Source organism: Piliocolobus tephrosceles, chromosome 1, assembly GCF_002776525.5.
Source record: "Piliocolobus tephrosceles isolate RC106 chromosome 1, ASM277652v3, whole genome shotgun sequence".
Classification (NCBI taxonomy): domain Eukaryota; kingdom Metazoa; phylum Chordata; class Mammalia; order Primates; family Cercopithecidae; genus Piliocolobus; species Piliocolobus tephrosceles.
The window spans coordinates 101,686,858-101,758,370 of record NC_045434.1 but is presented as its reverse complement, the minus strand read 5'-3'; the positions used below and the strand labels follow the sequence as shown (position 1 = coordinate 101,758,370).

General features: G+C 43.9%; 2 protein-coding genes and 3 pseudogenes across 4 annotated transcripts in view; 3 read left to right on the top strand and 2 right to left on the bottom strand.

The window, feature by feature from the left end:
- The window catches only part of LOC111549589 (3 beta-hydroxysteroid dehydrogenase/Delta 5-->4-isomerase type 1-like), an 8,340-nt gene extending 646 nt beyond the window's left edge, over positions 1–7,694 (top strand). For 2 of the 3 annotated variants that reach the window (XM_023222743.2, XM_023222742.3), the window contains exons 2-4: positions 37–267; positions 4,208–4,372; positions 6,464–7,694. In XM_023222743.2, coding sequence (XP_023078511.1) covers positions 123–267; positions 4,208–4,372; positions 6,464–7,275 — 1,122 coding nt within the window. In that variant the 5' untranslated portion in view covers positions 37–122 and the 3' untranslated portion in view covers positions 7,276–7,694. Of the gene's footprint in view, positions 268–4,207; positions 4,373–6,463 lie in introns of all 3 variants that reach the window. The other variant, XM_023222744.2, reaches the window with a different exon arrangement.
- Positions 7,695–20,472: 12,778 nt separating this feature from the next.
- On the bottom strand, positions 20,473–21,095 carry LOC111549575 (annotated as a pseudogene).
- A 3,776-nt stretch (positions 21,096–24,871) lies between these two features.
- On the top strand, positions 24,872–36,795 carry LOC111549592 (annotated as a pseudogene).
- Positions 36,796–53,470: 16,675 nt separating this feature from the next.
- LOC111549596 lies at positions 53,471–54,476 on the bottom strand (annotated as a pseudogene).
- Positions 54,477–58,705: 4,229 nt separating this feature from the next.
- LOC111549591 (3 beta-hydroxysteroid dehydrogenase/Delta 5-->4-isomerase type 1) lies at positions 58,706–66,665 on the top strand. The gene is made up of 4 exons (XM_026456729.1): positions 58,706–58,759; positions 58,894–59,124; positions 62,981–63,145; positions 65,435–66,665. The coding sequence occupies exons 2-4, from the start codon at positions 58,980–58,982 to the stop codon at positions 66,244–66,246; spliced, it is 1,122 nt and encodes a 373-aa protein (XP_026312514.1). The 5' UTR covers positions 58,706–58,759; positions 58,894–58,979; the 3' UTR covers positions 66,247–66,665.
- The last annotated feature ends 4,848 nt before the right edge of the window (positions 66,666–71,513 follow it).

The window sequence follows — 71,513 nt, the reverse complement described above, 5'->3', positions numbered from 1 at the left end:
TGCGTGAGTGTATAACCATTTTACCTCTGTTTTTAGCCCTCTTCTCGGTCACCCTAGAATCAGATCTGCTCTCCAGCATCTTCTGTTTCCTGGCGAGTGATTCCTGCTACTTTGGATTGGCCATGACGGGCTGGAGCTGCCTTGTGACAGGAGCAGGAGGGTTTGTGGGTCAGAGGATCGTCCGCCTCTTGGTGGAGGAGAAGGAGCTGAAGGAGATCAGGGTCTTGGACAAGGCCTTCAGACCAGAGCTGAGGGAGGAATTTTCCAGTAAGTAAACTTGAGTCATGGGTCTGTGGCTCCATCTTGAACTCTGCATGGGTGTGGGGAGGTTGACCTTGTCTAACAAGTTAAGGAGAGTTGTAGCCAAATGAAAGCCAATCGCACATCTAAAGTCATCAGAAAGGAAACAGTATAAGATGGTATAGTGTGAAAGATACTGGATAGGGTGTCCAGAGACTGGATTCTGGCCCTGACCTAGAACTTGAGAGGCAGCCATGTCAGCCTCAAGGCCCCTTTTCTTCTCTTCTAGAAAATCACACATGAGTTCTCTTTCTTGTCTACAACTCTTATGTTCTGAAGCTTTTTGTCTTGGCGATTGCTGTGCAACATTCACAAAGGGCACCATTTACCCGGAGACCTCAGAGTGGGTCCCTGCCTCTCTAGACTACCCCAGGCTTTGTTTCATTTTATAACTTCTTTAGCATCTTTAGTGAAGGCAAAATAAAAGGAAGTGAAGGTACAGGTGTGTGTGTAAGTGTATGTGTGTGTCAAAGAGAGAAAGAAAATGAGGGGGAAAGCAAGTCAGAGACAGAGAATGAGAAAGAGAATGAATGAGAAAGATAGTGAGAGAGAGAGAGCATCAGCAAGAGAGAGAGTGAGAGTGAGAGAGATCATCAGTGAGAGAGAGACAAAGAGAGCGTGCACAGGTTCACAGCACAGAGCAGAGACAGAGTAAAAGGCAGTATGAGGCCAGCATGCCTCATTTATATTTCTCATACATAGCCTTTTTTTAAAAAACCATTTGTCTCTGTTGCTCAATATCCCAAAGAAATTGACTGCAGATTTTGCTGTAGTAACTCTTTGTGCAAATAATCCTGTGAGGAAGGTAGAAAAGGAGTCACCTCCAACTGGACAATGAACCCATCACGTTCTGGAAACATAAAGTAACTTGCCAAAAACAGCTGATTAATGTGTAGCAGAGCTCAGACCACAGCTTCATTCCAAAGGCTTCATCACTTGACCCTGGGGCTAATCCTTGGCAAAGTAGGTTTTCAGTCTCTCCCTTTGCCTCTCTGTGTGCCCCAAACCAATTCCCTGTCCTCCTCCCAGATGTTTGCTCTTTCCCAGTAAACTGCTACACATTCTGATTTCTGTGCTTTTGTTTACTTGTTCCTCTTGTGGAATGTACACCCTCCGCTCTAACACCCCCACTCTAACCGTCTATCCAGGTGACTGGGTGAACTATGTGTCTTCATGCAGGTTCTGGCTGCCTAGAAGGTCCTTCCCTGTTCACACAGAAGCCGCCCTTGACACTCTATTCTTCTTTCACTCTTCTCTGACCTCTTCAAATGTCCAATTTCCTCCACTCTCTGTTCTAATGGTGTCTTTGAAAAACAAATATTAACAAATGACAAATATTAAATGTTTGTACTCCGTATGTCTCAGCAATATTTGCAATCTAACATCTGATACCAGGAAAAAGCAATGCTCAGCCTAGAGGAACAATTTTCCTATGGTGAAAATGCGGGGGATATAATAGATGGGCAGAGGTCTGTATGAAGATAAAAACAGAGAATCCTTTCAGTGTTCTTTCCGTGCCCAGGCACTGTGCTAAATGTTTTGTATGTGCAGACTCATTACTCCTCATAAAAACCTTATGAGATCGGTAATATTATTATCCTCCTTTTTTACAGATGAGGAGACAGGCACAGAGAGGTTAACCAACTTGTCTAAGGTCCCACAGTTAGACTATGGCGAAGCTGGATTTGAACCCAGGCAGTCTAGTGCAGCGTCGGTGCCCTTAAGCAGTAGTTTGTCTAGCAGCTTCTCTGAGCCTCCCTCCAGCCCAACACACACCACAAAAGCAACTGCATTTAGTCTACATAAAACACTTGCCAAGTCCACAGTGCCTTGGAGAAGGAGAGAGCTACGGCTCCATCAAAAAGGTTCCCTTTTCTGGTCTCTCTAGATCCCTGGGAACTCACTGGGGAAGAGTCATTTTCTATCAGCTTTGGACTTCTTCCGCTTTGAGATGGTAATTCCTTTGAGCCAGTCTGTCTAAAGTCGGTAGTAGAGGAGAAGCAGAGAAAGGGAGTAGAAAAGGTAGAGGTGGAAATACAACCAGAGAAAATTCCGCTCTCGGGCTCACATCCACCTCCTTCCCAGCAGCCTCTTCCCTGACTCCACCATTGCAGGGCCTTCTTGGAGTTGCCTGACAGTGGGAAGGGGCTAGGAGTAGACAAAACAAGGCAGAAGCATCAGGAGAGCAAATGGTCCCGCCTGTACCCCAGGAAGGAATTTCTCCAGCCTTTAATTTTTCATTCCGAATTTTGTTCTCACTGTTCTTTGGCCTTTGTTGGCAATTTCAGTTAAACCGCCTTATTCTTACTCTCTCAGAAAAGTTGATTCTAAACAGCTATTCCTGCACCTGGTGTACAGGGTCCAAAAATGGCAGGTGGGATGGGCAGATTTGAGCCTTCACTAGAAAACTGACTTTAGATCTGTCCCTTAACCTCTCTGAGCCTAAGTTTCCTCACCAATAAAGTAGGACTCAGAATAGCTACCTCACGAGATAGCTGTAAAAGGAAAGAAGCAAGCTGTGGGCTGTATGCAGATCATAAAGCACAAATGAGTATAGAGTATTTATCTGAGCTCCATGTAGCATGGTGTTCATTTTGGGGCTAATTCTGGGTGACAACTTTACTGGCAGCGTTACTGCCTGTGGATTTCAGAGGAGCCTGAAGATATGGATGTTATATCTGCTGCCCTTGGCTAGACACTAGACAGCTGAGATGTTAGTTCATCAGTGGCTAACTCATTTTCCACATTGCTATCTGCTTTTTATGATATCTGATAAAAATATCTCAATGAAATTCATCATTTAAGCCCATCTGCAATTCCTGAGTAATGGCCCCACTCTCCTCCCAATTGCCCAAGCAGGAAACCATAGGGATGATTTTGTCTCCTTTTCCTCTCAGCCCAGATCCAGTAGGTACCAGGACCTTCAAGGTAAGGTCTGAAATTCAAACCTGGTGTATCTCTCCCCTCCTCTGCTTCCACTGCTGGACTCTGCCTCCAGCCCTCGTCTAAGCTTTGGCACAGACATTCTGATTAATCTCTTGATCACCTGGATTTCTCATATCCCCTATACCAGTCCGTTTTATATCCTCAAGCCAAGGTAAACTTCCTATGCCACTACTCTGCGTCTGTTTCTCTTGTATTATTATTAGTAGCAGTATTTTGAGACAGAGTCTTTCTCTGCCACTGAGGCTGATGTACAGTGGCATGATCTCAATTCACTGCAACCTCTGCCCCCCCGGACTCCATCCATCCTCCCACTTCAGGTTTGTGATTAGCTGGGACTATAGGCATATGCCATCATGCCGGACTAATTTTTGTAATTTTAGTAAAGACAGAGTTTTGCCATGTTTTGCAGCCTGACCTCCACCTCCAGAAATCAAGTGAGTCACCACCACAGAGTCCCAAAGAGCTGGAATTACAGGCATGAGCCACTGCGCCCAGCCTGTTTCTCTACTGATTCCAACATAAATAAGGGTTTTTCTTTGACATGGTGCTGGAGACCCAACATCATAATTCTATACATGATTCCTCATTACCTACAGAATTAAATTCAAACTTTCCCTCTTATACCCAACTCTCCACAATCACTCTATTCTCCATAAAAAATTTGGTGAGTCTCCCATGACTCTAGCAATGCTTATATTCCAGGGACGTGTGACAGTTCACTTCTCACATTACTTTTCTGGAATAAGATGGGGTAGAAACAGATGTTTGCTCTTTCCCAATAAACTGCTACACATGCCGATTTCTGTGCTTTTGTTTGCTTGTTCCTTTTATGGAATGTACACCCTCCATTCTAACACCCCGCTCTAACTGTCCTGGAACACCTATGTAACATCACCTTTATCAGAAAACTTCCCAACCAGATCCAGAAAGCTTTCCAATGACCTGACCTGTGTTCACACAGAGCTCCAGAACAAGACCAAGCTGACAGTGCTGGAAGGAGACATTCTGGATGAGCCATTCCTGAAGAGAGCCTGCCAGGACGTCTCAGTCGTCATCCACACCGCCTGTATCATTGATGTCTTTGGTGTCACTCACACAGAGTCCATCATGGATGTCAATGTGAAAGGTACGGTAGCCTGGGGAGGAGATAAAGCAAGTTGGTTAAATGAGGTTCAGAAAGAAGGACAAGAAAGGGAAGAGAAGTCACTCCATTGAACACCTGCTGAGCTCTGGGCCAAGTGCCTTTGCTGGTCACTACTGACTGGGGAGTTCCAGGCTGGTATCCTACGTTTTTTAGATGAGAAAACTAGGGCTGAGAGACAGCAAGTAACTTTTCCAAGGCCCCACAGTTAAGTAAGTAAGTAGGAGCGTTAGACTTTAAACTCACTCTTGTGTGACTCCAAAGGCTGTGGAAGCTCTTTCTACTGTGGCCCCAATCAAAAGTCAACTAAACTCCAACTTCAAACTCAAGATATCCAGCTACTCCTTGGCTCCCCGGGCCAGTATCAGACCTTCCAGGTGCCACCATAGTCATCATTTGAACTGAACCTTGTGTGCCTGCCACCTGAACCTTGTGTGCAGGCTGATGAGAACATTCAGAGCCCTCCTGCCCACCTCAAAGAAGAAGTCCTCTCGAGAGAACTAGTGAAGCTGGTTCACAGAGGCCTGTCAGGACAGAATTATCCAGCACATGCCTTCCCACAATATTTTCTTAACAATAAGAGTTTCCAGTGTCCAGAATACAATCTCTTCAGGTCACCACAGGGCCTACTATTACAGAGCCATTTCCAGCCAGGTGCCCAAAGTGCACCCTCATTTGATCCACTTTTTTTAAGGAATTTTGCCATGCAGTCTCACCCTCTGACTACCAGAGCCCAGTCTCTTCAAACCACAGCACCTCACCGCTGGCCTGGCTCTCCACATTCAGTCTACTCAAATTCTTATAAAGCAACTAATTGCTTTTGAGTCTCTAGCACTACCTAAAAAAAAAAAAAAAACCCTTACCAGTTTCTACATAGCCATACCCCTAAGTACCACTATAGTTCGAGGAGTGTGCTAAGAGTTAACAGCTTTTTGTTTTAATGTTGACTTTCCACAGCTCCCAAAAACAAGGGATAACAAATGACAGGGGGAGTGTTAGAGGCATCTGTTTCTTAGAACCATTATCACCCCCAGGCTTACAAAATGCTTCACAATGATGGCCATTTCATGAAGCTGTCTCTCCAGAAACTCAAATTGCACAGAGACTTTAAAAATGGCTAAGAATACAAAAATAAGTAAATAAAAAATGATCATTTGCCTAGGAAATCCCTTCCTTCTTCAAGGGAAGGCACTCCAGATACCTCCATGAGCTTTGCTTCCACACAGCTCAGGGCATGCTGACAGGTCCTCCCAGTGCAGGTGTTATCAGCAGAGGCCATATTCCTCTCCTCATTTCTCCCCCAGGCTCCACAGGAAACGCCAGGGCAGGGTTTAAAGGAAAGTTTATCACCCCCACTTTATATAACTGGGTAAACAGAGTCATCGCCAGAATTAGAAGCTACTTTCCCAGCGAACACACAATCAGGAAAAAGAGTGTGGGTTTCCAGCATCTCCCCACAAGCCACTGTTTGCTCAATGACTCCAGAGATGGTCTTTGTAACAAAGTTTTATTAATCCATTGCAAAATGAGAAAAATACCAGCAATTCTATGTATATCTATGAATGTATCTTGCCTATATTCAACTGTGAATTTGTGTGTGTAATGCAAATTCTTTCACTGTCCTTTCTTGCCTAAGGACTGACTGGGACTGTTCATATTCTCAGATTTTTTAGATTTTAAATAATCTGTCTTTAATTGTATTGATGACAAATCATACTTTTTCAATATCCTTACTTGGCAAAATATAAAGTGATTACCCTAGGTCCTTTTCCAAAATTAAAGTGTATATATACACACACACACACACACACACACCCACACAAACATAGGTCCATGAAACCCGAAAGTTTAGAAATTCTTGCTTTCTAGAACCCAAATGTCAGTTTCTTTTTATTTTTGTGTTTTTCCTATGGCTTTATCATGACCTAATCTCAGTCAGAGCCACAGAAGAATGCACCCTGAGTCTGTTATAACCACTGCACTTGGGAGTGGGGAGTGGGGCACATGGATCTGTGCACGTGGTTGCAGCTTCTTTGGGATATTTCCTGACACTGACATCATGCTGTTCATGGGCAGGTACCCAGCTCCTGTTGGAGGCCTGTGTCCAAGCTAGTGTGCCAATCTTCATCTACACCAGTACCCTAGAGGTAGCCGGGCCCAACTCCTACAAGGAAATCATCCAGAACGGCCACGAAGAAGAGCCTCTGGAAAACACATGGTCTGCTCCATACCCATACAGCAAAAAGCTTGCTGAGAAGGCTGTGCTGGCAGCTAATGGGTGGACTCTGAAAAATGGTGATACTTTGTACACTTGTGCCTTAAGACCCATGTATATCTATGGGGAAGGAGGCCCATTCCTTTCTGCCACTATAAATGAGGCCCTGAACAACAATGGGATCCTGTCAAGTGTTGGCAAGTTCTCCACTGTCAACCCAGTCTATGTTGGCAACGTGGCCTGGGCCCACATTCTGGCCTTGAGGGCCCTGCGGGACCCCAAGAAGGCCCCAAGTGTCCGAGGACAGTTCTACTATATCTCAGATGACACGCCTCACCAAAGCTATGATAACCTTAATTACACCCTGAGCAAAGAGTTCGGCCTCCGCCTTGATTCCAGATGGAGCCTTCCTTTATTCCTGATGTACTGGATTGGCTTCCTGCTGGAAATAGTGAGGCTCCTGCTCAGGCCAGTTTGCACCTATCGACCGCCCTTCAGTCGTCACACAGTGACATTGTCAAATAGCGTGTTCACCTTCTCTTACAAGAAGGCTCAGAGAGATCTGGCATATAAGCCGCTCTACAGCTGGGAGGAAGCCAAGCAGAAAACCATGGAGTGGGTTGGTTCCCTTGTGGACCGGCACAAGGAGACCCTGAAGTCCAAGACTCAGTGATTTAAGGATGACAGAGATGTGACTGTGGGTATTGTTAGGAGATGTCATCAAGCTCCACCCTCCTGGCTTCATACAGAAGGTGACAAGGGCACAAGCCCAGGTCCTGCTGCCTCCCTTTCACACAATGCCCAACTTATTGTCTTCCTTGTGTCATCAAAATCTGCACAGTCACTGGCCCAACCAGAAGCTTTCTGTCCTAATCGTATACCAGAGGACAGACAATATGATTTGCTGTTACCCAATCTCAGTGGCTGATTCTGAACAATTGTGGTCACTTTTAACTTGAGGTTCTCTTTTGACTAATAGAGCTCCATTTCCCCTCTTAAATGAGAAAGCATTTCTTTTCTCTTTCATCTCCTATTACTTCACACAGTTCAATGTAAAGAGCAATAAATGCTTTAATGCTTAACCTGGAGAGAGGCATGGTTTCTGTTAATACATACTTTCATCCTTTTCCTTTCATTTGCAACTATCACCGTCTCCAACTTAGAAGAGTAGCATGAAACCAGGGTTGTGGGGTGGGCAGAGTAGTGGGAGGTACAGAAAGGGCAGATGAATACTGAATAAGCTCTACTGTGTTTTAGGCATGTATGAAGTGACCTACATATGACATATATTATCTCATTTAATACTCATCAGAAACCTGTCAATTGAGGAAAATGACAAGTCTCAATCATTTTAAGAGATTTATTTGAAGATGTGCCCAGGAGACAGGCCTATTCCTTTCTCCAAAGATGATTTTGAGGGCTCCAATTCAAAGGGGGAAAAAAGAGGGATACTGAGAAGCACACAGTTTTTATGTAAGGGGATAGTAGGGAAAAAATAGGCATTCATGCCTTTGGCTGGCTCAGTGAATCTGCATTGTTTACATAAGATGACATAAACAGTAGGGGCAGAGAGAAAATGCAGGGAATCTGCATTGTACATAAAATAACGCAGACAAAATGGGGTAGAGGAACGATCAGATAGGTATTCGTGTCTGGGGTGACTGCACCTGTAGCGATAAGCTATCAATTTGCATTGCTGGGGTAAAGTTTTAACAGCTCGCTAGGAAATTCCTTGTGGGCAAAATATGGGGGAGACGTGTAGCTTTTTATCTTGTAGCCATCTTATTTAGGCACCAAAAGGGGGAAGCAGGTTTGCATTACCCAGTTCCCAGCTTGATTTTTCCCTTTGGCTAAATGAGTTTGGGGTCCCATAATTTAATTTTTTTTCACATTTTCTCTCTTTTTTTCTCTAAACTCTTTCGAAGTATTGCATTTTGAAAGACATATGCATTCCTGGTCTCTGGTTGCTTTTTCTTTCTATTTTTCTTTTTTCTCTTTTTTTCTTTTCTTTTCTTTCTTTTTTTTTTTTTTTTTTTTTCTTTTTTTGCTGGTTTCTTGTGGCTAGGATGGTTTATTCCTAGAAGTTCAGGCCCCATGTCACTAGGAAGGCTCGTTCCTGGGAGGTTATGTCTCACCTTGCTAGGAAGGCTTATTCCTGGGAAGTCTTGTCCCATGAAGATTAAAAAAAAAAAAAAAAAAAAAAAATGGAGGTGTGGGGTAGAAGAAGGGAACATGAGAGGAAACCAGAAAGAGAGAGAAAGAGAAAAAAGAAAATATATAGGGACATAGGCCAGATTTATAGCAACAAAAGGAAAGCAAACTTGGAAGCTAGATCGGGGTATATTACTGCCTCCTCAATTACAGCAATTCTCTAGGCCTTTTAGTTGCATGTTGACTTATATGTAAGCACTTACCACAACAACATTGTAAGCAAAAACAGGATGGAACACAAATTATTACTATTATTCCTATTATAAACAATAGTTTCTACCACCATGTTCCCCAGGATCCAAGCCAACCACTCAACCAATCGATTAGTGAGGGTTTTGGATCTGACAGGTTGGTTATCTGGGTTTTCATATCAGTCATATGTTGCATTATGTTCTTCGATTCATCTGGAATATACACACAACATTTAGTTTTTATGATGACACAAGTCCCCTCTTGTGCTGTCATGAGTATCTAAAGTCATATGATTTTGCAGCACAGCTTTCCTCATAAGCATAACCTCATTGTTTAGCAAGGGGATACACATGTGGCTATCATTCAGGGCCTTTTGGGTGTAATTCATAAAGGCCTCTATATGCCGTATAACATCTTCAGTACCTATCTGTGGTATAAAGATTGAAGCTAAATGATGATGCCATTGGAATACTGAACACATCCAACGAGAGTGTAAACGAAAAAGGTTTGCTGGTTTTGGCAGGGTCTGAATTACTTGTCCTTGTGCCCAAGCATAACCTCGGGAACATCATCCCAACCACCTTGGAGGTAACTATGGCCATAAGTTAGTGCCATATAGCCAATATGTCCCATTTGGAGCTAGCCAATAAATATCTGGTTGCTGCACCCAATTGTTGGCATGCCAGTCAGTGTCTTATAATATGATAATGTGGTCTCAATGTTCTCCAGGTATCCACCCCATATCTCTCGTACTGTTTTGCTAAGTTGGCCAAAGAATGAGTGAGCCATATAAATCCATCCCAAATTTGTATTATTCCATTCTGAAAATGGGTCATTGTGTGAGGCATGGTGACCACCTTCTCTTTTAGTTGGGGAGATGCTAAAGTGAGAACGAATGAGCTGGTCTTTTCCATTGAAAAATTTTTCCTATGTCCCTTGCTCTTAAGAGTGTTTTTAATGGGCCAACTATATATATATTGTATTTTGTTATGGCAGCACTAAGAATACCAGACTGTTTCTGTGATGCAATACATTTTTGGTATTGTATCTAGTCCTGACCTTGGAAGGGGGATACTCACCATGGCAGGCCAAAGCCACTGGAGAGAGGCATGAGCCCACATATCCAGCAGGTGTCCTTTTGTAATCTGTCTGCATAATCCTGAGCCTATTGTAGAAATAGGTTTGTTTCATGGGCATCAGTGGCAAGAAGATGTAGGGATATATAATTAATAATAGTAAGGTTGTGAAATTCATTTTAGTTACTAACAGATGTTAGTTAAATTAGACAAAAGCAAGTGCCCTGTTCTGCATAAGACAGTAGTTGCCAGTATATCTAGAACAATCATTGTAATGGTTATTGTACAACAAACATAGACATTTCTTTGTATACAGGCCTGGTCCTGTATCTTGGGTTTAAGCAGTCCACAATAGCTGTCATCTGCTTCTAATTTTGGGTTGAAGGTCAATGTTTAGTGAACTGGAGGTGAAGGTCTTTGGTGGAAGTTACAGTCCGCTCAGGAGATTGTGCCTTTTTAAAGTGAGTGATGTGAATCCAAGAGTCTATGCCCTCTAATTTTGTGGCACATGGATTAGTCAATAGTACCTGGTATGGGCCCTTCCATCAGGGTTGAAGGGAATTCTTTATTAGATGTCTTTTCCAATAGACAAAATTTCTGAGTTGTAGATTGTGACCAGGCACCTTATCTTCAGGGAGCGCCCTGTGAAAGGAATTCCTTACCAAATCTTGGGTTCTTTTAAGGTGGATAAAAAAAATCCCTCACAATATTGCAATATATCTCCCTTGAGAAAAGTTTGATTCGTTATGTTTGTTCCCGTACACATGGGCCTTCCCACTATAATTTCATAAGGGGACAATTGATGTTTTCCAAAAGGGGTTGATCAGAGTGTAAGCAGCACTAGGGGGAGTGCTTTGGACCAGGGAAGGAAAAATGCCTCTGTGAACTTAGCCGATTGGGTTTTAATTATTCCATTGGTCCTTTCCACCAGGCCTGAGGATTGGGGATGGTAGACACAATGGAAATGTTGAAATATGGGCCAAATTTTACAAATACTTTGAATAACCTGGCCAGTAAAGTGAGTTCCCCTGTCATTGTGAAGTTCACCAGGGACTCCCCACGGTGGGATACTTTTTTCTAGTAGGATTTTTCCAACTGCCATGGCTGTTGCTTGCCTGCAGGGAAAAGATTCAACCCAATGGGAAAACATGCAGACTATTACTAAAACATACCTGTAACCTTGAGGTGATGGCGGCTGGATAAAATCAAAGTGCCATACGTCAAGAGGTCCAGTCAGAAAGGAAAAATGACCCTGGGCCCCATGGTGGGGGGCTTTTGTGGGTTATATTTGGGACAAATAACATAAAGAGTAAACTTTTTGTGCCACTGTGAAGGATGGTTTCCAGTAATATTGTTTACATCAGGGTATTATTTTATCTGGATTCCAATGGCTTAGATTATGAACATATTCCATAAGGGACACCTGACATCCAATTAGAATAGTGGATTTATTAGGAGGTCCACATCATATTTCAGTTTTGGGAGACAAGTGTTCCCCTGCCTGTTTCCAAGTAGATATCTCTTTTGTAGGAGCTATGCTCTGGGTTTCTTTCAACATGTTTCTAAGTGTTTTGGGGTTTTATGGCCATTTCTTGTATTGGGGCTGGTGGCTTGGATGCTGCTTATTTAGCTGTAGTGTCAGCCAGTTGGTTACCTGACTTTCTGTGGTGTCTAATTTTGAGTGACCTGGGATTTTTATAATTGCCAAACGTTTGGGTTTTAAAATAGCTTCTAACAGATCTCATAATTGGTGTCCATTATATTATGGGTTTTCCTGAGGAGGTTCAATATCCTCTCTCTTTCCATAGCATCCCAAAGTCATGAGCAACCCCAAAAGCATAGTGGCTGTCAGTGTAAATGTTTGCAGGCTTGTCTTTTGCCAATTGACAAGCTTGGATCAGGGAAATCAATTCAGCCACTTGAGCTGATCTGGCTTGGGGAAGAAGACTGGCTTCAATTACCTCTGCTACGGAAACCACAGCATATCCTCCTCTAAAATTTCCTTCCTCTCCTCTTAAATAACACCCATCTGTATATGATTCTATCTCAGTATTATCCAGTGGGGTCTCTTATAGGTCTGTTCTGGGGGTGAGAAGTTGGTCAATCATCAGAACATAGTCATTAGGGGTTTTATTGGAAGGGCCTGTCAAGGGTGTGGCTGCATTCAGATTATTACAGCGGGAAATAGTAATATTGGGAAATGATAAAAGCAAAATTTCATAAGAGGCTAACCAGTTGACAGATGTTGAGTATGATGAGAGTTGAGAAGGGTCTTAAGAGAATGTGGCACAAAGATGGTAATGGGGGAACCCATAATTATTTCTTCAACAGAGTTGTACAGAAGGGCCATGGCTGCTATTGCTCTCACACAGGAGGCAGCCCTTAAGCCACAGAGTCCAGCTGTTGGCTATAATAGCCTATAGGTCTCTGATGATCACCGTGTTTCTGGGATCAGTATCCGGCATGCAGTACCTCCAGTTTTGTGTACAAAAAGGGAGAAAGGCAATCGTTTGGGTATGCTAATGCTGGGGCATTAGTTAGAATTTCCTTTATTTGTTGTACACCTGATTGTCCCTCTGAAGACCACATGATGGGATCAGGTTGTTCATTTTTTAGGTATGCATACGGAGGTTGAGCCATAAGGGAGAAATTTGGTATCCAGTTTCTACAACAGGTTGGCAGGCCCCAAAATCCTCTAAGTTGCTTCATAGTGATGGGCATTGGAAAAGCTAAAATTCCTCTCACTCTGTCAGGGTTAATACTCAGTCCTTTGACTGAGATAATATGCCCCAAATACTTAATGTGTGGTAAGCACAGCTGAAATTTGTCTTTGGACACTTTGTGTCCTTTGGTGGCTGTTTGAGTAAACACAGACTATCTTCCTGGGAGGAAGATAGTATGCCTGAACAAAGGAGAAGGTCCTCCACATACTGGGTGAAGGTTGAGCCCTGGGGAAAAATTAAATCCTCTTAATCAGCTTTTAATATTTGGGAAAAGTAAGTGGGACTTTCTGTATACGCTTGGGGCATTGTAGTCCACATATATTGCCATGTTTTCCAAGTAAAGGCAAACAATTGCTGGCTGTCTGGATCTGCAGGAATACTAAAAAAAAAAAAAAAAAAAAAAAAAAAAAGGCACCGCAGAAATCCACAGCTGAGAAATACTGGCTGGTAGTGGCTACTGCTGATAGAAGGGTAAGTGGTTTGGGGACTACTGAGTGCCTGGGTATTACAATATTGTTAATTGCCCTCAAGTCATGCACAAATCTTTATCCTCTCCCTTTGGATGTTTTACAGGAAAACATCCAATGGCTGTTGCAGGGGCTTATGCAGGGAATAATGAGCCTTTTTTTTTTTTTTTTTTTCAGATAATCTTGTATGATAGGGGCAATTCCGTCTATGGCTTCCTGTCATGGAGGATATTGTTTAAAATTGGGTAGGGGTTTCTTTGGGTTTATCTCTACCTTTATTGAAGTGGTTGAGGGTATTTTTCCCATACCTGTATTTGACTGAGGCCATAAGTGGGAGGGGACATCTTGAGCAAGTACTTCACTTCTGGTGTTAGTAGGAAGATTAGGGAAGCTAAAAGGAGTTTTATTGATTCCTGCTCTTTATTCCGATGTTTACTCTTCTCCCTTAATATTTCTTCCCCTGCCTCCATTTTATTTTCCCAGTCACAAGCTGACATTTTAACATTACTAATGCTAAATTGTGGTACATTGTCAGGACGTTTTTTAATTTGGTATTTTTGCTCACCTGGCTCCAATTCTAAAAAGAGTTCACCTTTTGATAACAACAAAAAAAAGAGATATGAGCATTATGGATGTTGAGGAGATCATGACCCAGATGATTGACAGAGGCCCGAGGGCATATAAGAAACATATGGACGTATTGAACGTGTCATGCTTAGAGCCTGCGGTGGGGGAGCTGAAGCCGACGAAACGGTAAGGTGTAGGTCTGAACTTAAAACATGGAATTGTTTTATTAGACACACCCACCATGCTAATCTTTTATTACTTTAAGGAATGGGGTTTCTAAATAAGGTGGGATTTATCAAAGGAATAGTCATGCCTGTGTCAAAACAGTTTTTTTTTTTTTTTTTTGAGACGGAGTCTCGCTCTGTCCCCCAGGCTGGAGTGCAGTGGCCGGATCTCAGTTCACTGCAAGCTCCGCCTCCCGGGTTTAGGCCATTCTCCTGCCTCAGCCTCCCGAGTAGCTGGGACTACAGGTGGCCGCCACCTCGCCCAGCTAGTTTTTTGTATTTTTTAGTAGAGACGGGGTTTCGCTGTGTTAGCCAGGATGGTCTCGATCTCCTGACCTCGCGATCCACCCGTCTCGGCCTCCCAAAGTGCTGGGATTACAGGCTTGAGCCACCGCGCCCGGCCCAAAACAGTTTTAAGCTCATGGTTTATTGTTATTTTAATCTCTCCCAGTTTGTTTGTCAGGGTAGAGTATTTAAAGAGGTGAAACCCCCGTATTTCCTCAGAGCATCCCTAGTCTTCCTAAGTTGCATTCTCTGGCCTTTTCTTTCACTTCAGCCTAAAGCAATCCCTCTTGAGGCATCCCAGTCTTTTACAGTAGCAACAAACTTGGAGGAAAGAGTTCGCAGACTGAGGGAGCTTAAAGTCTTTCTGGGACTGAGAGGTTTGAGAAGTTAATTGCTTTAGCTGTAAATGCATAACTCAGGCAATCTTCTTTTTCCTTCTTTATCATAATGTGAGATAACTGCTCAGATAAGTTAACTAGTTCATTAGTTCTGGCTGTGGCCTAATTTGTCAAGTGGTGTTTTACAAGGGTGGCTAAATCATCATCCAGTCTGTTTAAGAAATTTTCATTTAGTAAGAAATTTTCATTTAGTAAGAAATTTTCATTTAGTAATATGTCAGTTTTGGTGTTTTCAAACAATCAGCTGACATCCTGCAATATTGTCTTAAAGTTTTATCAGAACATGTGAAGTAATCCAAAACTGATTCATTTGGATTCTGGCAGCACTGTTGACTTTTATTCCAATGCACAACCCTTTGGAACACTGAAGGACTAATATTTAACAGAGTGGTCACTTGTTCCCATGCGTCTTTACATCTGTCTTCTGGATTTGTGGAGCCTGATTATTGTGGCTCTGTTGGGCCTTCAGGGGTCAAATCTGCTATAGGGTCTGACCATTGTGCTTTTTCCAGCCATTCCTTAGCTTTAGCTTCTGAGACCAACATGTGGACTAGCTGATAATGGTCTGAATGACCTTCGTCATAGGTTCTGATAATAAACTCAACTTCTCGGGCAAACCCAGTTGGAGCTTTATGGGATCAGGAAATTCTTTATGTCTCGTAATTCAGCCTTTGACTAGGGTTGGTAGACAATTGCTGGGGTTCCCCTACTTGTTACTGGTTGTTCCCAAAATGAGGAAATCATGAGAGAAGTCCCTGCGGGGTCCCACTTTCCCACATTTTCCAGATGAGACTCTGCCATTGGGGATGTCAGGGAATCGTCAGCGGGTGGGGTACACGGAGTCAGATTCCTGACTCTGTCTTCTGTTGAGCAAGCGTTAAACATGCTGGGGAAGGTGAGGACAGATCTGGCCTGGGAAGCTCAGAGAGGTCAGGGTAGAGTGGGAGTGTAGGTGGAGGTGGGGAAGGTGCCAAAGGGGAATTAGTGGATCCCGAAGATTTCTTTAAGAGAGATAAAATATTAGAGAGTTCTTTATTAGCATTCCCAAGTTGTTTGTTCACCTCCTGTAGGGAGATGAGGTGGTCTTCCCCGCTTTTGTTACTTTCTAGATACCCCTGAAAATAGTTCTCCCATTCTGGTTGTTTGCTATTTGTGTCTGTGTTTCCATAGTGATTCACAGGTACACTGATTTGGGCATCTCAAAAGATTCCCATTTAGGCCATTGTAACTTAGAATCTGCTTTAGTTACAGTGGTCTACTCAGTTAAATATCTGCGTGATGATTTGCCATAAGTATTTTGCATATACCTAGCTAGAGTTCCTAAAGGGGGAACTTTATGTTTCGCAGCTGCTGGGATCTTAGAGGCCTCGTTCACCATAATTTAGAGTTCATCTTTAAATTTGACCAAGCTGGGACATGTGTCGGGCACAAAATGTGCTCCATGCAGACCTAACTTTTCAGAGCCATTAACCCCTGACCCAGTTTGGTCCACCTGTGTCATGGCTACCTGGCACAATGTGTCAGGGGCTCAAGGTGCAGGAGGGATCACTTCCTTCTATGCACCTGCCGGCTGAGATTAGACCCTAAGTATGTTCTTCTGAGGGGGAAACCTATTTAGAGCCACTGCACATCTCAGGGAGCATTTCTCTCAAGACACCCTCACATGATTCTCAGTCACCTGAGAATGCCTCGAAAGGCTGAGGGGAACAAGGTGCTCTATTTCTTCATAGTGGAAGATTCCACACTCATGAGCCAGAGGGTTCAGAGTTGGTCAAATCTGACAGGAGAAAGGACTGAAATACAAACACACACACACACACACAGAAACAAACAACAAAACAGTTAAGCAAAACTAACAATGATCACACTGAGCGCTCTAAGTGTGAGCAGGAAATTAACACCAGCTGGTTGTTAATGTTAATTTTACTCATTTAAAAGTATTGATAAGACACAATCCCAAACCAGTTTCATACCTAGTGATGGGGTCCAAGCTGGAGACCACGCTCCACTGATGCAGAAGCAGACGAGCTCACCTTCCTTGATGGAAGCAAGTAGAAAAACTACCACAAAAAAGGGGAGTTGTTTTAACAGCAAATAAACCTCAGACCCCCTAACTGAAAAATGTTGGAAGGGATCCCAGCAGGAAAGAGTTCCCTGACTTCGGCAAACCGTCCTGTCAGTTTGGGATATAAAGTGCCCAAGCAGGTACCAAGCACCGAGAGGCAAATTGCCACAGGTCAGGTCACTTTCACTCAGGATCCCTCCATGGTTACCAGATGTCAATTGAGGAAAATGATGGGACAAGTCTCGATCATTTTAGCAGGTTCATTTGTCAAAGTTAAGGACGGACCCAGGAGACAGGTCTATGCCTTTCTCTGTAGACGATTTTGAGTGCTCCAAATTCAAAGGGGGAAAGAATGGGATATTGAGAAGCACACAGTTTTTATGTAAGGGGAGGGTAGGGAAAAACAGCCATTCATGCCCTTATCTGGCTCAGTGAATCCGCATTTTTTATATAAGATGACATAAAAGAGGCAGAGGGAAAATGCAGGGAATCTGCATTGTACATAAGGTAAGACGGAAAACACTGGGTAGGGGAACAACCAGACATGCATTTGTGTCTGGCAGCCCGGGTGTAAAGATAAGTTACCAATTTGCACTGCGATGATGAAGTTTTAACAGCTAACTAGAAATTTTCTTGTGGGCAAAATATGGGGCAGGGAAGGGGAGCGGGGATGTGGCTTTTCATCTTGTACCCATCTTATTTAGGCACCAAAAGGAAGAGGCAGGTTTGCATGACCCAGTTCCCAGCTTGACTTTTCCTTTTGGCTAAATGAGTGTGGGGTCCCAAAATTTAATTTTCTTTCACAAACCTATGAGGTGAGGGTGACTATTCTCATTTTATCAGTGAGGAAACTTGTTCACAGTCACACTGATTAGTGACTAAGCCTTCTACCAGGAAGTCGGCCTTGAAAGTCCTTATCTTTCCACTGAATCACACAGCCTGAACTGGTCTTGTCAGTGGTACAGCAGAGCACTGGAGCAGGGAGTGCTGATTCTTGGGAGAGCCCCAGCTCACTTGGTTTACCTCTTTTTGCCCAGTCCCATGCAGGGGACTCTCTAGAATCCAGAAGATTCCCTGAGGGGTATCTGGAAGGGCTTGCATGCCTTACCAGATGGGCCTGAGCAGGGGAGAGAAGCAAAAATGCATCCAGCCTCCACCAATTTCAGTGCTAATTTCCTTGAAGGGCTCTACAACACACCTGGCTGCACGTGTGTTGGCCATTCGGGTCATTTATAACCCTGCATTTTACCCTTTAAAATTACACAGTGAATCCACACCATGGGTTCCTGGGCAAGTAAAGGGAACAAGTGTGAACTTCCCCGAAAATGTACCTTCTATTCAGCTCAAGAAGGGGAAGTCTATTATCCCACATCCCCAGATTTAACTGCCTCTCTCTCATTTCTCCTTGTCTTCTTTAAATCACATCCTTTCTTCCTTTATTCTTCCATTTCTTTAGCCTCTTTCCTTACCTCTATCTCCCCTTTAATCACTGGCCCTCTCATTCTTCTCAATTTCCATGAGAAGAGGAGACCAATCAAGACAAATGTGGGGACTTCAATGATGATGTAGTCATTAACCAACCAAAGAAGCAATAGTTTAAAAACACACACACACACACACACACACACACACACACAGAGTCAGGGGCATCAGGGACAGAAGTGAACTGAAGCAGGCGAGGAAGTTGCTGTGGGTCCAGAGTGTGGGGAGGGAAAGCTGTCTCTCTCTGTACCTGGGTGTGACAGCAATGAAGAGAGTCACACCCAACATCAAAACAGCTTCTTTCTTTCACAGAAAATTTACAGATCGTTAATCAGCTGAATTTGATTACTGCAAAGGAGATAGTTTCAGTGTTCGTTCTGAAGGGAAAAAGGAAAAACATTCTGGCCCAGATGAACAAGTTTCCACCACCTTGAAAACCCCAAAGAACAGAAGATCAGCGCCAGCATCAGGACGGAGTGACCCCAGGCAGTGGGGTAAGGTGAAAAATGGAAGGAATACTCATTTTTCCCTGGCCACTGCACAAAGTACAAGAGCAGCATCTGTCCAGCTCTTGTAAGGTATTCACACCATCCGTATATTAATGACAAACAGCATGAGAAGGATAGGAGGGTGGTGGAATCTGGGGCAAGAGCCCTTCCCCCTTGTATTTCAGCCTAGTGAAACCCCACACCTATAAAACCACCAGAGCAATTTTCACAGGGAAGGGAAGGAAAAGGACATATCTCCAACAGGCAGCAAGGGGTGTTCAAAGAAAGAGACGAGGGAATCGGATGGGCCAGCAGTCTCAACTGAACAAGCAAAAAGGCCTTGGAGTGTTGTAGCCAACAAAATGTGCCATCCCTTCTTATACCTGAGGGTGCCAGGTGGGCAGAGCTCCTGCACCAAGCTCTGCTGCATCTCATGCGATGCACCACACGGGGACGTCAAAGGCTCAGAGGGAAGAACAAGGAAACCTGACGTGGTGGGGACTTTTGGGTCCTTTTCTCCACCTAGGTGGCTCTGCAGGGTACCTGGCAAGGGAATGAATGAACCCTCAGGCAAGTACTCAGCCACCGGCCTAAGGGCGAGGTGTATATGAGTACAGAGAAGGGAGCTAAGCTGAAGTCACTGGGAAAAGCCACAGGAACCCATGGGGCTTGAATGAGGACTTGGATTCCTGGGTCCAGGCAGGGAGCACAGCCTGGGCAGTGGTGTAGAGGAGGATGAGGGGCATGAGGCCTGCCCCCACCTTCTAGGAAGCGTGTACAGAGGGCAGATGAGGGAGCTCAGGTGCAAGAGTCAGTCACAGACCCAATAGACAGGGTCCAAGGACTGGGGTGGGGCCTGGAGCCCGCGAGGGCCTAGTGAGAACTGGCAGGAAAGTGGCCAGAGGCTAACTCTTACGTGAAATCTCTTGATTTCTAAATGTTAGTGACTAACTGTAAATTGGAAAAAACAGTGTGAAGACCTGTTGCAGGAGGGGGATGCATGGGGTAGTGTTCAAACTGTGTGTGTAATATTTTACACCTTAAAAAGTGGGTGGACAGGCAGCAAATCTGTTCGTTCTTAGTGATATGTCCCAAATACACATTATTATACCATATGCTCATATTTTCTGTGTGTATATCATAGGTTATAATTTTTTTTTTTTTGAGACGGAGTCTCCCTCTGTCGCCCAGGCTAGAGTGCAGTGGCCGGATCTCAGCTCACTGCAAGCTCCGCCTCCCGAGTTCACGCCATTCTCCTGCCTCAGCCTCCCGAGTAGCTGGGACTACAGGCGCCCACCACCTCGCCCGGCTAGTTTTTTTAATTTTTTGGTAGAGACGGGGTTTCACCGTGTTAGCCCAGATGGTCTCGATCTCCTGACCTCGTGATCCGCCCGTCTTGGCCTCCCAAAGTGCTGGGATTACAGGCTTGAGCCACCGCGCCCGGCCTAATTTTTTTAATAAATTAAGCTTTGTGGGGGGAAAAGCATGCAAACTAACAAAACAAGTCTGCAGGCTGGACCCAGGCCTAATACTTCGGATTTTCCATTTCTGCTCCCAGTTTAGTGGTCCAGCTGGGGAGATAAAATATGAGACATGTTAGGTGCTGTGCACAGTAAATGTGCAGAGTGCCATAAGAAAGGAAAGTGCTTCCAGAGGATTTATTCCCATAGGGGATTCATAGGGTCCTTGCATTTAGGCAAGGATGACCTCACCCACAGCCTTGGCAGCACCAGTAGAGGCAGGGATGATTTTCTGGAAAGACCCGTGACCGTCATGCCACAGCTTCCCAGAGGGGCCGTCCAAAGTCTTCTGACTGGCAGTGATGGTGTATACTGTGTTCACGAGTCCTTCCACGATACCAAAATTGTCATGGATGACCTTGGACAGGGGTGCTCAGCAGTCGGTCGGACAGGAGTCATTGCTGATGATCTTGAACTTGTTGTCATACTTCTCATGGTTCACATCCATCAGAAACCTGGGGATGTTAGCACTGGGGGCAGAGATGATGGCCCTTTTGACTCCCCTCTGGAAGTGAGCCCCAACTTCTCCGTGGTAGTGAAGACACTGATGGACTCCACAAGGTACTCAGTGACAGCATTGCCATATTTGATTTTGGTAGGATCTAGCTTTCCATTGATGACAAGCTTCCCATTCTCAGCCTTGACGGTGCCATGGAATTCGCCATGGGTGGAATCATACTGGAACATGTAGGCCATGTAGTTGAGCTAAATTAAGGGGTCATTGATGGCGACAATATCCACTTTACCACAGTTAAAAGCAGCCCTGGTGACCAGACACCCAATACAGCCAAATCCGTTTATTCAGGCCCTCAGCTTCATTAGGTTGTCTCAGGGATGTGGTTGGAGCAAAACAGGACAATGTGGCTGCCTGTGGAACAGGAAGAGAGAACTAGCTACAGCATATTATTTAACACATGGTTATCATATCAAGAAAGTCTTCAAAAACTCTGATGCCAATAGGGTATGGCTCAGATGGGCATCACTTTACACAGCATGCTGAAATTCCCTGAGCATGTAGACAATTCAGTTGTCTCAGCATCACTTGTTTAAAAGACTATCATTTTCCTTCATTGAATTTACTTTTGTCAAAATCAAGTGACCATAAGAATTTAGGCCATTAACTCACACATAAGCAAAAATTCCCTCAAAATGGATTATAGGTGTAAATGTAAGGGCTAAATTATGCACATCTTAGAAGAAAGCACAGATGAACATATTCATGATCTTGCAGACATGTTGAAAACCAGTTTGGCAGTTTCTTAAAAACTTTGAAGATACATTTACCATATGACCTAGCACTTTTACTCCTAGCTGTTCACCCAAAAGAAATAAAAACCTATGTCCACACAACAAATGAATGTGAATATTCATAGCAGCTGTATCTATAATAGTCCATAAAGTGGAAACATATCAAATATCAATCAACAGGTGAATGAACAAACAAATGGGAGCTATCAATACAATTTAATAGGATTCGACACCTAAAAGGAATGAAATATTGATATGTGCTACAACATAGATAAACCACAAAAGTGTATTAAGTTAGGTGAAAGAAGACAGATACAAAAGAGCACATATTGCATGATTCCATTTATATGGTGTCCAGAAAAGGCAAATCTGTAGAGTCAGAAAGTCAATTACGGGTTGCCTTGAGTTGGGGAGTGGGAATAAAAGCTGGCAACTGATAAGCATGAGGGATGTTTTAGGAATGATAGAAATGTTGCAAAACAGGATCATGGTGATGGTCACACGTGTCTAAAATTTTACTAAAAATAATTGAACTCTACACTTAAAAAAGGTGAATGTTATGATATGTCAATTATACCTTAGTAAAGCTGTTTAAAAACAAAAAAAGTTTAGTAGTGCGGGCCCCATCAGTCTTGCCTTTTGTTTAATTTCTCACTTTGTTTAGGGCTTATATTTATTGCTTCCACTCAGAGACTCCAAGAGACACTGGCTGAAATCTATCAGCCTCCAGAACTCTCAACAGCTGAGGGAATGACCAGCCCCACCCTTAAGGCGATGGGGGATACATAAGATGCATTCCAGCATCTGTTACAGCAGACAAAGGCATGCGATGGACCTGGGTGATTTCAGATAGTGCTCCACAAGTCTCAGTAAGACCCAGGGCCTGTAGCTAGTTCCGATAGCTTCATAGAACTAGCTGCTACATCTTGCAGCACAGGGCCAACCTTTTCTAGGCAAGTGGGTTTGAAGCATTGGTAGTCAGTTCCCAAGTAGCAGATAAATGTCTACAACACGGGAGGAGGGCAAGACCCAGAGTGGGGTTTCAAACCAAATAATTTGTAGAGTATTATTTCCAGCAACTGCAAAAAGCATTCTGTTCACGTGCTTATGGCATTTTCACCAACATAGACTATTTGCTGCACCATAAAAAAAGTCTCAATATATATCCGAGGATCAAAATCATATGGAGTATATGCTATGGCCACAATAGTATTTAATTAGAAATCTGTAACTATAAGGTATCTAGAGGGCCGGGCATGGTGGCTCATGCCTGTAATCCCAGCACTTTGGGAGGCCGAGACGGGCGGATCACAAGGTCTGGAGATCGAGACCATCCTGGCTAACATGGTGAAACCCCGTCTCTATTAAAAACAGAAAAATTAGCCGGGTGTGGTGGTGGGCGCCTGTGGTCCCAGCTACTCGGGAGGCTGAGGCAGGAGAATGGGGTGAACCTGAGAGGCGGAGCTTGCAGTGAGCCGAGATCTCGCCACTGCACTCCAGCCTGGGCGACAGAGCAAGACTGCATCTCAATAAATAAATAAACAAACAAATAAATAAATAAATGATATCTAGAAAGCCCCCAATCTTAGAAAACAAGCAACATACTCTAAATAACACTTCGGTCATAGACGAACTCACAAGAAAAAGTTTAAAACATCGTTAACTGAGTGATGATGACCCAGCGCCTCAAAATGTGGGACGCAGCTGACATAGTGCTTAGACAGAGACTGACAACTTTAAATGCCTGTAGTCGAAATGAGCAAAGGAGTAAAGTCCATTATCTATGCTTTCATCATAAGAACCCTGAAAAAGAAGACTAAAATAAACCCAAAGTTAATAACTGTAAGCCAATAATAAAGAAAATCATGAAATAAAAAATGAGCAAACAATAGAGACAATCAGTGGTCAAGTTTTCTGTACTCCGTGAACAAAACTTCATTTCAGAATGATTTGCTATTTAAATATATATCCAGGACCACAGAAATCTTAAAAGAAAAAATTAGGAAAAGATGAGAATAAAATAAGAATAAAAATCAGAAAGTAGTTGCCTACCAAGTAGGTTGGGTACAGGGCAAGGAATTAACGAAGAACTTCTTTCCAAGAAGAAAATGGCCTCTGTTTTTTTGGGGTGGTACTTACATGGGCATACATAACTGTCAAGTTTCACTGAACTGAACACTTGAGATCTGGGCAGTTTAATAAGTATAAATTACATTTTTTTAAGTAAATAAAGTGTCTCGGGAGCTTATGGTGGGTAAATTCAGGCAGTTCTAATGCATAGGCTTCAGCAGCACTCACAGCATGTTCAGTTCAGGAATTTGCTGAAAACGATTTTGCAGTCAAAAATATGGGATACGTTCAAACATCTATGACAAGAGTCATTGGGGCAAACAACTACAAATCTCCACTCTTGTGGTACAGGCCATATTATTAAGCAGTTACCAATAGATAGCTTTCCTTCAATGATGTTCTTCATCTAGCAACCCAGAGCTCTTCGGGAAAAATGGCAATTGAGGTTTTGGATGTATTCAGTAGGAAAGAAAGTCACCTCACATAAAACTAAGTGATTGGAGACGTCACCATTGCAAATTTCTAAACTTTGCAAGACAGCAGCAACATTTCAAATGCCACTTAGGCAGTAAATAATGGGCTTATATAGATTTCCCTCCAAACATATTTACTGCACAAAGGCAAAGTTCACATCGCACTTGGAGATTTCTCCCAGTCTAGTTGAACTTCACAGATTGCAGATCCCAGACAGCTGGTATCAACTGACCAGTGTCCTGTTAAGGCTAAGCCTCAGACTCTTTACCACAGTTTTTTCCACAGACTCTTTACCACACACTTTACCACTTACTCCTTTTTGAAGAGTAACCTTAGGATTGGATTTCTCTTCCTGTTCCTGGGAAGAATTAGAGATGTAACCTAAAGGTCACTATTCTTCTGAGAAAAAGAATGCTTGAGGAGGTGGGAGCAATGAGTATGTGGCAGTTCAGAGTGATAAGCGGCGAGCCAGGAGCCACAGAGCATAAAGCCCCATGGCTGCCTTAGGGGATGAAGTGACCAGCACCCCAACTCTTCTGTCCAGCTTTTAACCATTTAACTAATGGTTAGAGCTTTTTCATTTTCTTTCAGCTACTCTTGGCAGTGGTGGGGACATGGAATTTTTGCGAAAAATTGGGTGGAGGAAAACAAGGCATCTGTGCAAGTCTATAACCATTTTACCTCTGTTTTTAGTCCTCTCCGTGGTCACCCTAGAATCAGATCTGCTCTCCAGCATCTTCTGTTTCCTGGTGAGGGTTTCCTGCAATCTTGGATTGGCCATGATGGGCTGGAGCTGCCTTGTGACAGGAGCAGGAGGGTTTCTGGGTCAGAGGATCGTCCGCCTCTTGGTGGAGGAGAAGGAGCTGAAGGAGATCAGGGTCTTGGACAAGGCCTTCAGACCAGGACTGAGGGAAGAATTTTCTAGTAAGTAAACTTGAGTCGTGGGTGTGTGGCTCCATTTTAAACCCTGCATGGGTGTGGGAAGGTGGAGCTTTTCTGGCAAGTTGTGGAAAGTTGTAGCCAAATCTAAGCCAATCCCACATCCAAAGTCATCAAAAAAAGAAAATTAAATAGTATAAAATGGCATAGTGTGAAAGATACTGGACAGGCTGTCCAGAGACTGGATTCTGGCCTTGACCCGGAACTTGAGAGGCAGCCACCTCAGCCTCCAGGTCCCTTTTCTTTCTTTTTTTCTTTTTGAGATGGAGTCTCGCTCTGTCACCCAGGCTGGAGTGCAGTGGCCGGATCTCAGCTCACTGCAAGCTCCGCCTCCCGGGTTTACGCCATTCTCCTGCCTCAGCCTCCCGAGTAGCTGGGACTACAGGCGCCTGCCACCTCGCCCGGCTAGTTTTTTGTATTTTTTTAGTAGAGACGGGGTTTCACCGTGTTAGCCAGGATGGCCTCGATCTCCTGACCTCGGGATGCGCCCATCTCGGCCTCCCAAAGTGCTGGGATTACAGGCTTGAGCCACCGCGCCCGGCCCCTTTTCTTTTCATCTAGAAAATCCCACATCCGTTGTCTTTCTTGTCTACGACTCTTTTATGCTCTGAACCTTTTTGTCTTGGCAATTGCTTTATAACATTCATAAAGGACAGCATGTACCTGGAGACCTCACCAGTGGGTCCCTGCCTCTCTAGACCACCCTGAGCTTTGTGTTGTTTTGTAGCATCCTCAGCATCTTTAGTGGAGGTAAAATACAAGGAAGCGAAGGTAAAGATGAGTGTTTAAGCATGTGTGTGTGTGCATATGTGCCTGTGTGTATGTATCAGAGAGTGAGAGAGAGAAAATGAAGGGGAGAGAAAAATCAGAGAGAGAAAATGAGAAAGACAGAGAATGAATGAGAAAGAGTGAGAGAGAGAGCATCAGTGAGAGGGAGAGAGTGTGTACAGGTGCACAGCACAGAGCAGAGACAGAGTAAGAGGAAGTATGACTCCAGATATGCCTCATTTTCATTTCTCATATATGGCTTTTTTAAAACCATTTGTCTCTGTTGCTCAATACCACCCCCCTCCGAAAAAAAAGCTGCAGAATTTGTTGTAGCAACTCCTTGTGCAAATAACGCTATGAGGAAGGTAGAAAAGGGGTGACATCTAAGTGGACAATGAATGCATCATCAAGGTCCAGAAACATAAAGCGACTTGCCAAGGTCATCTGATTAATGTGTAGCAGAGTCAGACCAAAGCTTCATCCAGAGGCTTCACTTGGCCCTGGGGCTGATGCTTGGCAAAGTGGGTCTTCAGTCTCTCCCTTTGCCTCCCTGTGTGCCCAATTCCCTGTCCTCCTCCCCATCCCACAGGATTGGGAGGACTGTGTGTCTACATGTGGGCTCTGACTGTGCAGAAGGTTATGCCCTGCCCACAGAAAAGTCCCCCCTTGACAGCATTCAGGGACCACACCCAGCACTCTACTCTTCTTTCACTCTTCTCTGACCTCTGCTGATTTCCTCCACCCTCTGTTCTAATGGTGTCTTTGATAAACAAATATTAACACTCGACTAATTTTAAATGATTGTAATCCTTATGTCTCACCAATATTTGTACTCTAACAGTTAATACAAAGAAAAAGCAATGCTCAGCCTAGAGGCACAATTCCCTGTGGTGAAAATGCAGGGGATATAACGGATGGGCAGAAGACTGTATGAAGATAAAAACAGAATGCTTTTGATGTTTTTTCAGTGCCAGGCACTGTTCCACAAGGTTTGCATGTGCCCACTCATTTGCTTCTCATAACAGCCCTATGAGATTGTTAATATTATTATCCTCCTTTCTTACAGATGAGGAAACAGAGAGAGGTTAATGCACTTGTCCAATGTCCCACAGTTAGTATATGTCAAAGTTGGATTTGAACCCATGTAGTGTAGTGCAGCATCTGTGCTCTTAAGCAGTAGTTCGTCTAGCAGCTTGGGGAACGAGGGAGCTATGGCTTCATCCACAAAGTCCCCTTTCCTGATCTCTCTAGTTCCCTGTGAACTCTTTGGGGAAGAGTGATTTTCTCTTGGCTTTAGACTTCTTCAGCTTTGAAATGGCAATTCCTTTGAGTCAGTCTGTCTGAAGTCGGCAGCAAATGGGAAGCAGAGGAAGGGAGCAGGAAGCACAGAGATGGAAATACAAACAGAGAAAATTCAAGTCTCAGGCTGTCACCCACCTCCTCCTCAGCAACCTCTTCCCTGCCTCCCCCATTGCAGGGCCTCCTTGGAGTTGGACAGTGGAAAGGGGCTGGGAGTAGACAAAACAAGGCAGAGGCATCAGGAGAGTAAATGGTCCCGCCTGTACCCCAGAAAGGAATCTCTCCAGCCTTGAATTTTTCCCTCTGAATTTTACTCTCACTGTTCTTTGCCCTTTGTTGCCAATTTCAGTTAAACTGACTTATTCTTACTCTTTCTCAGAAAAGTTGATTCAAACGGCTAGTCCTGTACCTGGTGTACAGGGTACAAGACTTGGAGATGGGGTGGGCAATTTTCAGCCTTCCCTAGAAACATGACTTTTAATCTGTCCCTTAACCTGAGCCTCAGTTTCCTCACCAATAATATGGGACTCAGAATGGCTACCTCATGAGATAGCAGTAAAAGGAAAGAAGCAAGCTGTGAGCCGTATGCAGATTATAAAGCACAAATGAGAGTAGAGTATTTATCTGAGCTCCATGTAGCATGGTGTTCATTTTGTGGGCTAATTCCAGGTGACAACGTTACTGGCAGCATCACTACCTGTGGATTTCAGAGGAGCCTGAAGTCATTAATGTCGTAACTGCTGCCCTGAGCTACACAGCTAGATGTTAGTCCATTGGTGACTAACTCATTTTCAGCATTGCTACTTGCTTTTGATAATATCCAATAAGAATTTTCAATAGAATTCATTATTTAAACTCTTCTGCAATTCCCTAATAATGGCTCCACTCTCTTCCCAGTTGCCCAAGCAGGAAACTGTGGGGGTAACATTATCCTCTCCTTTTCCTCTCAGCCCAGCTCCAACAGGTACCAGGACTGTCAAGATAAGGTCTGAAATTCCTACCTGGTGTATCTCTCCCCTCCTCTGCTTCCACTGCTGGACTCTGCTTCCAGCCCTCATCTAAACTTTGGCACATTCTGATTAATCTCTTGATCACCTGGCTTTCTCATATCCCCTATACCAGTCCGTTTTATATCCTTGAGGCAAGGTTAACTTCCTACACTACAATTCTGCTTCTGTTTTTCTTTTTCTTTTTGAAACAGGATTTTACTGTGCCACCCAGGCTGGAGTCCAGAGGCATGGTCTCTGCTCACTGCCACCTTCACCTCCTGGGCTCCATCCATCCTCCTACCCCAGGCTTCTTATTAGCTGGGAATATAGGCACTCACCACTAAGTCTGGCTAATTTTTGTATTTTTAGTAGAGATGGGGTTTCACCAGGTTGTCCAGGCTGGTCTTGACCTCCTGGATGCAAGCAATCCACCTGCCTCAGTCTCTCAAATTGCTGTAATTACAGGGGTGAGCCACCACCCCTGGCCTGTTTCTCTACTTATTCCAAATATAAATAAGGGGTTTTCTTTGACATGGTGCTGGAGACCAAAAATCATGATTCTGCATTACCTACAGAATTAAATGCAAACTTTTCCCTCTTAAACCCAACTCTCCACAATCACCCTACTCTCCTTAAAAATTTTGGTGAGTCTCCCGTGATCCTAGCAATGCTTATATTCCAGGCACAGCTGGCAGCTCATTGCTTAGATTACTTTCCTGAAATTAGATGGGGTAGAAACAGACGTTTGCTCTTTCCCAAAAAATTGCTAAACATGCTGACTTCTGTGCCTTTGTTTACTTGTTCCTCCATAGAACTACACCCTCCACTCTAACAACCCGACTCTAACCATCCCCGAACACCTATGTAGCATCACCTTTATCAGGAAACTTCTCAATCGGATCCGGAAATCATTCCAATGACCTGACCTGTGTTCACACAGAGCTCCGGAACAAGACCAAGCTGACAATGCTAGAAGGAGATATTCTGGATGAGTCATGCCTGAAGAGAGCCTGCCAGGACATCTCGGTCGTCATCCACACTGCCTCTATCATTGACATCTTTGGTGTCACTCACAGAGAGTCTATCATGAACTTCAACGTGAAAGGTACAACGTGAAAGCCTGAGGAGGAGACGGAGCAAGGTGGGGCAAACAAGGATGAGAAAGATAAACAATGAAGGAAGAGAAGTCCCTCCACTGAACACCTGCTGTGAGCTGGGCCAAGCATCTCTGCTGATCACTACCAACTGGTGGAGTTCAAAGTTGCTACCTTCAGTTTTTTACATGAGAAGACTAGGGCTGAGAGATGGCAAGTAACTAGTCCAAGGCCTCCCAGGTAAGTAAGTAGGTAGGAGAGTTAGACTTTAAACTCACCCCTGTGTGACTTCAAAGGCTGTGGATGCTTTTTCCACTGTGGCTCCAATCAAAAGTCAACTAAACTCTGACTTCAGACTCTTGATATCCAGCCACCCCTTGCCTTGCCTCTGTGGGCCAGAATCAAACCTGCCAGGTGCCACCATAGTCATCATTTTAAACCTTGCTTGTGGGCTGATGATAATGAAATGGGAAAAATCCCTTGTCCCCCTCACAGTGTGTGTGATGGGGGTGTGGCTCCCTCCTTCAGTGCCCCCGCTCAGACCTCTAGGGGAGCATAGACGAGCAGGCTGGGGGGCTCCAACTCCAAAGCAGTGTCTGGGGTGAATGTTTACAGCGCCCGAAGCCCCAGTGGGCGTGTGTTACATGGTACTCCTTTAGTTTTGCTCTTTTAGTTTTGCCGTCTATAGGCAGCTTGTGTTAACCAGCTCAGTTAGACCTTAGACCTTCTACCTTGTCACAAGGACGGAGGCCTTTCTATATCCTGGGTTCTTCTCTTAGTATACCAGAAAAATGTAATCACACGTGAGCTTGGAGAATGAGTGCACGTTTTTATTGAGTGGAGATAGCTCTCAGCAGATGGGGGAAGCCAGAAAAGAATGGTTTTCCCCTGGAGTCTGCTGCTTAACGGCCTGACTCTTCTCTAACTGCTTGGCCAAACTCTGCATCCTTCTGCTGGTCAGTGCATTCCTCTCGACGTCCAGCTGCCCTGTGTTCCTTCACTGATGTGCTTCCCTCGACATCTAGCTGCTTCTGTCTTCTTTCCCTGATCTGCTCCTCTTGACATCCAGCAGCTTGTGTGTGCCTGCTAGAATCTTGGGGCTTTTTAACAGGCACGGGATGGGGGTGTGGCAGACCAGGGTGGCCTTGGGAAACGCAATATTTGGGCAGAAAATGCCTGTCCTCACATAGGTCTGTGGGGGTGGGGCCCTAGCCACAGACCACTCCCCCCTCCCCTTCCCTCCTACCCAGCACGTCTTTTTCCCCAGTCCGTATCATTTAAAGGGACCATGCTTTTCCCTTTATGGCACTTCTGTATCATATCCCCCCTCTGAAGAGGTACATCTAACTGCCGTTAGAATATGGACAATTACCAGTGTTAGCTGCCTCCTGCTGACAGCGGGTGTTGTTTTGGGGAAACAGCAGTCAGATTCTTTCCAGGGGTCTATCTAAGGGTTCCTAGCAAAGGGGAGCCATCCTCTGAGGCTCCAGTTGCCTTACTGTTTGGGATTTGATGGTTCCTAGGGAGAAAAAACAAGTTTTATAAGATTAAGTATGCATGGGTTAAACATGTGTATTACACAAGGAAAGAATTTAGTGCTAAAGATTACAAAGACAAAATGTAAAATGTACTAACAACATTGTACCCTGATCTGTTTCACCCTGGACTGGTTAAACTTTAGAAGAGACATAACTGTTCTTGGTATACCTTCAGCAGTTAACAGGAGCACCCCGCTAATTCTGGGGTTTGTGGGCTTGCACCAAGGCCATTAAAGGTTTTGTTTTTTTTCCTGTATCTCTTCTCTCTTTTCTGGACCTTTCTGTCTCTATTATGAAAGACCGAGATGGCCACTTTCAGGAGCTCCTCTAATGTACTATCTGGTCCCAGGGCCTGTTTCTGCAACTTCCTCCAGATGTCAGGAGCTGCCTGAGTAATAAATTTATCGTTTAGGATTAGATGTCTCTCGACTGAAGCAGGAGATAGAGAGGTGTGCATTACTAAGACCTCACTTAGCCTTTCCAGTGGGATTTTCATCAAATCCTTGGTCAGTCATGGACAACATGGTATAATTGACAGGCTTAGTCTTAGTTCTACATAAACCTTCCATTATGCACACCTGAAAGTGTCTCATTTTCCAGTCTTCCATCTCATCTTTATGATCCCATGTAGGGTTAGTCACTGGTGCTGCTTCTCTTTCAGTTGGATAATATTCACCCCTTTCCCTGACACTATATGTGATACAAAGCTCATCCCCAAATCTCTCTGCTGCTTGCACAGTGGCCTGCTTCTCAGCATCTGTCAGGGTCTGATTCAAAAGTAACATAAGATCTCTCCAGGAGAGTTCAAATATTTGGGTGAAATCCTAGAGAGCCTCTATGTATCTATCAGGATCATCTGAAAGCTTCCCAACATATCCCCTTAATTTGCTTTAAGTCCTGTGGGAGAAGGAGACCTGGAACTTACTGAGCCCAAATTCACTGGGCATCTGTTGGAGGGGCAAGAGTGAGACTGGGGCTTATTTAGGGTGAGGATTTCTAGGAGGGGCTGAGTGGCTGAAGCTGGATAGGGAGGTCAGGGTGAACACAGAGGAGCAGGGCTGAAGGGATCTGGCTTCTCTGGTGGGAGTGGTCATGGGATTCTTATCTTTAACTCTGTGGGCTTGCCCCTTGCAGCCTTTCCTGCGATAGCAAACAGGAGGGCTGGATCAATCCTACATTGTCAGCAAAGGTCTGGATCACCTTGCAAGGTATAGAAGGCCTGCTCATATGGAGCCTCAGACCATCTGTCCTCGCATCTACAGAAAAGTTTCACCTGCCAGATGGTATAAAATAAATGGTCCCTTCCTGAGGTCAAGTCGGTCCTTCATATAAATCATAATTTGGCCAAACCTTTGTGCAGAGGGATATGAGACATTTTTTTCTCCAGATTCTGAGGGTCAAAGCAGTCCCAGTGGTTTACAATACAATCCAGAGGAATATAAGCCGGGGGTGCTGTAGGGAACTGGTTACCCATTCTGAAAGACGGGGAATAGAGGCATCTATCATTTCCTTTCTTCTTTCAGAAAATACTCGGGATGTGATGGAGAGAGAAAGCGAGTGTCCTCCCTTCACTTTCCACCTCTTATCCCTGAGGCTCAGTGACCTTGGCAGGTGCCAGCCATAGATACCAATGTGGTATGTCCCCATAAGGCAGGGAAAGCCTAGAGAGTAGGAATTATCTGCCCTTGCCTATGCATCCATTCCTCCCTGCTGTTGGCAAACTTTGAGTTCCCTGGATCTGTTTATGCCATGAAGCATGGCCTCCTTCTGTGAGGTGGGGTTCATTCAGCAGGAATTGGTCCTGCCCATTTACACTGTACCTGTTGACTGGCTTTGGATCCCTCAGACCTGTTTTTTCTTTCTGGGGTCTAAGCATGAAGCTTGGAATTGAGTTTGGGACTGAAAAGGCATTTCAGAGGCTCTTTGTATCCATGAGCCATGCTGAATTTGCAGTTTTCAGCCAGCAGGGGTCACCCCTCCATTAACTTCTCTATCAGAAACAGAGTCGGAGGGGGGACCCCTCTCACCTACAAAAGGAAAAAAGAGAAAAACAGTTAAAGGGGCAAAAAAGTGGGGGATGCTAGGGGAAGAAAGCTTTGCTTAGTGCAAGTGGGCCCCTTTAATCCTTATAACTGGTTCAGACCAGGTTAAATTCCTTGGCCAGGGGAGGAAAGGTCCCATTGGCACAGCAAGTGAGAAGCGTGCCCATTCCTTGGCCCTGTGGGGGCCCCAGCTACCTCTGGTTTTCTCCCACCCCAACTTGTCACTGTTAGGCTCAGCCTTTGCCTGCTGTGGGCATGCCCAGGTTCCTGAACTGGGAGGGGAAAGGGTAACAGAAGGTGCCCTAAGCCATGCATGCCTGTAGCTGTCATCACGGAGGCATACATGGCACCTTTAGGAACAATTGGTCTGATTTGCACCTTAGGCATCTGAGCCTAAAGCTCATTACATTTAGTGACATTGCCATAGCCTGTAGCAAAACTCTTAACATTATAAAGAAAGAGATAAGAGATTTCAAACTGTGGAAGAGAGAAAAAGAGAAAAAAGTAACAGAGCATCTTACCCGCAGGAAAGAGAGAGAGGTGGCAGTGTTTTGGAAGAAAGATAGACCATAGAGGTTTGCATTTGCTCACACTCATCTTCCTGAGAGCCTGGATGAGCCCCCAGTAGAAATGGAAAAAATTATCTTGTACCCCTTGCACGGCATGGGAAGGGGTGTGCTTGCTTCTTCAGTGCCTCACTGTTCGAACCTCTAGGGGAGCATGCAGATGGGAAGGCTGTGGGGCTCCAGTCCCATGGCAGTGACTAGGGGTGAATGTTTACAGCTCCTGAAGTCCCACTGGGCTTGTGTTACATTTAGTTTTGCTGTCTATAGGCAGCTTATGTTAACAAGTTCAGTTAGACCCTCTATGTTGTCACAAAGACAGAGGGCTCTCTGTATACCAGGTCCTTGCCTTGGTGTACCAGAAGACTCAGATCACACCTGGGCTTGGAAAATGAGTGCAAGGTTTTATTGAGTGGAGGTAGCTCTCAACAGATGGGGAAATCCGGAAGGGGCTAGTTTTCCCCAGAAGTTGGCCACTCAATGTCTCAACTCGTCTCCGACCACACAGGCCAAACTTTGCATTGTTCTGCCAGTTGGTGCATTCCTCTCGACATCCAGCTGCCTGTGTGTTCCTCCACTGATGTGCTCCATTCCACATCTAGCCCCTTCTGTCTACTTCCACTGATCTGCTGCTCTTGACATCCAGTAGCTTGTGTGTGTGATTGCTAGGGTCTTAGGGGGTTTTATAGGCACAGAATGGAGGCATAGCAGGCCACAGCCGTCTTGGGAAATGCAACATTTGGGAAATGCAAATGCAAGACCTCACCTAGGTCTGTGGGGGTGGAGCCCTAGCCAGGAACCACACCCTCCTTTACCCAGCACTTCCCTTCTCCCCTTCCATATCATTTAAAGGGATCATGCTCTTCCCTTCCAAGCACTTCCATATCAAGAACATACAGAGCTGTCCTGACCACGTCAAAGAAATTCTCTCGAGAGAACTAGCAAAGCTGGTTCACAGAGGTCTATCAGAACAGAATTATCCAGTACATGCTTTCTCACAATATTTTCCTAACAATAAGAGTTTCCCAGTATCCAGAATACGATCTCTTCAGGTCACCACAGGGGCTACTATTACCGAACTGTTTTCAGTAAGGTGCTCAAAATGCACCCTCATTCAGTCCTCATTCCTTAAATGCTTAGTGGTCTTTCCAAATTGTGTCTTACCAACCTACTTTAAATTCAGACACATTTCCTTAAGGAATCTTTCCATGCAGTCTCACCTGCTGATTCCCAGAGCCCAGTCTCTTAAGCACCATAGCACACAACTGCTGGCCTGGCCCTCCAAATTCAATCTACTCTGATGCTTTTTCTAACAAAACTGGTTGCTTTTGGGTCTCCAGCACCATCTGAAAAAAAAAAAAAAAAAAGAAAGAAAGAAAAAGAAAAAAAAAAACCTTTCCAGTTTCTGGTTAGCCATACCTCTAAGTACCCCTACAGTACAAGGAGGGTGCTAAGAGTAACCAGTTTTTCATTTTAATTCTTACTCTCCACAGCTCCTAACAACAGGGGATGTGAAATGACAAGGAAGTGTTAGAGGCATCTGTTTCCTCAAATCATTATCACTCCCAGGCTTAGAAAATACTTCACAATGTTGGTCAATTTCCCCTTGAAGGTAAACTAACTATAAATTTTCTCTGCCACCAGATTAATTTTTGACAACATAAGGCTGTCTCTCCAGAAACCCAAATTCCACAGAGAAGGAGCCAAGAATTAAAATAATAATAATAATAATCTTTTGCCTAGGAAATTTCTTCCTTCTTCAAGGGAAGGCACTCCAGATACCTCCATGAGTTTCGCTTCCACACAGCTCAGTGGAGGCTGCCAGGTCCTCCCAGTGCAGATGTTACAAGCAGAGGGCACACTCTCTCCCCAGTCCTCCACCAGACTCCACAGGAAATGCCGGTGCAGGGTTTAAAGGAAAGTTTATCACCCCCACTATGCATTACCAGGTAAACAGAGTCACAGCCAGAATTGGAAGCATCTTTCCCAGGGAACGCACAATCAGGAAAAGAGTGTGGGTTTCCAGCATGTTCCCATAACTCACTGTTTGCTCAGTGACTCCAGGGATGGTCCTTGTGACAAAGTTTTATTAGTTCTCAACAAAAGGTAATAAATATCAGCAATTTCATGTATATTTAAGAGGTATATTGCCTATATACAACTGTGAATGTGTGTGTGTGTGATGTGAATTCTTCCACTGCCTCTTTGTGCCTAAGGACTGGGACTGTCTGCGTTCTTACAGTGTAGCCTCCTGATTTTTTAGATTTTAAATGATCTATTTTCAAAGGTATGGATGGCAAATTATTATTTTTCAATATCTTTTCTTGGCAAAATATAAAGTGATAACTTTATATAGGTCCCTTTATATAGTTCCTTTTCCAAAATTATGGTATAGACACACACAAGCACACACACACACATGTCCATGAATCCCCAAAGTCTAAAAATTCTTGCTCTCCAAAACCCAAATGTCAGTTTCTTTTCATTTTTGTGTTTTTCTTATGGCTGTAGCATGACCCAGTCTCAGTCAGATCCACTGAAGAATGCACCTCGAGTCTACTACAACCACTGAACTAGGGAGTGGGGAGTGAGACACACGGATCTGTTCACATGGTTAGCCCCCCTTAGGGATATTTCCTGATATTGACAGCATGCTCTTCATGGACAAGTACCCAACAGCTGTTGGAGGCCTGTGTCCAAGCTAGTGTGCTAGTCTTCATCCACACTAGCAACATACAGGTAGCCTGGCCCAACTGCTACAAAAAGATTGTCCAGAATCGACATGAACAAGAGCCTCTGGAAAATATATGACCTGCTCCATATCCATACAGCAAAAAACTTGCTGAGAAAGCTGTGCTGGCGGCTAATGTGCGGACTCTGAAAAATGCTGGCACCTTGTACCCTTGTGCCTTAAGATCAATGCATATCTATGAGGAAGGAAGCCCATTTCTTACTGCCAATGTAAATAAGGCCCTGAAAAACAATGCAATCCTGTCAACTATTGGAAAGTTCTCCACAAGCAACCCAGTCTATGTGGGCTGGGCCCACATTCTGGCCTTGAGGGTCCTGTGGGGCCCCAAGAAGGCCCTAAGTGTCCGAGGACAGTTCTATTACATCCTAGATGACAGGCCTCACTAAAGCTATGATATCCCTAATTATACCTTGAGCAAAGAATTCAGCCTCTGCCTTGATTCCAGATGGAGCCTTCCTTTATCCCTGGTATGCTGGATTGGCTTCCTGTTGGAAATAGTGAGCTTCCTTCTCAGGCCAGTTTAAACTTATCAACCGCCCTTCAACAGCCACACAGTTACATTGTCCAACAGCATGGTCACCTTCTCTTACAAGAAGGCTCAATGAGATCTGGCATATAAGCCACTTTACAGCTGGGAGAAAGCCCAGCAGAAAACCATGGAATGGGTTGGTTCCCTTGCGGACTGGCACAAGGAGAACCTGAAGTCCAAGACTCAGTGATTTAAGGATGACAAAGATGTGCATGTGGGTATTACTAGGAGACGTTATCAAGCTCCACCCTCCTGGCTTCATACAGAAGGTGACAAGTGCACAAGCCTGGGTCCTGCTGCCTCCCTTTCACACAATGCCCAACTTATTGTCTTCCTTGTGTCATCAAAACCTGTGCAGTCGGCCGGGGGCGGTGGCTCAAGCCTGTAATCCCAGCACTTTGGGAGGCCGACACGGGTGGATCACGAGGTCAGGAGATCGAGACCATCCTGGTCTACACGGTGAAACCCCGTCTCTACTAAAAATACAAAAAACTAGCCGGGCGACGTGGCGGGCGCCTGTAGTCCCAGCTACTCGGGAGGCTGAGGCAGGAGAATGGCGTGAACCCGGGAGGCGGAGCTTGTAGTGAGCCGAGATCGCGCCACTGCACTCCAGCCTGGGCGACAGAGCGAGACTCCGTCTCAAAAAAAAAAAAAACAAACCTGTGCAGTCACTGGCCCAACCAAAAGCTTTCTGTCCTAATCGTATACCGGAGGACCAAATCTCATGGGCTGCTTCTGAACAATTTGGGATCTCTTTTAATTTGAGGGTCTCTTTTGACTACCATAGCTCCATTCCCTCTTAAATGAGAAGGGATTTCTTTTCTTTTAAATTTCCTTTTCTTCACAGAGTTCAATGAAAAGAGTAATAAATGATTTAATGCTTAAAGTGGAGAAAGGTGTGGTTACTGTTAATACATACTTTTCTCCTTTCTCTTACATTTCCAGGTATCATCATCTCTCATTGAAAAGAGTTGGATGAAACAGCAGTTAGGGGGTTGGCAGAGTAGTGCGAGGGTCAGGAAGGGTGGATGAAGACTGAACGAATAAGCTCTACTATGTTTCACACATGTACAACATGACCTACATATGACATATATTATCTCATTTAATACTCATCAGAAACCTGTGAGGTAGAGTGACTATTTCCATTTTATCAGCAAGGAAACTTGTGCACAGTCACACTGATTAGCGACTAGGCCTGCTATGAGGGAGCTGGCCTTGAAAGTCCTTATCTTTCCACCCAATTACACAGCCTGAATTCTTGTCAGTGGTGCGGCAGAGCACTAAGCATGGGCTGCCGATTTATGGGAGAGCCCCAGCTACCTTGTATTACCTCCTTCTTGCCCAGTCCCTTGCAGGGGACTCTCTAGAACCCAGAAGAATCCTTGAGGAGAATCTGGAAGGTTTTGCATGCCTTAGCAATTGGCCCTAAGCAGGGGAGAGAGAAGCAAAAATGCATCCAGCTTCCACCTTCAGTGCCAATTTCCTTGAAGGGCTGTAGAACACACCTGGCTATGTGTGTGTTGATCATTCTGGTTATTCATAACCCTGCATTTCACCCTTTCAAATCGCACAATGAAGCCACACCATGTTGTCCTGGGCAAGTAAAGAAAACAAGTGTGAACTTCCCCAAAATATACCTTCTATTCAGCCCCAAAGCAGAAGTCTCTATCCCACATCTCCAAATTTAATGGTCTCTCTCTCCTTTCTCTTTTTCATTTTAAATTACATCTGTTCTTCCTTCATTCTTCCCTCTCCTTAGCCACTTTTCTCTATCTCCCCTTTAATCACTGGTCCTCTCATTTGTCTCAATTTCCCTGAAGAGAGGAGGCCAATCAAGACAAGTTTGAGGATTTCAATAACATAGTTTTTAAGCAACCAACAAAAACACAGTCAAAAGAAACACTGTCAGGGGCATCAGGGACAGAGTTGAACTACAGCAGGTGAGGAGGTTGCTGTGGGTCCACAGTGTGGGGAGGGACGCTGTCTCCCTCTCGACCTGCGTGTATCACAGCATGATTAGAGTAATACCCAACGTCAAGATGACTTGTTTCTTACACAGGAAATTTACAGATCATTAATCAGTTGAATTTGATTACCACAAAGGAATTAGTTTCAGTGTTTATCTGTAGAGAAAGGGAAACCATATTCTGGCCCAGATGAGCAGGTTTCCACCACCATCAAAGCCACAAGAGACAGATGATCAGCACTAACATCGGGGGGAGTGGCCCCAGGCAGTGGGGTAACGTGGAAAATGGAACAGCCATCCTTCCCCAGCCGCTGCACAAAATGCAAGAGCCAGCATCTGTCCAGCTCTTGAAAGGCATCCACACCATCCATATGTTAATGCCAAATAGAGTGGGAAAAAAAGGAGAGTGGTGGAATCTGAGGAAAGAGCCCTTCCCCCTGATTTTTCAGCCTAGCAAAACCCCAACCTATAAAACCACCAGGGCAATTTTCACAGGGAAGGTAAAGAAAAGGACGTATTTTCAATGGGCAGCGAGGGTTGCTCAAAGAAAGAGACGAGGGAATCAGATGGGCCAGGATTCTCAACTGAACAAGCAAAAAGGCCTTGTTGTGTTGTGACCAACAAAATGTGCCATCCCCTCTTGTACCTGAGGGTGTGAGGCCGACAGAGCTCCTGCACCAAGCTCCGCTGCATTTCGTGAGACTCACCACACAGGGCAGCAAAGTCTCAGAGGGAAGAACAAGGAAGAAAACCTGACCCAGCAGGGACTTTTAGTTGTCTTTTCTCCACCTGAGTGGCTCTGCAGGGTACCTGGCAAAGGAATGAATGAAAACACAGGCAATTGCTCAGTCACCGGCTTAACGGCTAGGTGTGTATGAGTACAGAGAATGGAGCTGAGCTGAAGCCACTGGGAAAAGCCACAGGAGCCAGTGGGGCTTGAAGGAGGCCTTGGATTCCTAGTCCCAGGCAGGGGGCACAGCTCAGGCAGTGGTGAAGAGGAGGATGAGGGACATGAGGATGCCCACCTGCCTTCTGGAAAACGTGTAAAGAGGGCAGATGAGGAGCTCAGGTGCCAGACTCAGCCATGGACCCAACAGGCAGGCTCCCACGCCAGGGATGGGGTGGGGAGCCCACAATGGCCCAGAGAGATCTTGCAGAAAAGTGGCCGAAGGGCAACTCTTATGTGAGATCTTTTCATTTCTAAATATTATTGACTAACTCTAAATTTGAAAAAGCAGTGTGAAGACCAGTTCCAGGAAAGGGATATGTGGGCTGGTGTTCGAACTGTATGTGTAATATTTTGTATCTTAAAAAGTGGGTGGTGAGGTGTCAGCAGCAAATCTGTTCAATCTTGGTGATAAGTCCCAAATCTATATTATTATATAATATTCTCAGCTTTTCTGTATGTTTAACACAGGTCATGTTTTTTTAAAAAATTAAATTCTGTGGGTGAAAAATATGCAAATTAACAAAACACATACAAAGGTTGACCCCAGGCTTAAGGCCTCCAATTTCCACTTCTGCTCCCAGTCTAGCAGTCCAGTGGGGAAGATAAAATACGAGACATGTTGGGTGCTGTGCACAGTAAATGTGCAGAGTGTCATAAGAGAGGATAGTGCTTCCAGAGGATCCATTCCCATAGGGGATTCATGGGGTCCTTGCATTTGGGCTGGATATCAAAAGATGGGTAGGATTTCAACAAACAGGAATTGAGTGAAAGTATTCCAGGCAGAAGCAATGCAGTCTGCAAAGACCCAGATGGAAAATGGTCACTTTTAGACAACAATGAGACCAGACTAGAGAGCACAAGGCCAGGGGAGAACTGGAAGATGCACCTGGAAAAAACATGATGGGCACAGACCATGATCACCCATGGTCACCCCTGGAGACACTCCGCCTCCTTCCTTCATCACCCTCTGAGTAGGAGTTCTGGAACCCCCCCTTAAAGACAACTTGACATTCAATTACTTCACATATAACATGCCTCGTGTTCTCTCAAAAACTGGACTCTATAGAAAAGAAAGTCTCCTCTAGCTATGAATATTGATGGTGATGCTAAAAGCTGGGACATTATTCACTATGCAATGGGAATTGTTCAGCCGTCCCTGAAAGATTACGATGGCAGTATTTTGTAGGATGGACTGAAAGAGATGAAGAGGAAACTTCAAGAATCTAGGTAGGAAATGAAGGCTGGATTTATGTGTTGGTAACAAAATGGAATACAGGAGCAACCGAGGCAGGCCCGGGGCAGAATGGCCGCTAATTTAGACAGGGCTGGGTGTGGGCACAAAAGTCTCATGCACGCACTTTCTCAAGCCAGAAACCTGGATGGCAGCCCAGACTCCTACTACCTATCATTCAGGGCTACCAATTTTACCTCAACAACTCCTCTTGCATGTGTCCTCTTCCTCCCTGGTAACATCATTCCTACTTTTACCCCCCACAGGCTTCCCTGTCTTGGAGAGTCACCCATGAAACCTATCCTCAGCAGTGTTGCCAGAGTGCTCTCCAAACTAGTCTCACCATGTCACGCCCTTTCTTAAAACCAACCACTGGGTGGAGCCCAGGACTGTCAGGGTGAGCCTGAGCGCCTCAGCATAACATAGAGGGCCTCTGAAACCCTGGGCCCTGCCTGACACTCCAGACTAATTCTCACCAATCCCTGCCCTATCCCCAGATTCTCCTACTTTGTGCCTCAACAATTTTCCAAACTCAGCGCTTCCTGCATGCAGCATGGTTTTACATCCACCCAGGCCGGTGCACGGCATTCCTTCTGCTTAGAGGGTCCCCAGATCTCCTGTCAGCACATCCTTCCCAGCTCCTTATTCACCATCCAAAGCATCTCTCTTACAGCCTCTGTGCTTTGTGCAAATCTAATTGCACTGCTACTGATTTTTCATTTATATATCCTCTTCCCCACCCCTATGCTGCCATGTCATGAGGACAGTAATTCACCATGTCATCTCTCTGTCCCCAGTGACAGACACAAAATAGACACATGGGCTGATGGTGGGATGGATGGATAGAGGGAGGGAGGGAGGCAGGGAGGGAGGGATGGATGGATGGATGGTAGATGGACGGATGGATAAAACACAAGCAAACTCAACTGTTAGAATGGAGCAAAGAGAGGATGGGGAGTCAGGGAAGAGAATGCTTTGAATGGCAAAGTAAGAACGAATTCAAAAATGACTTTTCAATGTGTCAATGAAGCTGAAGAAGCTGGATTATCATGTTGAGAACTGGAGAAAAAGAGAAGACACACGGAGGGTATGGGGAGGAGAATGAACTTATTTTTGTGATACAAAGAGTGAGTGGGGTTGTGACAGGCCCATGAGCAGGGAAAGGGAAAGGCTGATGAAAGTGAAGCCCAGCTGCTAAGGTTATAAAGGGACTGGGAATTAGATCCAAAACCTGAAATCATGCAATGCCCAGAGCATTTGTATACAGCAAAAAAAGGAAATCTGCTTTTGAAAATTGAATTCAGAAGAGAATCTCCCACTCTTAGGTGATACAGGTGAGGATCACTCAACATCTCTGGTTGATGTGCTTCTAAAGACTTCAGGGGTCTCTGGTGGATATTTGGAGGGAGTTCTTTTTCTTTATCATGGCCCAAGATGCCACCCAAGACTAATGAGCAGGGAATGGAGTCTGTGCTTTGAAGCATGAAAGAAGATTGTTATGAGGAAGTGAAGGGGAAGGCTAGATGAACAGAAGAAAGTGGCTTGGCCACTCTGTCCCCAAAGGCAGGGGGCACTAGGGCCAGTTGCAGACTCCAAAACAGTCAGTAATCTGTTCTGGAAACCTGAAGCTCCCTATTGAACAGCGCAATCTTTCCTCAAGAAATGGAAGAAACAGCACTAGTGAAGTTAACCCTTCTTCCAAAACAAGTACTGGCAACAGAGGTGGGCATGAGATCGGCTATGGGCCTATTGTCATCCTAGCATGAACTCTGGCCACTGAGGTAGGAATACACTTCTCATGGACCTGGCTCTAAGCAGGGCAGTTCTGTGGGCACACGGCTGGGGTGCGGTCACCCAGGGCCTATGCTTGGCCTAAAGGGCTGCCATGGGACCCCACATTTTATTTTGCAGTGATTCTATATCTGTAAATTATGCAGCCAGTCCTCATGAGAGCTTCTTTCAGCAGCAGACTAAACAGCTATGGCCTGAGATCAATCGTGGGTAAATGAAAAAGGCTCCCTGGCTCCTTAAAGGCAGGTCAATGTTTTTGTGAAGTTCAGACATTTTAACTAAAAAGGCTTCATTAGGGATGGTGGGGCACGCCTGTAGTCCCAGCTACTCAGGAGGCTGAGGGGTGAGGATCAACTGAGCCCGGGATTTCAAGGCCAGCCATGATCTCATCCCTAAATTGTTTTAAATTAAAACTTAAAGAAAGTTCTAGAAAGATTTACTCCAGGTTTTAGCTGTAGACTCCTTTCCTTCTTCCATTTACCAGCGAGAAAACTGAGGCCTGTGAAGTGAACTGACTTTCCAACAGTCACTGAAACCATCAGGACCGGAGTTGAACTAGAACCCAGGTCTCTCCACTCTGCTACTTTAAAACATGTTGGAATCCACATGGCAAAGAAAGAAAAAGGGTTTGTGACAAGGGTCCTGGGTTCAGAAGACACAGATTTCAGAGCAGAAGCACAGCACAGCCCAGGGGAATTATAACTTCTGCCGCAGCTCCCAACACCACTTGCACACAAACAGCCACACCAAGATTCTGCCATGGCTGTTTCTGTCTGCAACATGTCCCATCCCCTTGGCACCCTTTCCTCAGCTCACTCCTCCTCATGGTCAGGCTGCACCTTTCCCAGGAGGTCTCCAGCCTTCCAAGGACCAGTAAAGCATCTGTTTGCTAAAGACCACTTCCAGTACAGTGTGGGTGCCCATTAACTTGACTTGAGGGAGGGAGGGAAAGAGGGACAGAAAAAAGAAAGGAAGGAAGAAAGAAGAAGGGAGGAAGGAAGAAAGGAAGGGAGGGAAGGAGGGAAGAGGGAAGGAAGAAAGGAAGGAAAGGAGGGAGAGAGGGAAGAAAGAAGGAAGGAAGGAGAGAAGGAGGAAGGAAGGAAGGAAGGAAGGAAGGAAGGAAGGAAGGAAGGAAGGAAGGAAGGAAGAAAGGAAAGAAAAAAGGAAGGAGGGAGGGAGGAAGGAAGGAAGGAAGGAAGGAAGGAAGAAAGGAAGGAAGGAAGAAGTTAGTTAGTTCTCAAAAGAAAGGGACCCTGGACCAGAATAAATGAGCTCTTAGGAAATGGTCTAGTGGCTGTTCAAGTATGAGTGTTTCCTGAGGAAGACAAACTTGGACTCTATTCTCACCTGTAGTGGTGACCTAGTATTTGCTAACCCTAAGCTGAGAAGGCAGGTGAAGCCACAGAGCCAGGAGGTCGTCCTACCAACATATGTATTAAGAAAAAAAAAAACTGGAATGAGACATTTGAAAAGAGGGCAGAAGGCAGGCCTAACCACCAGCGAGCTGCCTAAGTCATCTGCCTGGCTCAAACAGCGCATCTCCCACCTCAACATCAGCCTGAAGGATGAGAGTTCTGCATAAATGGAGACAGGCAGGTACTTCATGGTATAGAAATAAAAGCTGAGGTGACTGAGACTAAGGAAAGGGGAAGAGGAGGACAAAAAGAAGTAAGTATTCTTTCATTTTAGAAGCAGAATATTTCTGCAAATGAGAGTGAAGGGTGCAAATCCTGGGTTCTTATTTCAATTTTGCGTCAAAGTTAAGCACATCTCTTCATCTTCCTGGGTCTGTTTCCTTTCCTGCAAAATGAAGGTTATGGCTCATTTCTAAGGTCTGTTGCCAGTGACATTGGGCTGTAAAAGTGTAAGATGATTTGCATCCTCTGGCACCTACCCACTTCTGCAGCTAGACTTCATAATAACACAAGCCTCCATGTGCTTATTTGCTTGTGTGATGCCAAAGCTATTTGAGAAAGTGGTTTCCCAGCCTTTCCCTGGCTCTAGTGGCACCTAGCACCTCACTGGGAAAGGGGCATCATACCTCTCATAGGGTTGTAAAGGATCAAGAAGTGTGGCCAAGTAGGAACCGATTCCCTCCCTCCCTGATATCTGATGACCACTAAATTGCAGAACTTAATGCTGACTTAAATATGGTCTCCTGTTTTGGCATTTAGCTACGGATGTTTCCCAAGTAGGTTTTAAAATTCTTAAACAGGCCGGGCGTGGTGGCTCAAGCCTGTAATCCCAGCACTTTGGGAGGCCGAGACGGGCGGATCACGAGGTCAGGAGATCGAGACCATCCTACGGTGAAACCCCATCTCTACTAAAAGTACAAAAAACTAGCCGGGCGAGGTGGCGGGCACCTGTAGTCCCAGCTACTCGGGAGGCTGAGGCAGGAGAATGGCGGGAACCCGGGAGGCGGAGCTTGCAGTGAGCTGAGATCCGGCCACTGCATTCTAGCATGGGTGACAGAGCCAGACTCCATCTCAAAAAAAATAAATAAATAAAATAAAAAAATAAAAATAAAATTCTTAAACAATCACTAGACATAAAAGTGGGCAGAGCCAACAGAGACAGTGCCTACTGAAGAGGAAACAGAAACCCAGAAAAGTCATGCCTTGCTCAAGACCACTGCCAGTTCATGCCAAAGCTCTGTCCTGCACACTCCACCCACAGCACACCCTCAAAAAAGAAGCAGAACTAGTTCCTTCTTTCTTCCTGTTCTCAGGAAAGGGAGGCCATGCCTTCTCACTCCCTCATCACCCTGCCCCAGGAGCTGGAAATCCCAGAGGACACAGGCCACATGCACAGCAACTGACTCCTCCTTCTATGATCCCATAAGCTATGATACAGGACTTTAAGATGCCCCTCAGCAGCCCCTTCCCTGCAACACTGGGAACAACCACCCGATAACCACCTTGCCTCCTAACATTCACACAAGCCCCTGAATCTTACAAGAGCCTTTGTGTTTGTCATTTTGTTTGATTTTCCCACACCTCATACCTGCATCTTTCCACTGCACAGATGAGGCCAAGATCAAGAATACCTATAGGGCTTGGTCTAGGCTGCAGCAAAATTGAACGTGACTGTGTGAGTCCAGTGAATCTCAGGCTGTGAAATCATGTCTGTGATTTCTACCCAAATCTATTAACTTCAATCCAGAGAGCAGTAGAGTTACTTCAGCTGAAATCTTGAGATGATACTCATTTCAGACATTTGCTAATGCTACCTTTGACAAGAGAAATGTCTTGCCAGACCCTTTTTCAGCCTCTTGCCAAAGTGAACTAGCTTTTACAAGGTCACACACTGTCCCTTCCCTTGCCCAACAAAGCCAGCAAAAGTGAACATTGCCTGAATTGTAGCAGTGGTGGGGACCCTGACTTATAGTTGTAAAGTCCTTGGCAGAGAATCTGCTTAATGTTCTGCCTTTATTGAATGTACCATCTTGCCCTAGCATAACATGTGAAGCTTTGACATGAAGTTCCCCTGTCCACCTCCCACCCCCTGAATCTCCTAGTGCCAATCCCAAAAGTAATACTTAAAATTGGCAAAACAATTCACCACAAGCAGGTTGGACAGGAAGGGAACAATATTAGCCTTCACTTTCACCCTTAAATGATGTTGAAATGTGTAAGCATCTCTACCTCTCTCATGCCTGTCTCCCTAGCATTGAGCACTAGGCCCAGCACATGCCCACTCAGATGACAGATAAGCTTCTTAGAGGCTCTGCTCTTAATGAGACACAGCCTTGGGGCCTGGAGTAGGCCAGTCACACATAGATGATATCAGAACCCCCAGGCAGAACCACTCCCTACTTCAGCCCTAGTAGGTCCAGAAATGCATCTCAGTGGAGTGTCTTCAGTGAATAAAAAGAATGCATGAAACTGCTTCCAAAGAATCCCTGGTTTCCAGGAACTGGAGTCTGTCATTCTTTTTGCTTAGATCTAACATTCTTCAAATATATGTGTGGGAATGCCAACGTGAACACCGCACGTACACTGACACTTTTTCAATCTTCTTAAACAGAGGGCAATGTGGTATATAAAACACCTTACTGCCCACCTCACTGGCTTCTAAAGCTGAGCATTCCTGACTGCTGGAATGAGGCAGGACACCAGCTGGATGCAGAGAGCATTGTGAACAGTGGCCTGGATCTCAAGGGAGCAGCTGAAAATTGAAACCCATTGGAATGTGCTGTGGGTTAGTGGAGATGACCTTGAAAACCAGAAAACTGCAATCTGCAGGGCACTTGCAGCTGTGATAGGGAGACAGAGGAGCAAGCACTAGGCAATTCATGCTGGAGACTGGCCAAATGTGCTCCTCCCCTCCCACCAGGGACAGAGAGGATAGAAATTATGTGATTGTCAAGGGCAGCTGAGAAAAGGATTCATGCCTGGGGTTTGCTTAGTTAAGTGAGCTGAGTTGGGGGAATAAAGATCTGAGAGAAGGGGAAGAAGGCAGACTATGAGTGGCGAAGACAGTGAAGGCCAGCAGCAGCCTTCCACACCTATTCCATTGTCATCTGATGGACAGCCAAGACAGGCACTTTTCTTGGCTCTTACTTATTGTATTGTCTTCACTATTTGGGGCAGTTGTGTGAAAGGCTAGCCTACCAGAAGCAGACAAAGCCTGTTGCATCTTGCACTGCCCTTTGCCTCCATACCCTGTGGCAGAGGAAAGTATTTGATCCTTCCATGTTATACTTACTGTGATCCTCAAAAAAGAAATGGGATCCCTCTAAGAGTTAAAGAAAGAGGAAAGTAACATGAAATGTGGCTCAACAGTCGAAGACAGATGTATTTTAGAGAAATAAACTAGAGAGGGGCTTCTGGTCGATTTCACTCAGGAGCATTCTCTCTTACAGTCGAAGTATATATACTGGTTTTAGGGTGAAGGAGCTTATCACAAGGTTGGAATGTTTCCATGTGTGGGAGAAGTTTATGGCAGGGTCGGAATGTCTTTGAGTGGAGGGGAGGTTATCTTGGGGCTGATGTCTTTCTGGCTGGAGGGGAGGTTATCTCGGGGATGGCATGTCTCTGTTTGGGGAGGGCTTTGGAATGTTTATGGTAAGAGATGTTGACGGGATGTTGCTGACCTTAGCCATTAGGCTGATGCCCTTTGGATTTAGGCAGTTTCTGATCAAGGTGAATTTTAAAATGACAGTGCTTGTCCAAGATGGCAATGCTCGTGCTCTGTCAATCCCGACCCTCCAGTTATAAAAGGGACCAGGGGTGACTTGTACTTTTTGGCTACCACCTGACAACAAGGGGACAGAGAGTTTTCTGGTCTCAGATTGACTGTAGGAGCAATGCTGTGTGTGGATGTTTTTGGGTAGTTGTTTATGCACTGTCCATGATCCTGTCAGTTAAAAATCTTCGAAAAAGGTTAATTAGGCAGGGTAAAAACATTAGTCCTAGGAATATTATTAAGAGAGGGCCCAGGAATGGGATGGTCCATGCTATGATTTTGTTCCCAAACCAAGGATCTATTTAGTTGTTTTGGTATTCCAGCCTTTCTTTTTTTTTCTTTTTTTCTTTTTTTTTTAGTTTTTTAGCAGCATCTCTTAATAGACCTAATTCGTTGAGATAGAAACATTCCTCACCTAATGACAGGCAGAGGCACATGTTTGGAAAGTCCTATGTGTTATTTTCTGTTAGTAATCATTATTCCTGCTATGAGGATAATAATTAAGCAAAATGCTACGGTAATTGAGTTTCTCTGATATTTTACCTAAAGGATGCTATAGTATATAGTCCTACTGCAAATAGTAGACTGAGTAAAGCAATTCCCACAAGGGTGGCATAGTAATAATTTCCATTTAAAAGTTTTAATATTTGGCTTAAAAGGAGAGGTAGGAAGGACAAAAAGTATTTGGTGAGGTAGGGGAGAGACTGAGTAAGATGAGTAAGTCTCACTTGGTTACTTATTTTTTTATGATTTTTGACTTAAGATTTCCTATTTCTTTATTTCCTCATGTGAGGATTGGGGTCCTAGAGGCAGTGCCTGATGAGACAGGTTTTCAGTTTTTAGGGCTTTAAGAAAGCACAGTTAATTTGGAAACTTACAGCCAGAAAAAATTAGAATTTAATTTAAACAGTAGAAAATAATAAGAATTGAAAAACATTAGGCAACACTAGAATTTAACAACAGGTATGCTATAGTTTTTGAAACATAATGTTCTCTCTTCAGTTTCACATTTTTATTAAAAGACAAATCATGATAGGACTTGTTTGGTTTATTTTACTTGGCTTAATTATTTGCATACAGTGTAACAAGAATAATTATTTGTTACATAGTCCTTTTAAATTGGCTTTGATGGAACTTTGTTCTATAGAAGGAATATGAGATAAGACCTTTCTAAAGCCAAGTGCAGCCATGGATTTGGATCATCAAATAACTATGAGTTTGGGGAATTCCTTTCCTCTTGAGGTTCCAAATAAGTTGGGCCTCCTGGTCTGTCAGAAAGTGACATTTGTTACTTACCACAGATCAGAAACCCTGTACAGGTACTGTGTACACAAAATACGAGGCCAGTTTCCAAGGGCTTTATTGGCTCCGTAAGTCAAGTTTGATCCCTTGAAGGAAAGCACACCATTCCAGTCAAAGCCTTGATGAAATAACCAGTTTACCCAATTGTGTCCTGTTGCAAAAGAAAACCGATTCTTATTGTACTTATGCAAATAACTGTATTGCCGTAACTTAAGAATACTCACTTTCCAAATTCTGGAGAAAATCAGGTAGAGAGAAACAAGTACACTCCAAATTTGTTAGTGCTTTATAACTGATTATAAAACCACCTTCTAAAGAGGACCTAAACAAGACAACAATTGTTTACGGATGACACAAAGTTTTAGGGTAGCCATAAAAGCATAATTGACAAGGATATCTGTTTCCTCAGTGGCACACAATACAACTATAATTATTACTGATAACGTACACTGAGATATATCAGAATTAGAGGAGTCTCCCATAACTTTGGAACACATACCAATAACACATTTGTACAAATATAGCCCAAAGAAAGCCAAACACCATTTTATATTTTACAATGCTTCCTGTATGATTTTATACCAAATAAGCTAAATTTTACCCTTATATTAGTGTGCTATTAATGTTAAACTCAATTGTTAATAAAACCTTGTAGACGCATTTACCCAAGTTTATGTTTGACCATAAGGTAAGATTTTTATAGACCCTTTTTAACCCTTTATAATTTTTGTTAAAGAGCAGGTTAGTGCTTTAAGAGAAACCCATTGTGCTTTTATTTTAATGCTCAATTTACAGAAAAACTGAATGATACCTCTTCAACTTTAGCCAATATGTTTACACACAGAATTTCCTGTACAATTAACCTTCCAAAATTTTCTTAAACCTTCAAAACAATTTTTTAACCTTTTAATCTAGGTAAAAATCCACATTCTCATGCCTCCTTAAAATCTTTTTGCCAAAAGTATATGCAAACTGGTTTTGTAATAGTATTACACTCACGTTACACTGTTAACTTTTAGCAACCTTTACTTTTGTTGGTAAGTTTGGGATTTTAATTATATGCTAGATGTAGAGTCTAGGACCTAGACAGAAATGCAGTTAAGCTCTAGCTTATTCCAGCATTTAACTCCATGTGTCCTAGGTTTTACCTAGCTACAAATCAGGCAGTTTGTACAGTTAAGAGTTACAGTGACATTTCATAAAGCATTCAGAAGGTCTACTCACTTTTAAATTGTACAACATTTCTTACATAAATTCCCTTTGTAAAATTTTTCACGACCTTCGCAGACAATCTCCAACATGTCTTGACTTTCTGAATTGTTGTAAACATTTCTTTCTTTAAACAACCAGTTACTTTACTTTAGGACAAGAATGTACCATATAAGATTCATTTTTATATAAATTTTCTTTTCTTTAATATTAAAGATGATAACAGTCCTTTCCCAAAACAAACTTCCTTCATGTCTGCAGACAAGACTGACTAAGGCCACAAAATTAGGAGTTAGGGTATTTTACTCAATAGTTCAAGATGTGGCGATCTTCATTAAACCAATATTGATGTTTCACTTATTAAAAAATTACACAAGTAAAGATTATTCTGTTTGGGCTGAGTCATAGTTTTGTAACCTCTGTGTCAAATTTTGACACCTTATAATACTTGGCAGAAGTAAGTATGAAACTGCTTGATCAATAAATGCAAATAAAAATGTGTGCTGGCAACTCTTAAGACATTTCTAATCTTACTGTATCAGGAAGTTTTAAAGATTAAAGTCACATGAACGAAAAAGTCCCACAGCTTTTACTTTTCCCTGAAAAATATTTAAGTGCTTATTTTTCTTAGGTCAATTAATTAGAGCTCTTTTAATAGACATTGCACACATAACACATATATAGCTATAAGATTTTTTTTTTTTTTTTTTTTTTTTTTTTGCTAATTTCCCAATTGGATTATTGGCCTTTGGGTGAGACCCTTTAAGAACAGGGCTAGAAAAACAGTTTCCAGGGCCTAATAAATAAGCATAGCTGGAAGACAAACACAGACTTTGAGAGGTACGTATTTACCTTTAATTCCAGGGGCTCCATAAGGAAACTAGATATTTTTCCCAAAATGGGATTTGTGGCACCTTTTGTGTTTTCCCAAGGAGTCCCAGGCAATCAGAAGTTATTTTAGGGTTTTTCATACATGCACCAAGAGTGGTAAGATGGAGTGGAGAAAAGTAATTCAGTTAACTGAGAAAAAACCTTTTCTAGGAAAACAAGATATATGAAGAGAAAAACATAAAGGCCTTTTGAATATACTCACAGCTAGAATATCCATTTTAATTAAGCTCAGCACTCTTTTTGACTGGGTTATGTACAGGAACTCCCTGCAATAATGAGAGGGATTTTTAGAGAAAGACCTCTTTCGCAGACACTGCTTGATGTGCGACAAATCACACATGGAAAAAGGGACGTGAACGCAAACAATGCCTTCAGTCCCAGCCACTTCCCAGGAAGAAAGAATAGCAGAGGTGGTTTTTGAACGTGTAACAGGTAGAGAAGGAGGAAGAGCAGGGTTTGGGGCTGAAGGCTTGGGGACAGGAGGGGTCCCCAAGGCAGAGGATTCGAACAGGCAAGGAGCAGATGTAGATGGATGAGAATACAGAGGAGGTTCATCTGCAGGGTAAAAAGGGGTTTCAGAGGAAGAAGAGACCAGGGGAGGGTTTTGATTAAGAAGAAAGATTTCATGAGGAGGTGCAAGCTAGACACAGGGAGGGTTGGGATCTAAGTAGAAGCAGAAGAAAGCCTGAATATAGAAAACCTCTTGTCATTTGACATTCCCGGTTATAAAGTCGCCAAGGTTCTTGAGAATTTGGAAGTTAAAGGTGCTATTTTCAGGCCATCTGCTGTCATTGTGTAATTTGTATTGGGGCCAGGCCATGTTGCAATAAAAAACTAAACACGTAAGCCAAGTTTGGCGAGGTTATGAAGGAGACAGCACAGGGCAGAGGGCATAGGAATGTGGAATTGTTTGGCACCCCTGTAGACGGGTGAGAAGAAGCTGAGGGTGTCTCTTTTTGTTCTAGGTGTCCCCAGACAAAAGACAGAGACCTGGAACACTCTTTCTAAAGAGGACAGTCAAGCTGAGGAAAAACTGGGTGTCCCCAAGATTTCCTCTAGCTTAGTTCCGCTAGTCCTCCAAGGACCAGGATGATAGACCTGACTTTCCTGGGTACCGTGAGAAAATCAGGGGAGGGCAAATTTTACCAGTCAGCTGGATTAGTGTCTGATGCTGGATGTTCCAGTTGGAATTGGCAAAGGGCCTCTTAGACTGGAGCCGCAGAAGGAAGAGAGAAAGAGGGAGAGAGGAGAGAGGTAGAGAAAGAGAGAGGATGAGGGAAGAGGAGGGGAGAGAGTGAAATACCCACTGTGGCTGGTTGGAGGTGGATTCCCAAGACTGAGGGTTTTGAGAACTCTAGGGAGTAGCCCTGGCCAGAGCCTCTCAGTTCCCTTCAGGTTACTTGTCCTCCTCATGAAAACTGCTCGAAAAGTGAAGTAGGAGAAAAGACAGGGCCAGTGACCAGAGACCCCCAGAATCCAGGAGTTAGCTCAGGATGAGCTGCCATTGCCCACTGTTTCCTGGGTTGCAAGAGAGCCTCTGCCCTCAGCACTTGTCCTGGGTTGTGGTACCAAATGTAAGAATTAAAGGGAAAAGAAACACGAAATGTGGCTCAATAGTCAAAGATAGATTTATTTTAGAGAAATAAACCTGTGGCTTTCAAACTGGGTTCAATGAAGGGAATTTTGTAATGCAAAAGAAATCCCCAAGGAAAGAAAGCAGCTTGTTGGAAATATGACAGTCTACCTCTTTTTTTCCTTAAACATTGGAATTCCAAGAGCCCTTGCATTGGCATAAAGCTCTGTTTTCATCTGAAGACTCCACTGGAGAAAGGCCCACTTTCAAGTTCACTTATATAGTTGTTGGAAGATTCAGTTCTTCTAAGATTATTAGACTGAGAGCCTCAGTTTCCCCTTGACTGTTGGCTGCTCTTAGTTCCTTACTATAGTGTCCTCTCCAGCAGGGCAGCTTGCTTCGTCAAAGCCAATGAGAAAGAGCAATTGTAAAAGCAAGTTGAAAGTCACAATCCTTACTCACCTCATCATGAAAGTGACATTCCATCATTTTTGTTATATTATACTAGTTAAAAGCAAGGCACTAGGTTCAACCCACCCACAAGGGTACAAATACCAGGAGGTAGAGCTCACTGGAGTCACTTTAGAGGCTGGCTACCATACCATTACTGTCAGCCTCTGGAACTCTTGGTTGAATGGCATCTATTTGACCTCTCCTCTAAGATAATTGGCAGACAGAGTAATAAGTAGGAGAAGGAAAAGAGATTTTGCTAAAGCCTCTCTTTTCCTCTCATACTATCGCTGGGGCTGGTGGTCCAGGGATCTTATTCCTTGAAGGTCATATAGGCAATGAGTTTCACCACCCTATTGCCATAGTCAAATTCATTGTCATACCAGGAAATGAGCTTGATAAAGTGGTCATTGAGGGCAATGCCAGTCCCAGCATCAAAGGTAGAAGAGTGCATGATGCTGTTAAAGTTGGAGGAGACAACCTGGTGCTCAATGTAGCCCAGGATGCCCTTGAGGGAGCCTGCCAATGCTGCTTCACCACCTTCTTGATGTCATCATATTTGGCAGGTATTTCCCAATGGCAGGTCAGATTCATGACCAACACATTGGTGGTGGGGACACGGAAGGCCATGCCATTGAGCTTCCTGCTCAGCTCAGGGATGACCTTGCCCTCAGGCTTGGCAGTGACAGCAGATGTAGTGATGATGTTCTGGAGAACCCCATGTCCATTATGCCAGTTTCCTGAAGGAGCCATCCACAGTTTTCTAGGTGGCAGTGATGGCGTGGACAACAGTCATGAGTCCTCCGATGACACCAAAGTTGTCATGGATGACCTTGGCCAGGAGTGCTAAGCAGTCGGTGGTACAGGATGTATTGCTGATGATCTTGAGGCTGTTGTCATACATCTCATGGTTCACACCCATCACAAACATGGGGGCATCAGTAGATGGGGCAGAGATGATGACCCTTGTGGCTCACCCCTGAAAGTGAGCCCCAGCCTTCTCCATGGCGGTGAAGACACCAGTGGACTCCATGATGTACTCAGTGCCAGTATTGCCATATTTAATTTTGGTGAGATCTAGCTCCTAGAAGATGGTGATGGAATTTCCATTGATGACAAGCTTCCCGTTCTCAGCCTTGGCAGTGCCATGGAATTTGCTGCAAGTGGTACTATACTGGAACATGTAGGACATGTAGTTGAGGTCAAGGAAGGGGTCATTGATGGCAACAATATCCGCTTTACCAGAGTTCAAAGCAGCCCTTGTGACCAGGAGCCCAAATATGGCCATATCTATTCACTCCAGGCTTCACCTTTACCATGGTGTCTCAGGGATGCAGCTGGCGCTGCACGAGATGTGGCTGTCTATCAAATAGGAGAAGCAGAAAGTTACAGCATATTATTTAACCCATAATTATATATTGAGAGATTGTGAACTCTGACTCCAATAGGCAGTGACTCAGATGGACATCATTTCATGTAGCAGGCTGACATCCCCTGAGGATGTGGACAATTCAGTTGTCTCAGTATCAGTCGTTTAAAAGACCATCGTTTTCCCTCATTGAATTTACTTTTGTCAAAATCAATTGGTCATATGATTTTGGCCATTAACTCACACATAAGTAAAAATTCTCTCAAAATTGGTTATAGGCCTAAATTTCAGGGGTAAACCATACACTTCTTCGAAGAAAACATAAATTAACATGTTCATGACCTTAAATTAAGAAAAAAACAACTTTCTCTGCTAAACAAAAAAGTTTAAAAAATCAGACATGATCAAAACTAAAAATGTTTGCTCTTTAAAAGACATCAATAAGAAAATGAAAAGATAAGCCACAAAATGAGAAAAAATATCAAATCATTTACTTGATAAAGCACTTGTATCCAGAATATAAACTACAATTACAACTAAAGAACACAAGGATAAATGACCCAATTTTTAAATCAGCAAAATATTTGAACAGTCAATTAACCAAAAAGGTGTAAGAATGGCCAATAAAGCACATGAAAAGGTGGTCAGCATCACCAGTCAGCAGGGAAATGCAAATCAAAACTACAATTGACACCACTTCTTACCCACTAGAATGCCATAATAAAAGAGAAGGACAATAACAATTGGAGGAAGTGAAAAACAACGACGTGAAAAACTGAACTACTCATGCATTGCTGATGGGACATACAGCCACATTGGAAAACAGATTGCCAGTTTCTTAAAACATTAAAGATACATTTACCATATGACTTAGCACTTTCACCCCTAGCTGTCTACCCCAAAGAAATAAAAACCTATGGCCACATAACACATGAATGTGAATATTCATAGCAGCTTTTTCCATAATAGTCCATAAAGTGGAAACACATCAAATATTTATCAACTGATGAATGAATAAACAAATGGGAGCCATACATACAATTTAATAGGGTTTGGCACCTAAAAGGAATAAAGTATTGATATGTGCTACAACATAGATGAACCACAAGAGTACATTAAGCTGGCCAGGTATGGTGGCTCACACCTGTAATCCCAGCACTTTGGGCAGCCAAGGTGGGTGGATCCTTTGGGGTCAAGAATTTGAGACCAGCCTGGCCAACATGGTGAAATTCCACCTCTACTAAAAATACAAAAATTAACCAGGCAGGGTGGCAGGTGTCTGTAGTCCCAGTTACTCTGGAGGCTGAGGCAAGAGAATCACTTGAACCTAGGAGGTGGAGGCTGAAGTAAGCCAACATCGCACTACTGCACTCCAGCCTGGACAAGAGAGCGAGACTCTGTCTCAAAAGAAAAAAAAAAAAGTATATTAAGCTAAGTGAAAGAATAGAAATGCAAAGATCACATATTCTATAATTCCATTTATATAGTGTCCAGAAAAGGCAAATCTGTAAAGTCAGTGAGTCAATTAAAGGTTGCCTTGAGCTGTGAGTAAGAGTAAGGAATGGTGACTGATGAGCATGAGGGATTTCTTAGGAATGGTAGAAATGCTGGAAAACAGGATTGTGGTGATGGTCCACATAAGTATAAAATTTTACTAAAAATAATTGAACTGTCCACTTAAAATAAGCAAACGTGATGTCAATTATACCTCAATAAACCTGTTTAAAAATAAAAGAAAGTTGGTATTATGGTTCCCAGTCACTCTTGACCTTTGTTTTATTTCTCCCTTTCTTTAGGGCTTATATTTATTGCTTCCACTCAGAGACTCCAAGAGACATGAGCTGAAATCTACCAGCCTCCAGAACATTCAACAGCTGAAGGAATGTCCGGCCCCACCCTGAAGGCAATGGGGGAATCTGTAAGGTGCACTCCCAGCATCTGCTACAGCAGGCAGAGGTGTGTGATGCACCTGGGTGACTTTAGATAGTGCTCCACAAGTCTCAGCAAGACCCAGGGTCTGTAGATAGTTCTGATAGCTTCAGAGAACAAGCTGCTACATCTTGCAGCACAAGGCCAACCTTTCCTAGGCAAGTGGTTTTGAAGCATTGGTCGTCAGGTCTAAAGAAGAAGATGAATGTCTACAACATGGGAGGAGGGCAAGACCCAGAGTGGGGTGTCAAACTAAATCATTTGTAGAGTATTACTTTCAACAACTGCAGAAAACGTTCTTTTCAAGTGCTTATGGCATGTTCACCAATGTAGACCATATGCTGGACCATACAACAAGTCTCAGTAAATATCCAAGAATCAAAACCATACACAGTGTATGCTCTGGCCATAGTAGTATTTAATTGGAAATCCATAATAATGAGATATCTAGAAAATCCCCAATTTTAGAAAATAAGCAACATGCTTCTGAATAACACTTGGGTCAGAGAAGAAATCACAAGAAAACATTTTAAATATTATTACCTGAATAATGATAACCCAATACATCAAAATGTTGGATACAGCTAACATAGAGCTTAAAGAGAAATTTACATCTTTTAATGCCTATAGGAGAAATAGGAAAGGAGTAAAGAAAAACAATTTTCTATGCTTTTATTATCAGAATCCTGAAAAACGGGGCTGGGTGCGGTGGCTCACGCCTGTAATCCCAGCACTTTGGGAGGCTGAGGCGGGCAGATCATGAGGTCGGGAGTTTGATACCAGCCTGGTCAACATGGTGAAACCCCATCTCTACTGAAAATACAAAAATTAGCCAGGTGCAGTGGTGGGCACCTGTAATCCCAGCTACTTGGGAGACGGAGGCAGGAGAATTGCTTGAACCCAGGAGGCAGAGGTTGCAGTGAGCTGAGATGGTGCCATTGCACTTCAGCCTGGGTGACAGAGCAAGACTCTGTCTCAAAACAAAACAAACAAAACAAACAAAAACAGAATCTGAAAAACAAGAGTGAAAAAAAATAAAATTAATAAATGTAAGCCAATAATAAAAATAACGAAAATCATGAAATAGAAAAATAAACAATAGAGACCATCAACGGTCAATTTTTCTGTACTCCCTGCACAAAACTTCAATTCAACAAAATTTTATATTTAAATATATATCTAGAACCACAGAGATCTTAGAAGAAAAAATTAGAGAAATATAAAATAAAATGAGAACTGTGGGAATAAAAATCAGAAAGTAGTTGCCTATGAGGTAGACTGGGGGAAGGGCAGGGAATTAACAGGGAACAGGCAGAAAACAACTTTCTGGAGTGAAAGAAATGGTCCATATCTTTTTTGGGGTGCTACTTACATGGGCATATATAACTGTCAAGGTCCACTGAACTGAACACTTATGACCTGGGCATTTTAATGCATATAAATTATATTTAAATTTTTTTAAGTAGAAAAAAGTGTCTTGGGAAACTTATGGCGGTGATACTTGGGCAGTTCTGGGGCATAGGTTTCAGAAGCATTCACAGCATATTCAGTTCAGGAATTTGCTGAGAATGGTTTTGCAGCCAAAAATATAGGATAAGTTCAAACATCTATGATAAGAGTCATTGGGACATAAAACCACAAATCCCCACTCTTGTGATACAGGCCATATCATTAAGTGGTTATCACCAGATAGCTTCCCTTAAATGATGTTCTTCCTCTAGGAACCCAGAGCTCTCCAGGAGAAAATGAAAATTGAGGTTTTGGATATATTGGGTAGGAAAGAAAGTCACCTCACATAAAACTCAGTGATTGGAGCTGCCACCATGGCAAATTTCTAAACTTTGCAAGACAGCAGCAACATTTTAAATGATAGTCTGAGAAAGGAGATAATGGGCTAACATGGATTTCCCTCCAGATGGATTTACTGAACAAGGGTACAATTCAAATCGCACTTGGAGATTTCTCCTGGTCTAGTTTAAGTTCACAAATTGTGGATCCCAGACAGCTGGTATCAACTGACTAGTGTCCTGGGAAGGCTAAACCAAAGACTCTTTGCCACACTGCAGCATTAGGATGGGACTTCTCTTCCTGTTCCTGGAAAGCATTATAGATATAACCCAAAGGTCACTATTTTTCTGAGATAAGGGATCCTGCAGAAGGAGAGAGCAATAAGTATGTGGCCAGAGATCAAAGTGATAAGAGCTGGGCCAGAAGCCACAGTGCATAAAGCTTCAGCCCTGACACAGGAGATGAGGGGACAAGTACTTCTACTCTTCTGTCCAGCTTTTAATAATCTAACTAATGGTTAGAGCATTTTCATTTTCTTTCAGCTACTCCTGGCAGTGGTAAGGACACAGAATGTTTGCAAAAAAAAAAAATGGGGTAGAGGAAAATAAGGCATCTGTGTGAGTGTGTAACCATTTGACATCTCTTTTTAGCCCTCGCCAGGATCACCCTAGAATCAGATCTGCTCCCCAGCGTCTTCTGTTTCCTAGCGAGTGATTCCTGCTACTTTGGATTGGCCATGACGGGCTGGAGCTGCCTTGTGACAGGAGCAGGAGGGTTTCTGGGTCAGAGGATCGTCCGCCTCTTGGTGGAGGAGAAGGAGCTAAAGGAGATCAGGGTCTTGGACAAGGCCTTCAGACCAGAACTGAGGGAGGAATTTTCCAGTAAGTAAACTTGGGTCATGGGTGTGTGGCTCCATCTTAAACCCTGTATACATGTGGGGGGAGGTGGACCTTGTCTAGCAAGCTATTGAAATTTGAAGCCAAATCTAAGCCAATCTCACATCCAAAGTCATCAAAAAATAAATAATAAATAGTATACAATGGCATAGTGTGAAAGATACTGGATGGGATTTCCAGAGACTGGATTCTGTCCCTGACCCAGAACTTGAGAGGCAGCCGCCTCAGCCTCCAGGCCTCTTTTCTTCTCATCTAGAAAATCCCACACCAGTTCTTATTCTTGTCTGCAACTCTTTTACGTTCTGAAGATTTTGTCTTGGCAATTGCTGTACAACATTCACAAATGACACCATTACACTGGAGACCTCACCAGTGGGTCATTGTCTCTCTAGACCGTGCCAGACTGTGTTTTGTTTTGTAGCTTCCTTAGTATCTTTAGTGAGGGAAAAATAAAAGGAAATGGAGGTAAAGATGAGTATATAAGGGTGTGTGTGTGTGACAGAGAGAGAGGAAAACAAAAAGAGAAAGTCAGAGAGAGAAACAATAAGAAAGACAGAGAAATAATGAGAAATATATAGTGAGAGAGAGAGAGCATCAGTGAGAGAGATTGTGTGTGTGCAGTGCAAAGCACAGAGCAGAGACAGAGTAAAAAGCGGTATAAGGCCAGATATGCTTCATTTAGATTTCGCATATATGGCTTTAAAAAAAAAATTTACCTCTGTTGCTCATCATCAAAAACAAATTGATTGCAGAATTTGCTGTGGCAACTCCTTGTACAAATGGCCCCATGAGGCAGGTAGAAAAGGGGTCACATCCAACTGGACAATGAACGCATCAAGGTCCAGAACCATAATGCGACTTGCTAAGGCCATCTGATTGATGTGCAGCAGAGCTCAGACCAGAGCTTTATCCATAGGCTATATCACTTGGTCCCAGAACTGATGCTTGGCAAAGTGGAGCTTCAGTCTCTCCCTTTGCCCCTTGGTGTGTCCCAAAATGATTCCCTGTCTTCCTCCCCAACCCAGGGGATTTGGGGGACTGTGTGTCTACATGGGGGCTCTGGCTGCTCAGAGGGTCCTGCCCTGCCCACAGAGAAGCCCCCACTTGACAGCACTCAGGAACCACACCCAGCACTCTACTTTTGATCTTCTCTGACCTCTTGAAATGTTTGATTTCTTCCACCCTCTGTTTTAATGGTGTCTTTGATAAACAAATATTAACACATTACCAATATTAAATGCTTGTAATCCTTGTGTCTCAGCAATATTTACAATTTAACATCTGAAGCCAGAAAAAAGCAGTGCTCAGCCTAGTGGTATTGCTCCCTAGGGCAAAAATGCAGGGCATATAATAGATAGGCAGGGGTCTGTATGAAGATAAAAGCAGAGAATCCTTTCAGTGTTCTTTTTGTGCCAGGCACTTGGCCAAAGGTTTGCCGACTCATTTGCTCTTCATAACAACCCTATGAGATCGGTGATATTATCCTCCTTTTTTACAGATGAGGAGATAGAAACAGAGAGGTTAGTTAACTTGTCGAAGGTCCTACAGTTAGAATATGGCAAATCTGGATTTGAACTCAGACAGACTAGTGCAGCATCTGTGCTCTTAAGCAGTAGTTTGTCTTACAGCTTCTCTGGGCCTTCCTCCAGCCCAACTTAAACCATAAAAGCGACTCCATTTAGTCTACATAAACCACTTGCCAAGTCTACAGTGCCTTGGAGAAGAAGAAAGCCATGACTTCATCAACAAAGTCCCCTTTCCTAGATCCCTGGGAACTCACTGGGGAAGAGTCCTTTTCTCTCAGCTTTGGTCTTCTTCCACTTTGACACTCCTTTGAGCCAGTCTGTTTGAAGTGGCAGCAAAGAAGAAGCAGAGGAAGGCAGCAGGAAGGGCAGAGGTGGAAGTAGAACCAGAGAACATCTCACTCTCAGGTTGTTACCCACATCGCCACCAGCAGCCTCTTCCCTGACTCCCCCACTCTAAGACCTTCTTGGAGTTGCCTGACAGTGGGAGGAGCTTGGGAGTAGACAAAACATGGCAGAGGCATCAGGAGCGGAAGTAGTCCTGCTTGTACCCCAGGAAGGAATTTCTCCAGCTTTGAATTTTTCACTCTGAATTTTGCTCTCACTGGTCTTTGGTCTTTGTTGCCAATTTCAGTTACACTGGCTAATTCTTTGGAAAAGAATGATATTAAACAATAGAAAAGTTGATAATAAACAGCCAGTCCTGCACCTGGTGTAGAGGGTCCAAGCTTGGAGGCAGGGTGGGCATGTTTAAGCCTTCACTAGAAACGTGACCATAGATCTGTCCCTTAACCTCTCTGAGACTCCGTTTCCTCACTGATAAAGTGGGACTCAGAATACGTAACTCATGAGATAGCGGTAAAAAGAAATAAACCTTCTGTAAGTTGCATACAGATTATAAAGCACAAACAAGTGTAGAGTATTTATCTGAGCTCCATGTAAAATGGTGTTCATTTTAGGAGCTAATTCCAGGTGATAACCTTACTGGCAGCATCACTTCCTGTGGATTTCAGAGGAACCTGAAGACAATGATGTTGTAACCACTGCCTCTGGCTAGACAGCTGTGACGTTAGTTCATTGGTAGTTAACTCATTTTCAGCATTGCTACCTGCTTTTGATGATATCTGATAAGAGTTTTTCAGGGAATTTCATCATTGAAGCCCACCCACAATTCCTGAGTAATGGCTCCACTCTCCTCCCAGTTGCCCAAGCAGAAAATTGTAGGTGTGATTTTATCTTCTCCTTTTCCTCTCAGCCCAGCTCCAATAGGTACCAGGACCTTCAAGGTAAGGTCTGAAATTCAAACCTGGTGTATCTCTCCCCTCCTCTGCTTCCACTGCTTCCAGTTCTCACCTAAACTTTGGCACAGACATTCTGATTAATCTCTTGATCACCTGGCTTTCTCATATGCACTATACCAGTCCATTTTATATCCTCAAGCCAAGATTAACTTCCTACACCACAACCCTGCTGCTGTTTCTTTTTCTTGTTTGTTGGTTGGTTGGTTTGGGGTTTTTTCTTTTTTTTTTTCCTTTTTTTTCTTTTCTTTCTTTTTTTTTTTTTTTTTTTTTTTTTTGAGACAAGGTCTTGCTCTACCACTCAGGCTAGAGTGCAGAGCTGTGATTGCGTCTCACTACCAGAAGCCAGAGACCCCAGCCTCCATTTATCCTCCCACCTCAGCCTGCAGAGTAGCTGGGACTGCAGGCATGCGCCACCATGCCCAGTTATTTCACGTATTTTAATAGAGATGGGGTTTCCCCCTGTTGTCCAGGCTGGTCTCAACCTCCTGCACTCCAGTGATCCATCCATTACAGCCTCCCAAAGTGTTGGGATAACAGGCATGAGCCATGGGACTTGGCCTTTTTATTATCTTATTCCAAATATAAAATAGGGGGTTTTCTTTAACATGGTGCTGAAGTTCCAAAATTATGATTCCATACATGATTTCTCATTACTTACAGAATTAACTTCAAATTTTCCCTCATACTCTCTACAATCACCCTATTCTCCTTAGAAAATTTGATGAGCTTCCCATGACTCTAGAAATGCTTATATTCCAGGCATACCTGACAGCTCATTGCTCAGATTACTTTTCTAAAATGAGATGGGCGAGAAACAGATGTTTGCTCTTTCCAAATAAGTTGATACACATGCTGATTTCTGTGCCTTTTTTACTTGTTCCTTCCAAAGAATGTACACCCTCCACTCTAACACCCCGCTGTAACCATCCTTGAACACCTGTGTAACATCACCTTTATCAGAAAACTTCTCAACCGGATCCAGAAATCATTCCAATGACCTGACCTGTGTTCACACAGAGCTCCAGAACAAGACCAAGCTGACAGTGCTGGAAGGAGACATTCTGGATGAGCCGTTCCTGAAGAGAGCCTGCCAGGACATTTCAGTTGTCATCCACACCGCCTGTATCATTGATGTCTCCGGTGTCATTCACAGAGAGTCCATCATGAATGTCAATGTGAAAGGTACGGTAGGCTGGGGAGGAGATGAAGCAAGGTGGGGAATTAAGGATCACAAAGAAGGGCAGGAAGGAAAGAGAAGTTTCTCCACTGAACACCTGCTGTGCTCTGGGCCAAGTGCCTTTGTTGATCACTACCAACTAGGGAGTTAAAGACTGCTAACTTTAGTTTTTTAGATTATAAAACTAGGACTGAGAGATGGCAAGTAACTTGTCCAAGGTCTCCCAGGCAAGTAAGCAAGTAGGAGAGCTAGACTTTAAACTCACCCCTATGTGACTCCAAAGGCTGTGGAAACTCTTTCTACTCTGGTTCCAATCAAAAGTCAACTAATCTCTGACTTCAGACTCTCGATAGTCAGCCACCCCTTGCCTCCCGGGCCAGAATCAGACCTTGCAGGTGCAACTGTAGTCACCATTTTGAATCTTGTGTGTAGGCTGATGAGAACATTCAGAGCCCTCCTGCCCACTTCAAAAAAGAAATCCTCTCAAGAGAACTAGCAAAGCTGGTTCACAGAGGTCTGTCAGGACAGAATTATCCAGCACATGCCTTCCCACAAAATTTTTTAATAATAAGATTTTTCCAGTATCAAGAATACAATCTCTTCAGCTCACCACAGGGCCTACTATTCCAGAGCCATTTCCAGCCAGGTGCCCAAAGTGCACCCTCATTTAATCCTTATCCCTTAAATGCTTGGGATTTCCTTTCAAAGTATGGCTTTCCAACTACCTTAAATTCAGACACATTTCCTTAAGGAATCTTCTCATAAAGTCTCACCCTCTGATCTCCAGAGTCCAGTCTTTTCAGCACCATAGCACCCCAAACTCTAATCTGGCCCTCCATATTCAATCTACTCTGACTCTTTTTCCAAAGCAACCAATTGCTTTTGAGTCTCCAGCACCATCAATAAAAAAGGAAAGAAAGAAAGAAAGAGAGAGAGAGAAAGGAAGGAAGGAAGGAAGGAAGGAAGGAAGGAAGGAAGGAAGAAAGAAAGAAAGAAAGAAAGAAAGAAAGAAAGAAAGAAAGAAAGAAAGAAAGAAAACAAAAACAACTTCCAGTTTCTACTTACCCGTACCTCTAGGGACCCCTACTGTGCAAAGAGGGTGCTAAGAGTAACCATTTTTTTCTGTTAATTACTACCCTTAACAGCTCCCAAAAGGAAGGGATATGAAATGACAGGGGAAGTGTTAGAGGCATCTGTTTGCTAGAACCATTACCACTCCCAGGCTTAGAAAATACTTCAAAATGTTGGTCATTTCCCCCTTGAAAGTAAACTAACTGCAAATTTTCTCTGCCACAAGATTAATTTTTGAAAACATGAGGCTGTCTCTTCAGAAACTCAAATTGCACAGAGACATTAAAATGGCTAAGAATACAAAAATTTGTAAATAAAAATGATCCTTTGCCTAGGAAATCCCTTCCTTCTTCAAGGGAAGGCACTATGGATACCTCCATGAGCTTTGCTTCTACACAGCTCAGGAGAGGTTGCAAGCTCCTCCCAGCGCAGGTGTTACCAGCAGAGGGCACACTCCTCTCCCTAGTCCTCCACCAGGCTCCACAGGAAACACCAGGGCAGGGTTTAAAGGAAGGTTTATCACCTCCACTTTACATAACTGGGTGAACAGAGTGACAGCCAGAATTGGGAAGCAGCTTTCCCAGGGAGCACACAATCAGGAAAAGAGTGTGGGTTTCCAGCAGCTCCCCACAACCCACTGTTTGCTCAATGACTCCAGCATGGTCCTTGTGACAAAGTTTTATTGGAGCCCAGTGACATGAGAAAAGTATCAGCAATTTCATATATATTGAAGAGTTTATATTGCCCATATACAATGGTGTACATGTGTGTGTGTGATGTGAATTCTTCAACTGCCCATTTTTGCCTAAGGACTGGAACTGTCCATATTCGTAGAGTATAGCCTCCCGATTTTTCAGATTTCAAATGATCTGACTTCAATGTTACTGATTACAAATTATAATTTTTCAATACCTTTACTTGCAAAATAAAAAGTGATAACCCTAGGCCCTTTGCAAAGTTAAAGTACACACACACACGTCCATGAAACCCAAAAGTCTAGAAATTCTTACCTCCAAATCCCACATGTCAATTCCTCTTCATTTCGGTGTTTTTCCTATGGCTGTAGTATGACGCGATCTCAGTCAGAGACACAGAAGAATGTACCCTCAGTCTGTTACAACCACTATATTTGGCAGTGGGGAGTGGGGCACATGGATCTGTGCTTGTGGTTGGCCCCTCTTAGGGATATATACTGACATTGACAGTATGCTCTTTGTGGGCAGGTACCCAGCTCCTGTTAGAGGCCTGTGTCCAAGCTAGTGTGCCAGTCTTCATCTATACCAGTAGCATAGAGGTAGCCGGACCCAACTCGTACAAGGAAATCATCCAGAACGGCCATGAAGAAGAGCCTCTGGAAAACACATGGTCTGCTCCATACCCATACAGCAAAAAGCTTGCTGAGAAGGCAGTGCTGGCAGCTGATGGATGGACTCTGAAAAACGGTGGCACCTTGTACACTTGTGCCTTAAGACCCATGTATATCTATGGGGAAGGAAGCCAATTCCTTTCTGCTGGTATAAATGAAGCCCTGAACAACAATGGGATCCTGTCAAGTGTTGGCAAGTTCTCCACTGTCAACCCAGTCTATGTTGGCAACGTGGCCTGGGCCCACATTCTGGCCTTGAGGGCCCTGCGGGACCCCAAGAAGGCCCCAAGTGTCCGAGGACAGTTCTACTACATCTCAGATGACACACCTCACCAAAGCTATGATAACCTTAATTACACCCTGAGCAAAGAGTTCGGCCTCCGCCTTGATTCCAGATGGAGCCTTCCTTTATTCCTGATGTACTGGATTGGCTTCCTGCTGGAAATAGTGAGCTTCCTGCTCAGGCCAATTTATACCTATCAACCACCCTTTAACCGCCACATGGTGACATTGTCAAATAGCGTGTTCACCTTCTCTTACAAGAAGGCTCAGCGAGATCTGGCATATAAGCCGCTCTACAGCTGGGAGGAAGCCAAGCAGAAAACCGTGGAGTGGGTTGGTTCCCTTGTGGACCGCCACAAGGACACCCTGAAGTCCAAGACTCAGTGATGTAAGGATGACAGAGATGTGCATGTGGGTAGTATTGTTAGGAGATGTCATCAAGCTCCACCGTCCTGGCTTCATACAGAAGGTGACAAGAGCACAAGCCCACGTCCTGCCTCCTCCCTTTCACCCAATGGCCAACTTATTGTCTTCCTCATGTCATTAAAACCTGTGGAGTCACTCGCCCAACAGGAAGCTTTCTGTCTTAATCATATACCAGAGGAAAGACCATGTGATTTGCTGTTACCAAATCTCAGTAGCTGATTCTGAACAATTTGGGATCTCTTTTAAATTGACTATCTCTTTTGACTACCATAGCTCCATTTCCCCTCTTAAATGAGAAATGATTTCCTTTCTTTTTAATCTTCCATTCTTTCACACAGTTTGATAAAAAGATCAATAAATGTTTGAATGTTTAACATGGAGGGAGGTGTGAGTTATGTTAATACATACTTTCCTCCTTTCTCCTTCTTTTTCAGGTGTTGCCATCTCCAATTTAGAAGAGTAGAAAAAAACCTGGGCTGGAGAGAGGGCAGAGTAGTAGGAGGGCCAGAAAGGGCAGATGAAGACTGAATAAGCTCTACTAACTTTCAGGCATGTACAATATGACCTACATATGACATATATTATCTCATTTAATACTCATCAGAAACCTATCTGGTGGGGGTGACTAATCCCATTTTACCACTGAGGAAACTTGTTCACAGTCACACTGATTAGCGGCTATGTCTGCTACCAGGGAGTTGGCCTTGAAAGTACTTAACATTCCACAGATTCACACAGCCTGAACTGGTCTTGTCAGTGGTTTGGAAGAGACCCATCTCCCTTGGGTTACCTCCTTCTTGCCCAATCCCATGCAGGAGACTCTCTGGAACCCAGGAGAATCCCTGGGGAGCATCTGGAAGGGTTTGAATGTCTTACCAAAAGGCCCTGAGCAGGGGTGAGTGAAGCAAAAATGCCTACAGCCTTCACCTTCAGTGCCGATTTCCTTGAAGGTCTCTAGAACACACCTGGCTATATGTGTGCTAGTCATTCTGATCATGCATAACCCTGCATTTCACCCTTTCAAATCACACAGTGAAGCCACACCATGTGTTCCTGGGCAAGTAAAGGGAACAATTTAAAAATCCCACCAAAATGTGCTTTCTATTCAGCCCAAGAAGTAGAAGTCTACTGTTCCATATCCCCAGATTTAACTGCCTCTCTCTTCTTTCTCCTTCTGTCTTGAGATCACATCCTTTCCTCCTTTATTCTTTCATCTCCTTAGCCTCTTTCCTTCCCTCCAAATCCCCTTAAATCATTGACTCTCTCATTCTTCTCAATTTCCCTGAGGAGAGGAGACCAGTCAAGACAAGCTTGGGGACTTCAATGATAACATAGTCATTAACCAACCAAAGGAGCAACAGTCAAAACAAAAACAAAAACAAAACCACTGTCAGGACATCAGTGACAGAGCTGAACTGAAGCGGGTGAGGAGGTTGCTGTGGGTCCAGAGTATGGAGAGAGGAAATTTGTCTCCCTCTGGACCTGTGTGTATCACAGTCATGATGAGAGTCATATCCAACTTCAAGATGGCTTCTTCCTCACACACGAAATTTACAGAATATTAATCAGTTGAATTTGATTACTGCAAAGAGATAGTTTCAGTACTCATTCTGAAGGGAAAAGGTAAACACATTCTGGTCCAGAAGAACAGGTTTCCACCACCATTAACATGCCAAGAGTCAGATAATCAGCACCAGCATCAGGGGGAGTGGCCCCAGGCAGTGGGGTAACATGGAAAATGGAACAGCCATCCTTCCCCGGTGCTGCACAAAATGCAAGAGCCAACATCTGTCCAGCTCTTGAAACGCATGCACACTGTCTATATGTTAATGCAAAATAGCAGTGGAAGGAAAGGAGGGTGGGGGAATCTTGGAAAAGGGCCCTTTTGGGTCCCTTTTCTCCACCTGGGTGGCTCTGCAGGGTAGCTGGCAAAGGAATGAATGAAAGCACCAGCCAGCACAGCCTGAGCTTTTGCTGAATGTACCATCTTGCCCTAGCATAACATGTGACACCTTGATATGAAGACATTTCCCCTATCCACCTCCCACCCCCTGCAGCCCCCGGCCCAAAATTCCTAAAGTCATACTTACGGTTGGCAAAATAATTCACCACAAGCAGGTTGGGCAGGCAGAGAACAAAATCAGCCTTCACCTTCACCCTTAAATGGTGTTGGAATGTGTAAGCATCTGTACCTCTCTCATGCCTGTCTCCCTAGCACTGAGCACTATGCCCGGCACTTGCCCACTCAGCTGAGGGGTGAACTTCCCAGGGGCTTTGCTCCTAATGAGACACAGCCTTGGTTCCCGGGGAAGGCCAGCCATTCACAGATGGTATCAGAACACCCAGGCAGAACCACTCCCTACTTCAGCTATAGTAGGTCCAGAAAGGCATCTCAGTGGACTGTCTTCAGTGAATAAAAAGAATGCATGGAACTATTTCAATGAATCCCTGGTCTCCAGGAACTGAACTCTGTCAATCCTTTTACTTGTGTTGAACGTTCTTCAAATAGATGTATGGGAATGCCAGCTTGAACGCAGCATGTACAATGATACCTTTTTCAAACTTCTTAAACAGAGGGAAACATGGGATATGGAACAACTTGCTGCCCACTTCATTGACTTCCAAAGCTGAGCACTCCTGGCCCTGGAATGAGGCAGGGCACCAGCTGGGTATAGAGAGCACTGAGAACTGTGGCCTGGATCTCAGGGGAGCAGATGGAAATTGAAATCCATTGGAAATTGGAATGTGCTTTGGGTTAGTAGAGATGACCTTGACAATGCAGCCTGGCAGCAGAAAACTGCAATCTGCGTGGCACTTGAGATTGTGACAGGGAGACAGGGGAACAAGCATTAACAGCAAAGTTAGAGATAGCTGGGCACTAAGGCTCATGTCTATAATCCCAGAATTCTGGGACGCCAAGGCAGAAGGATCACTTGACCCTAGGATTTCAAGATCACCCTGGGCAACACAGGGAGACTCCACCTTTACAAAATTAAAAATGTATTAAAAGCCAGTCAGGGCTTGGTGGTGTGCACCTGTGGTCCCAGCCACTCCCAAGGCTGAGGTAGTAGAATCACTTGGCCTGGGAAGTTGAGGATCACGCCACTACACTCCAGTACTCTGGGTGACAGAGAAAGACCCTGTCAGAAAATAAGAAAACAATAAAGAAGAAAAAATGGTTAGAAGAAATAAAGAATGTCTGACTGAATAATGTCAGCACCGGATTCCCCATGATCTTTTGCTACTTGCCACACTCTGTTCTCCATATAACAGCCTGAGAGATGTTTCTAAGTAAATTCAAATCCTATGTCCCACCTATATAAAACCTTTCTGGGGCTCCCCATTCCATTTACTATAGACCCTAAACTGATCTCCAGCTCTCCCGGACACTGCATGATCTGCTCATCCTTCCAGCTCGTGTCCTCATCACTCTCCCTTTTACTCATGATGCCTCAGCCAGATTGGCCTTCCTTCTATTCCATAAACAAGCAAATCTTTCTTGCCTTTGGATCTTCACATTTATCATTCCCTTTACATAAAATGGTGTTCCTCATCTTCTCATGGTTGGCTCTCTGTTGACATGTAGATCTCAGCTGAACTGTCATGGCCCTGATGAAGTGAGACGTCCCTGTCCATTCTCTTCCGAATAGGCTCTGCTTCACTCATCACATCACGCTGTTTCTCCCCTCCTGGCTGTTACTACAACCTGCAACTAACTTACCTGTTGTCGATTTTATTGTTTATCTGTACCTGGAATATTTTATAAGTGTTGTTCTTCTGTCCAGAGTGCAACGTTTCATAGTTATCTCCTAGCGATATAAAGGATTTGAAAAAAATTATAATCCACTGGCTGTTTCAGTCATTACTGATCTGCTCTTTTAAGATCTTTTGTTCTGAGAGGAATCAAAGGCGCTGCTTTGAGTCAGACACTTTATGAAAAACAATTTTTTAAGTGACTGCTGATTTGAAAGTTTGATGTTCACTTTCCTGAATTCTGTGTTCTGAATCGCAGTCATGTGAAAGCAGAGCTGTACAATGGTAGTTTATTTTTCCTTTACAAATATGTGGGTGGTATATGTCCTATACATATACTTGTGTTAAACATAGGCCTTAAAAGTTACTACCAGAGCAACTGCTTGTGGGACTGCTTTCTCTTTTGGTGTTTTCCATGCGAATATTTACTTGACCCAGCTCTTGGCTCTGTCTAAGGTCAGTCTTGCTCCCTGCTACATTCCCAAGAACCTAGAATCATGCCCAATGTCATAGAGAGCCCCATAAATATTTATTAAATAAATTAATCCACGAAGGCAAAGCTGGATCAAATACATCAGCACATCTGGAGAATTATAGCAGTCAGAGGAGGAAAACAGTGAGTTAGGATGGGACCCAGCAGAATGGTTCACTACCTAAGCCAACAGACCTGAAAAGTCTTCTATCATTCCTTGACTGGACACTTTCCTGCATGAACCCATGCCATAGTGCAGGTCCACTTTTGCCCAGATTAACCTACAGAGCCAAGAGCTGGGTCAAGTAAATATTCGCATGGAAAACACCAAAAGAGAAAGCAGTCCCACAAGCAGTTGCTCTGGTAGTAACTTTTAAGGCCTATGTTTAACACAAGTATATGTATAGGACATATACCACCCACATATTTGTAAAGGAAAAATAAACTATCATTGTACAGCTCTGCTTTCACATGACTGCGATTCAGAACACAGAATTCAGGAAAGTGAACATCAAACTTTCAAATCAGCAGTCACTTAAAAAATTGTTTTTCATAAAGTGTCTGACTCAAAGCAGCGCCTTTGATTCCTCTCAGAACAAAAGATCTTAAAAGAGCAGATCAGTAATGACTGAAACAGCCAGTGGATTATAATTTTTTTCAAATCCTTTATATCGCTAGGAGATAACTATGAAACGTTGCACTCTGGACAGAAGAACAACACTTATAAAATATTCCCCAACAAAAATCATACTCTCTATATATTTTTTATGTTTTTTTTTTATTATACTTGAAGTTATGGAATACATGTGCAGAATGTGCAGGTTTGTTACACAGGTATGTATACACGTGCCGTCGTGGTTTGCTGCACCCATCAACCTGTCATCTACATTAGGTATTTTCCTAATGCTATCCCTCCCCTTGTCCCCATCCCCCGATAGGCCCTGGTGCCTGATGTTCCCCTCCCTGGGTCCGTGTGTTCTCATTATTCAACTCCCACTTATGA

Excerpts from the sequence above, each read along its gene's own strand:
- LOC111549591 (XM_026456729.1), top strand. The coding sequence starts at position 58,980 with ATGACGGGCTGGAGCTGCCTTGTGACAGGAGCAGGAGGGTTTCTGGGT. Across the intron at positions 59,125-62,980 it reads ACTGAGGGAGGAATTTTCCA|AGCTCCAGAACAAGACCAAG; the intron begins GTAAGTAAACTT and ends GTGTTCACACAG. Across the intron at positions 63,146-65,434 it reads CATGAATGTCAATGTGAAAG|GTACCCAGCTCCTGTTAGAG; the intron begins GTACGGTAGGCT and ends CTTTGTGGGCAG.